The 71,786-nt window shown below is 41.5% G+C and overlaps 2 protein-coding genes and 1 long non-coding RNA gene across 3 annotated transcripts; 2 read left to right on the forward strand and 1 right to left on the reverse strand.

The window, feature by feature from the left end:
- The first annotated feature begins 1,727 nt into the window (after positions 1-1,727).
- Positions 1,728-12,921, forward strand: PERP (p53 apoptosis effector related to PMP22). Its single transcript, XM_079299230.1, has 3 exons — positions 1,728-2,071; positions 9,299-9,442; positions 10,046-12,921. The coding sequence occupies exons 1-3, from the start codon at positions 1,861-1,863 to the stop codon at positions 10,279-10,281; spliced, it is 591 nt and encodes a 196-aa protein (XP_079155356.1). The 5' UTR covers positions 1,728-1,860; the 3' UTR covers positions 10,282-12,921.
- A 5,576-nt stretch (positions 12,922-18,497) lies between these two features.
- Positions 18,498-35,727, forward strand: LOC306798842 (p53 apoptosis effector related to PMP-22-like). The gene is made up of 3 exons (XM_079299165.1): positions 18,498-19,644; positions 33,389-33,532; positions 33,784-35,727. The coding sequence occupies exons 1-3, from the start codon at positions 19,440-19,442 to the stop codon at positions 33,996-33,998; spliced, it is 564 nt and encodes a 187-aa protein (XP_079155291.1). The 5' UTR covers positions 18,498-19,439; the 3' UTR covers positions 33,999-35,727.
- A 10,290-nt stretch (positions 35,728-46,017) lies between these two features.
- LOC306798560 lies at positions 46,018-50,627 on the reverse strand. Its single transcript, XR_013773400.1, has 3 exons — positions 50,453-50,627; positions 48,587-48,735; positions 46,018-46,261 (listed from the first exon to the last, which is right to left on the reverse strand). It is a non-coding gene; the product is annotated as an uncharacterized lncRNA (long non-coding RNA).
- Between the last annotated feature and the right edge of the window lie 21,159 nt (positions 50,628-71,786).

Genomic DNA, 71,786 nt, shown 5'->3' on the forward strand with positions numbered 1-71,786 from the left:
CTTGGAGGCTGCCCTCAGAACTTGTCATCACACCACTGCAGCATCTGGGCACTGAGGCACTCCAGGTGTAGGACAGCCTTGGGAAACCAAATAATGCAGTTACTAAAAATTGGAGCCAGCTCTGTACTCCTGTCTGAACTGGAGGAACTCTCTTGCTTTTGACCTTATAAAGAAGAAATCACTTTCCTGAGTGGTGCATTTCTACTCTTTTTCTTGAAAGATGGATGAAATTTACACCCACTTCTCTTCCAATAGCTCTCAATTTCTGTGCTGAAGAAAATACTTTCTGCATCTGAGGTGACTTGAGTGCTGATAGTGAGACTGCTGGAAAATCACTGCTCAGCACTGCACAAATGAAGTTCTACTGTAGTGACAAAAAGAGAGGATCATTGTGCCCAGTTCTGCCATTACTTCTCCGCTATGCAAAACCTGTGTGCTGATGACATGGCTTGCAAGTAGTTCTGGCAAATTTTATTTGCAGCTCTACTTTATTATGAATTTGGAATGAAATCTGAACAGTGGGAATGAACATCAAAAGGATGTTGACAGAGGTGGTAAAACTTCACATGATTTGAAGTATCCTGCCTGAGCTTTTTGCAACTTAAGTATTGTTCTGATTTTAGCATCACATCCATTCCCTAATATTTGCCAGCAAGCAGTGCTCAGATGAAGTTGACCATCCCTCCTCACAGGACACCTCCCATGAATATCTTTTGAGGAATTTTCATTGGGCACAGATTGATTATATGTGACATAGCTGTGACAAAATCCATTTGATGCAGTCCACTAAGAACTTATATGCTCTTACTCTCCATGAAACGCATGTAATCCCCCTCACCCACTATTATTTTCAGTCCTTCAGATCTCAGAAATTTGTCTTCCTAATGTCCTCTTTGGTGAGGCCTAGAAGCTGCCCCAAGACTCAGTCAAACGTGTTCTCCTCTAGTCTTGCCTTGGGCACGTGTCTGCTCAGATCATGAGTTTACTTTGGTGCTGAGCAATGGAGTGACACAATGGGATATGTAGAGATCTTATTGTGGAGAAGTGCTTGGCCCAAAATTTTAGGTGCCTATTCATGCCATGTGATGGGGAAGAATTTGTTTTGGTCATTGGCATCTTGGGGTGCATTTCCAGACATGGAATGGGAAAGGTTCAGGGCAGATGGGCCCTGAGTACCACTGCTGAGCTTTGTCCAATGCACAGAACAGCCAGAGCACAATTGCAATGAGACACTCATTAGATGGCCATTAGGAAACATACATTTGTTTAATGCCGAGTGTGATGTGAAACAAATGATGGCTTCCTTGTTAACAATGTCATATTCCCATCCTCATATGACACCTTTCGTTAATGTCTTTCTGTCAACTGCAAAAGCAACTTTTTTGCAAGCTTTTGGTGCCTGAAGCGGCTGACACCATCAGTATTACCAGCGTTGGGCAATGCCGGACAGTCTACCCAGCGATCAGAGAGGAGGATGATGATGTCCAGGCCCCATGAGGAAGGCAGGGCTCGTGGAACCCCGTGAGCCCCAAGTTTTTCTCCGCTGTTGCGTTTTTGCGGTGTCTGGGCCACGACGGCGGAGCGGGAGCGGGCGCGGGAGGGTGGCGGACAGCGAGGGGAGAAGCGCGAGGGTGAGCCCGGCCGGGCCCCGCTCCCTCCGCGCTCTCCGCCGGCCCCACCGGTCGGGGCCGCTGGCGGCGGCAGGCTTAGTCACAGGAATGTGGGTGGGACTCCCTCCTCGCCGGCGCCTTAAAACCCCGCTCGGCCCGGCACGCTCGCAGTCTCCCGTCCCGCCGAGCGCCCCCGCCGCACCGCAGCCGCGACGCCCGGGCTCGCTGGGCGCGCCGCCGGCCGGGCACGATGGTGGTGTGCGGCCTCGCCTGCTGGAGATGCCGCTGGCTCCTGCCCCTGCTGCTGGGCCTGGCCATCATCATGGGCATCATCGCCCTGGCGGGCCGCGGCTGGCTGGAGTCCGAGTCGGAGCCCTACGTGCAGCAAGCGTCGCTGTGGGAGAGCTGCACGCGGGGCGAGGAGGATCTCAACTGGAGCTGCGAGTCCCTCATGGACTACGGTGAGTGACAAGTGAGAAGCCCTCCGAGGGACCCGGGGCAGTGGGTACCAAGGTACTGACCTCCCCTAGCCCCCCTAACAGCTGCTCCCGGAATGGAGTTCCAGAACCAGTATCCATGTTGTTTTGGGGCTCAAACCAGCACTGAAACACAGGACCGTACTGCTCCAGAGCGATCATTTTTCTATCAGTACAGCACTGAGAAACCGGGGTGTTGATATTTTGGATTTTTCTGAGGTTATTTTACAACCCAAGTAAGATAGCAACAGGCTCCAGGTCTGTTTGCTTCCCCTGGACTCTCCTGAGCTGCAGTGCCACAGCCTTACCTGGCACCGGGCAGCTCCCTCCCTGTGCCGCTGGCTTCCCCGCTCGGACGGCGAGTGGAAACCTTCATGCAGGGTGTCCTCTGCAGAACCACCCTGGACAGTAGTAAAATGGTATTTCCCTGACCCTTCGAGGGAAGACAGCACCTTAATTTAATCCTCCTGGTCAAGGGAGTGCAGCTATTAAAATGCCTCCTGATCTGCGTCTTAAAACGGTCTGATGTGGGTTCGCAGGCAGAAAAAAAGTGCTCTATCCTTTGTACCTCTCTGCTGCACTGGGGCCTGAAATCAGGGATAAGCGCGCCTCTGTTTTAACTTGCTTAGCTGCTTCTGTATCTGGCATCGCCACCGTAACATTCTTACTGCACACTCTCAATTTCTAGGTCTTCTGGGGGACTTTTTATTTTATTGCTAGAACACGTGGGTCTGATTACATCTGCTTTTCCCTCAAACAAAATATTTTTGGACAAATAAGCAGACCCGCCTTAAGATCCTGGATGAGGGCTCTTTAGGGACTGGGGGGCTGGAAGGGTGTGTTTCAGCTGGGAGAGCTGGGACTGTTTCCCTGCGCCGATCCCTTGCTGCCCGAGCACGGCAGACTCACTTCCAGAAGCTTTTCATTGCAACACTCGTGCACAAGCTAAATCCTGAATATACCGTAAGAGAAGTGGCTTTCTCAGCCGGGTGATCGCTTCGGGCTTCACTGCAGGTGGAAGAAATCTGGCTAGGGAGATGAAAATATCCATCTACCCCATTAGACAGAGAAAAAAAGCTAGTGCAGAGTTGGTGTAACTTGCACAGGGAAAAAGTGCTAATACAGTACAGCTGATGGAATTTGTTTTCTTCTATAGTGACACTGCTTCACACGTCCCTGAGTACTGATGGGTGTGTGCTTTGCGTCAGCCCTCAGCACTGTGGGACAAAAGTAATTTTCTGCGGTTTCTCTAGTTAACAGGCTCAAACAGAAGAACAGTATCCTTGACTACACTTGTTTGAGCCTTGGCTTATTTAAACCAAATCTTATTTAAATTCTTGGCTTTTTTATATTAATTTTCCTGTTCTCAAATTTTAGTAACATCAATGCGACTGTCTACTCAGATAGTATTTACATCTAGAGACAGGATGTAATACATGAGTTCAGGTTTGATTTGTTTTGTTTTCTTTTCTTCTATGCTAATGTAATTACTGTCAAAATAGGTGAGGGCATTTGCAAAGGAAAAAATGCCTGGCAGGCGTTTACAGCACTGCTGCAGGAAAATAAAGGTTAAGTAATTGAGATGCATAACTTGTGTTTTGCATACGATAATTGCTGTGCACCTCTTATGACGAAATGAAAACTTCGGAGTGGATCTCTAACAGAATATTCCATGAGACAAATTCTTAATTGAGCTGTGGCATGTACAGGAGGAAGAGGAAGAAGAAAAGTGGGTGAGTCACTTATTTTAAATGCGGGGAAAGGGGCAGGAAAAGACAAACAAAGTTTTGCAAATAGGAGCATCTCCTAAACTGCATAGCTCCTTAATGCACATTTGCAAATACCACATGAGAGAGAAGTGAAAGGGAAAAAGAAGAATAGGATGTCATGTGGTAGAGAGGCAGGGAAGGGATTTTGTTTAGAGTTCTGTACGGGTTTGTGTCTGGGAAGCGCCCTGGCTGGCAGCGTCTGTGTATTATCAAAATGTTGCAATGCAAAAGTGCTGTAGTGCACTAGAATGTGACTCAAGATGACTAAGTCTAGACCATTGCAGGATTTAACTGTTGACTGTGTGTTTAAAACGTATCAGCAAGCCATCAACTATGACAGATTATTTGCACTGTGTAACTTGGAAAGGATGATTGTCTTTATAGTGATGAGATTGTGAGTTTAGGAGCAATATTTATGGGTGGCTGTGCCCTCCTGGTTCTGAATGATTGGTCCCAGTGACTTTGCTTTGAATTAACACTGTAAAAGATGGGTGTGTACATGTGCAGTAAAGGTAACCCCATTAGGTTAACTCTTTCTTATATTCCTAACAGCCAGTTGGTATTCACTTAAGTACATACCAGCCAACAAAGAAAAAAAGGAAGCATTCTTCTGGATCCTTAGTAAGTTCCAAAAAAACAAATAAAAAAACCACCAAAACCAAACCAAACAAGAGGTGGGGGGAGAAAGGAATAAAAAAAGGTGGAACCTAGAAGTAGGAGCCCAGCCTTTGTGGATCATGTTTCACTGCAGCTGTGCCACTGTACCTATGTCCCTGGAGGCATAGACTTTGATAACACAGATGATTGGTGAAACTGAGTGCATGTGGAGACTTCACTGAGGGGCCAGGTAAATAAAGGAGGAATGCTTATCTTTTCACTGCAGCTCTTTTCAGGCATGCTTTTGTCTGATTTACAAATGCCAGGATGCATTCAAGACAAACTAACATCGTTTATGGTGTCAGGCAAGTGCAGGCACTCAGGAAATGCTAATGGGGAAGGTGTAGCAGTTGGTGTCTCTGCCTACACCCAGAAAACACTCGCTGCAACTTCCTGGTAAAAGTCCCAGTGAGATGTGAGGCTGGTATCTCTGCCAGTGCACTTTGCTGGCTCCTGAGCAGGCACACTTCTGCTGCTGACAATCCAAAAACTAAGAGTTGGAGATGTGTAGGACTATGCCTCTCCTCAGCTCTCAACTGAAGCCAACTTTGTACTAGAAGGCTTGTATTTATGAATTTGGTAGTTTAGCAATTGCTTTTCCTGCACCCCAAAGCCAAAACAGATTGTGATTCCTAGTATTTATTTCCAACCTGCCCTCCCAGCAAACCTTCAATTCTGGGCTCCTCTATGCTCATGGTGGGTATGCACATAGCTTCCTCTCACCAGTCATGCTACCATGGAAGTTTGCACATTATCTGAGCAAAAAAGCAGTGCTGACATTGCTCTTTTGCTCGCAGTTCACTACTCCTTTATTGCATCAAAAAAGGGAGATGTTTTGAAAGTTCTGTGTAATGGGCTCTTGAGGCCAAACAAGGATTGCTGCTGCTATTTATATGCACAAGAATATTACAGCTACATTGCAAAAATGTGCCCAGTCTCTGCAGGTTGTGATAAAAACTTCCCTTTACTCACGAGCTAACAAATTAGCTTTGGCTTCTGGTGGTAAATAAACAATGAGAATGAATGAGAGTCTTGCTACTTCAAATCCTGCAGCAGTTCATCTTCCTGCTAGACTATTTTCACACCTCTTTTATTGATTTCTACAGGGAAATCCAGATTTATATATCTTAGCCTATGGAGATTCCACCTCTTCCCTGGTGAGGTTGAGGCATGGCCAAATGAAATCAGGAAATACTCTTAACACTAAGGCACTGTTGCTTGCTTTCTTTTAATTTCATCATACTACTGGTGCTCATCATTAAACTTAAGTAATCGTGACCCCTCCTAGTTATTTGCATGATAACATTTGCAGCCTAGTTCCTTTCCATAGTAATCATTCATGTAATGTAATGCTATGTAATAAAACTCTTAATCCTTCCTAATAATTACAGACCTTCAGCTTCTGAACAGTTGTTTTTTAAATGTTCTTTCAACACCACCATAACTGATAAATACTTTTCTGCTGTTTAGATGAAAAGAACTTGACTGTTCTTTGAGACCAAGCTGATCTGGAAACACTAATACCCCCAAATATTTCTCTGCTTTTCTGCTCTCCTATTAGTATGCCTTCTTATTTATGCAGCTTCAAATGACTGTGGTGTTCTTGGTTGATTTCATAAACAGACATCATACTTATGTTTATTTTGCACAAGAAATACTCTCTCTGCCAAATTAATGGATCTGAGAATTTACTATTTTTATGGAAAAGCTTAAGTGCTGGCTAAATACCTTGTGATTACAAGGTACTTTTGAGCATAAACCTATTACTTTCTGGCTGTGAGCAGGTCTCTCCAGCTCTTATGGCAGCTAACAGTGAGAGGATAAACCTGCACCTCTCCCCTCCTGGAAGCTGGGAGCTGTGGAGGGAGGATCTTCCAGAAAGAAAGGAGAGCTTGGTGCTGTGGGGGCTTGATCAGCTCTCAGAAGCATTTAGGAGAAAAGAAGCTGGGAAAGCCTGACTTGATATGTTTGGGAATGAGGAGAACATGGAGAAACAGCAATTTCAGTTTTAGCTGTACTGAAAACTCTCCCTGTCAGTGGAGTGGCAACAGGTCATGTGGATAAGGAACATCCCAGGGCTGCACCCTGTGCTTAGGCAAGGTGCACCCTCCCACCCCAATCTGTCCCACCAGTCACGTATGAAAGACTTTTATATACTCACAATGTAAGAGAAATTTCAAAAATAAACCATAAATCCAGATGTTTTTGCTGCTCTTCCTGTGATTCCCACAGGGGACCAAATGTCTGGCTGATAGTTCTGTGGCTGACTACACTGATCCAGCCCAGTGCACACCCATCTAGTGCTGTGGGCAGCAACTGTGACTCAGTCTAATGAAGTCTTGTCAGCATTAACCTGCTGCTAAGTGCTGCTGGAAAAAATAATCCAGCTGAAGAAAGAGTGGAAGGTACTGGGTCACCAGCACTGAGCTCTGTCACACAGGAGCACAAAACTCAGTTTCATAATGATGGTACCTGCTGCTGCCTTGTTTCTGAAGACCTGAAGCAAAGCTGAGCTTGATATTAATCTTCCTGACAAGATATCTCCTGCAGCTATAAGTATTGTCATTTTCTTATTGCTAGAGAGAAGAAAATAAATCACTGTGAGCAGAGCCAGGGCAAACCTGCATCCAAAAGCTTATTATGCTTCTAAAGACAGTAGAGATGATATGAAAATGGCAGAGCACTGTAAGTGTTCTGTCTTGTACTCCTCCAGTTGTGTTTGTGTTGCACTAAACCTCAAGGTGTCTAATGTGCAGATGTATTTGAGTTTACAACCTAAATTTTATCAAACAGATGCCAGATTTGTCTGCCTAAACTTGTCAGCATAAATAAAGCATCTGAAAGGGAATATGCTATGGTAACTAAGTGTTCCTTTTTCTTGTACCTTTTTTTTTGATTTTTTTTTTTTTTTAAATAGGACAAATATTGATTAAAACTTTGCCTAGATCATCTAGTTTGAATGGGTCTTCCTGCGCTGGCTGTGTGTAATGGTTACATATCCATTCATATTAGTTATCTAATAAATAATAAATATCTAATTTATTTATCTAATAAATAAATAAATTATTACTAAATTACTAAGTAAATCCTATTGTAGAGACAATACTCAATACCTGCCTTAGGTATGACAGAGAATATTTTGTATGAAAAGATTTTATCAAACCACTGACGTAGCTGTAATCTCCAGACACTCACCCATCACCTCCCCACTTCTTCCCCTCAGAATTCCCTCAGGGAATGGGTATGAGGCATGCATAGCCAGCTGTAGAAGAAGAAGAAATTTGAGAAGCTTTTACTGTCTTGGGTGGCTCCATGAAGGGAGAAGGGAAAAAAAACCTTTTCCTTATCTTTTCTGTGTCAGTTTTATTGTCTTCAGGTGGCAGTGGTGGTTGGGAGTTTTGGCAGAGATTTGCCTGATGGATAATTGCTGTATTTTATTTTTACTGTTGGATTAGAGAAGAAAGAAATCAGTTCAAACAAAGCTAATTTAAATACTGTAGAACAATGCTTTGCTTTCAGTTAGCAAATTGCAGAGAAAGAATGGAGACTACATTGAAAGCAGGATATCTCCAAAGTCACTTCAATAGTGGTGGGTGGAATGGGCAGCTATGATGAAAGAGAATTTTTTTTTTTTTTTTTTAATGTTCTGACCTATATCTCACTGGCCTCTTTATTCCTACATTAGAGGAAACTCAGGACCCAGCCCTACCTCTGTCTGAGTGTGTGAAAGTAGAAACCCAGATTATGTAGATGTGGGAATTGAACTGTGATGACAGCTGGCTGGAAAACAAAGCACTAGCCAGTATGGTTTAGCCCTTGTGGGCAGGTATCCTGCCTCCAGGGCAGGAACACCTTTGCTTGTAGTTGTTTGCACTGGGCTCACCTAAATTATTTGGTTTCTGGGGAGGACAAGGTGTGTGAGGGCCTTTTCACAAGGCGGTGTTGCTGCCGAAGTAGAATGGCTGGCTGTTTCTCTTGGAGGTTTTCCTGCCATTGCTGCCGTGGCCCTGGGCTGTGCCGGGTGAGCTCTGGGTGCTGGCGCTGCTCTGTTGGAATACAGCCTCTTGCTTCATGCCTGAGCCTCGCCAGCGTGCAGGAGCTCGACACTAAGTAGCTTGATACACCCTGTTCCAGCAAACGTCAAAGTCATGATTCAAAGAGGACTCATCAACTTCTACCTCAGATTTTGTTGTTTCTTCCCACCTGCTACATTTTAGCTGTGAATAGATACTTATTTTCAAGAACTTTATTTTTGTCATCTTTTCAGCTATAGAAGGTTTATTTCTTTTTGGTTGTGCTTACTTTGTTCCACATGCTCCATTCTTGTCTTAAACAAAAAGAAGTTTTATGGAGATAGCACTGTTATTTCCCAGAAGTTATCCCCTGTGGTGGTACCCTCTTGTCTGCTTTCACATCTCCCTTTACATGGAAGTAAACTTGCATATCGAACAGTAGCTGTAATGATAGAGGGCACTGTCAGCAGGGGTGTGCCCTATCTGCTCAGATGTCTGTGAGTGTCTTACAGACCCGGAGTTTTGAAGGTGTTATCTCTCTTCTCGGCTGTACTCTATCCCCCTTTTCAGCAAGACAAGTTAGCAGGCAGGGAGTCATGCCCCCTGCTCTGCAGCTATGTGTTTTGCAGACATTCAGTATTGCTTTGACATAAGGACATGCTTCTTACAGTGAAGGATTTAAAAAAAAAATTATTAAAGAAAACCAAGGTGCTGCAATGACCCACAGAAGAGTACTGCTGTGTGTAATACTTTTCTTTTTTTTCTTTTTCAAGGGTGGGGGAGAGCAGCTGCTGCCACATACCTTGTTGGCTTTGTGATCCTGGTCATCTGTTTCGCCCTTGCAGTCATCGCGTTCTCGATCGAGATTCTCCGCTTCAACTTTGTGCGAGGAATTGGAGGCCTGCTCTTTGTTGTTGGTAAGGCTGGGCACAAAGTGATTTTAGATGTGAAACAGTCATCAGCAGAAAAACATGCTAGATGGAGCCTCCCTTATGAAATTAGCTGTCTTTGTCTGGTTTATGACTCATTTTCATGGGGAACAAGGGAAGGTTGGGTTGCACTCTGAAAGCATAATGGATAGGGAAGCTCCAGTGGCTTTTGTCAGTTCTCACTTTCCCAAAAGCACTATATGGGGACACCCAACACATTTGACCCTGCATGTCACCTGCTAAGACTTAAGAGCTGAGAGGCCTGGGTTCTCCCCACCTTTCTGATGGGAGGAGGAGGAACAGGGCTCTGGGAGGTAACTGGCTTGGCAGGGTTCCCGGTGCTGGCTGTGGGACAGGGCTGGTCACAGCATGCAGGTGTGTGCCTTAGCAGCCTGGCAATGGCAGCTGAGATGCCAGAGCCACATAGGTGTGGGGATGTGCCTGGAACAGAAGTCACATACCTCTGTAACAATGCACGTCTGAAGCTAATCCTTACATATCTAAAGTATGCACTTATCTCCACGTACCTTTTCTTAATGGGAACTGTAATATGTTCACTGTGACTTACTCCTGGTTTTCTTTTCTCTCTAGCTGCATTCCAGATCATTGGCTTGGTCATTTACCCAGTGAAATTCACAGAAGACATTCCACTGACTGGAGATAACATGTTCAGCTGGGCCTATGGCTTTGGCTGGGCCAGCACTGTTGTTGTAATAGGTTGTGCTTTCTTCTTCTGCTGCCTCCCCAACTGGGAAGATGAAGTCCTGGGAAACATCAAGCCTACCTATTACTACTCCTCCCCAGAGAGAGCACCATACTTAAATTGAAAGATTAAGTCCAAGTACAGTCAACTGCCAAAACAGAGGACCACCTCTGATACACATTTGGTGTCATTAGGGAGGCTGAAAAACTCACCTTATTTTGCCAGTGTGCATGGCAATAAATTAGGAAAAACATTGGCATCTTAAAACAAATAACTTTTACCTAAAGTATTATTTACATATTCTCATGTCAATTCAGTTTGGGTGGTTTACTTGCTCCTTCCCCTCCCAACTATTTGAGTCATCCTTATTTTATTAAAATATTTTCTTATGAATATAGATGATACTGTTTCCAGTGTAGAAAGGAAAAAGATAGATTGTAAACAACCTATTAGTGGGTCCTGTGAGGTGAGTTGGTTTTTTTCACCTCTAAATTGCTTTAAATGGAGCTAGGAAAAAGCACAGTCTTCCAAGGAATGCTTTTTCTTCTGTCAAAGTCAGTCCCAAAGAAGAAACTTCTGTGATGCTGTCACAGTCACCTGCTGCCTAAAAATCTTTTCTCATTCCTGTTACTGGACTGTTGTTGACTTTTAGCTATTTGAATTAAGGGGGAAATAAAATTAAAATTTATTTTCTGCCAATTGGTGCTGTTGGGCAGGGTCTCCTCCAAAGCACCAAGGTGGTGTGTATAACATTAACAGTGGCTAATGTAACATTGGTGCATTTGTGGCCACAGCAGACTTGTGATGGAATCACATATATGTTTTCATGGATTCAGATGTTAAACTACAGACATTTTTACATGGTATATGAGGGATGCTGATTTAGAAAGTGTCTTTGAGCAGAAACATAAACTATTCTATTTCTCTACCTTTGTAAAGTTGCAGTGTTTTAATAATCAGAGTGCTTTGGAGGGGACAGCATAAGGTGTTTTAAAACCTCCAAAAATTTCTAACACTGTAGGTACCTCAGAGTTCAGTGAACTTGGTGCTGCTTTGTGAGTGAGTAGGGGTAACAGGTAGAAATAGAAAAGCAGTTCTGTGAGCAATTTACATATGTAAACTTCATACAGACATCCATGTTGGAGTAATCTGCCTGGCTCCTCATTTGTGTTTCTGCCGCCAGCAATTCCAAGTAAGTATTCTAGCAAGGCATAGCCATGTCTGTGTTGGTCATGGACCTGCAGCACCTTACAGCAGATTTAATTATGGTCTATAATCTTTGTCAGGGCTTTGTTCAGCTGGGAAAGTAGGAAGAAATTCATTCTTCAAACTCCTCTTCCAGCTATGGGAGAAGTAGCTTTAGCAAAGAGACTGAGGAGGAACAGGTGGGGTGGAAAGCAAATGCTGCATGTTTCTCCATGTTATTTCTTACTCTCATGAACCTGGTACTTAGGAGAGGGTAAGTGTGTAGGTATGTGTATTCATGCACATGTACAAAATAGAACTCAGAAAGCATTAACCAACAGACTGTAAAGCTAAAGTAATTTACAACTAATCTTCTGCAATGCTCTGTATTTCTTGTATTATATATTGTATAGCTTTCCATTTTGTAACACCTTTTTCAATTTAATAATGCTATGTATTACATGTGATCATGTTTTAGAGGTGATTCCTGAAGGTCCCTTCTAGGCCTGTATTTTATAACTTTACAGAGCACAAATGTCTGCAGACTTCAGAATTGTTACGAGCTCAGTTGTGGCATGTACAATCTACTGTATTTATGATTCTTGCTGAATAAGAGAGTTCTGTGATAAACGTGTCCTTTTAAATTTTTTCCCCCTTTTCTGTACTGTACTGGCTGGTGGGGAATACTGTGTAGACTTAATCATAAGTAACGATGGTACCTACTTCTAGTGAATTCAAAACACAGCGAAGAATCTCAAGTCATTAAAATCCTTATACAACTAAAGCTGAAAAGGAGAAAAAAGTGTAAGAAAATGGACACCATTCTAATGACAGGGAGGATGGTATGGTAACATGGTAATCAGGTTTAGCATAAGTCTTTTGTATGCTTTTTTATAAGCATTGGCCTAACTTGTCAAAAGAGCACTAATGTAAAATAAACTTGGCTCTGAATGTATTGGGAGAGGTAGAAGCATAACCCACATGTTACACAACTAAGATGTTCCAGAGAAAGCTATTGCAAATAGTTATTAATGACTTTCAAGTGATATTAATGTATGTGACACTTGTTTCAAATGTGGAGGCTTAAATTAAAAATGTTTTAACTGATGGTTGTAGAAACTTGGTGTTTGTGGTTCGTGGATTAATTTTGTAAAATCAGATTAATAAGCCATTCTTTTCTTCTTTTAACTTGAATATCAATATCTGTAAAATGTCAGGTTAATAACATGAAGTTAAAAGCCTCATGTCCAGGAGGTAGCAACTTCATTTTCCAGTCAAATAAGCTTCAGTATACACTGCAAAACATGTCTGTGCACTTTCATTGAAGTGCCAGACATAGAATGTTATTTCCTAAGCCAAAACTTCTTAAGTGCATCACAGCTTAAGAGGAAACTCTAAACATTTTAAATACACAACAGTCTACAGGAGGTCTCGAATGTGGGAAGTCTGGTCTTTATCAAAACTGTTGCAAGTGCTTTTCCTCCAATGCCCAAGACATTTAAATAGTGAAAAAAAGACAGTGTACTTGCCTGCTGTTTTCAGGGGAAAGTTGCACTTCTCCCATGATTAGAAAGCTTCCCATTCTAATCTCAATTTTTGCATGGCCCATATTATAGCCCTGTCCTAGTAAAGACAGCAAATCAGTCACTGCTGTCTTACACCAGACTGTGGCTTCTGATTTCTGGAAAGACAGGTTCATTCTCCTGTTCTTTTTTTATTTATTTGTTCTTTACCCTAAATGTTAACTTTAAAATTAATTTACTACCCTGGATTCCAGTACCTTGCATGTGTTTCTTTTTTGAGTTTTGGTTCCACATGTCCCCCTTTTTAATTACTGCTAATTTTAAATAAACAAATAGAAAAATATTTTAGTTCCTTTTAGATTTTCCTAAATGCTTTCAAGATAATTGCAGGATTTCTATAATGCTCTTTTTTTTGACAGGAAGAAAATTTATACTCCTGTTTACCTACCAGTCTGTATTAAGCTATAACTTAAATCTGTGCTCACTAAAATCACCTGAATATCTCCAGTGAGCTTCAGGCTGCAGGGTTGCTCCTTCTACTCCAGCCCGTGAGAAGAGAGAGCAGTTCAGGAGAATCTGAGCACACTTGGCCTTTGTCTCAGGAGGAGTTATGAGCAATCAAAAATATGCATGACTGAGTGCTCGGGAAGACTAATTGACCTGAATGGGATGATTAATGCTTAAATCTCATGGATATGGGAAACAGCTGCCACACCCCACTGGGTTTTTGTATTTTCAGTTGATGTAACAAGTGACTAATTTTTTAGACAGTTCATTGACAAGATAGAACTCTAAAAAGATTATTCACGTGACCTTTACATTCTGCATACACGGGCTTTTGGATGTAGAATAGATACATTAATCAAGGGAGCATAGTAACAGATCTTTCGTAGTAACAGATTATTCGGGAGGGGGGAGGACTGTTATGGTGATAAGCACTCCAGAAACAAAAGCAACCGTGTGCTAAGAGAAAATGTTGCACACACACACACACACACAAAGGGAGTTGCTGAGATCATTGAACACTTACTAACTAATGGTGAACCAAGCACACATATCTATGGAAACCAAAATGCTTCAGGACACGCCCAACATCTGAGAGCTGAGGTACTGGTTCTGCAACTTGGAGCGGTGGGGGTTACTGGCAAAATAGAACAGCACCCTGAAAAAACAGCTTACTTTGTGCCAGTAGGTGAAATTGCACAGGTTTTTAAATAGAGATGATACACATAACTGGAATGAATTTAAGCAAATTTAGAGAATGCATTTGTCAAAAATAGGGATGCTGAGTTTCTAAATTTGATTCCTGTAATGGGCATTGGTACAGGAGTAGTGAAATCCACGTGCAGTGGGTTCACAGAACCTGGTAAATGCCAGTGTTACTGCACAGGTGCAGCAGTTTGTATGTGTAGATCCCATCTCCTGCATGTGTGCTGTGTATTTATGAGACAATTCCAATGACTCCATGATGCAGGTCTGTACTGGTACAGTAAGCAGCCTTTTGTCCAGGATTTCCTGGTGTCCTAAGGTGTGGGCAAAGCTGCACCAGCTATAAAGTTTGACATGTAGAAATTCCAGGCAAAAATCCAATGCCCTCAAATTTTGCCATTGGAAAATTACATTTAAATTACTTGATAATTGTTAGAATAATCCAAAGGATTTTTTCATTAGGATTTTTGAATGCATGAATTTAATAAGGCAGTTTTTTATAATAAAAACTATAGAAGAACACATACAGACATGCCTGGAGCTTTATAATATAAATATTACAGCTATAAATAAGATAAACATTCATTTGTGATAAGAACTATGCATTATATAATATAATTAATAAATAGAAACTAATTATATTCCTCACGGGTTCATCTTTGCAGGATTGAATAACATGAGAAGAGTTGGTATGGCTGCTGCTTTTTATTTATTCATGAGAATAGAGACAACACATGCTAATTTTCACAGAGTTCTTTGTAAATAGAGAATATTTTATAAGCATCAAAATTTTCTAAGACTCAAGGTGATACATTGGAAATCAGTGTTCACTGAGTTTGAGAGGGCCCAGAAAGGTTTGGAGTGAGCACTGAGATGAAACTGAACATAAAAGCCAGGCAAGTCCTGTGCTGCTCTGGGAAATTATCATGGGTTGAAGTAGGCTGGTTTGATGGTCACAAATATGAATATACATGCAGCCATATGATTGGGGCAGGAGCTGACCTGCAGCCATTACAGTCCCCTTTCAGGAAATAGCCTATTTTTGAGCTCTCTTTGTGTTAGCAATCCCTTACAACAGGAAATAAGCCAAACTTATAATGAAAAAAATAATTTAGGCAAATTGTTATACATGAAAATTAACTTCTGACTTGAAATAGAAGAACAAAACAACTCACTAAACAAAACTTGGGAAAATCATAATTGGCATGTGGTAATAAGACAATAAGTTGAAAATGTTGCTAGGAGACTTGTTTTAATTTTAGCCCTCTTGTCAAATCAATTTCACATCAAACATTTAAAACTGAAGCCATCATTTCCATGTAACACATTAGTTTCTGCAAAATCCTTCTTTTGGCTGGAGATTCTCAAAGTGAAAATTTCTGGCTGAAGCCCCATAAGACATGCTTAGTGTGCATGTCATATCTGTAAATATCTGAGTGTTTAAACAAGTAGCAATTCCCAACTGACCCATCAGGCAGAGCAGATAAAAGCTATTTCTTTGACAGAGGACTGTAAGCAGCAAGGCTGTGGCACCTGGGAATTACCTAAGTGAAGCTGATTTTATTACTCTCCTAAGGCAACTGAGCTTTATGCTTTACAAGGAGTTACTGTTACGATCCACTACAACAGGACAAGTATTCCATTAGCTTACCTAGCCACAGAGAAGTTCTGGGGCCCAAAGCAAGCACCTTAAGCAAAATTATCCCATATGTAGAGCAGGACTGTGCTGTACCACTCTAACTGCTTGCCCACAGGTTTATAAAATCCCTGTACACAACATGCTATGATTCTTTTGTTTTATGATTTCTGCGTGCTCACCGGAGAGCTTGTGCTCCTGAGAGCCACTCAAGGAAAATCCAGACACTCACAATGGTTACAAGTGTCCAGAGGTCATTTCAGCACCTGAGTAGCTGGTTTGAAATATTAGTCACATGGGAACAGTATTGCCTTACTGCCCAAGGGATGCACGGTACAGGGAGTGACCACAAGGTATAATTTGGCTGACAGAGTTGCTGTTTGGGCTGTGGTTGTAACAATAACTGCAGTGCTGCCCTTTGCAAAGGGAAACAGTGAATTGGCATTACCAGCAAAAGAAAAGAACCTATGGTTGCAAATAGATCAATAAAGATAGTAGTAACAGTTACTAAATTTATGCTCCGAGTGACTTGTTAGAAGTAAGGTAGCACACAAGACAACAGATCATAAAATAATCTTAGCAAAGCTTTTACAATCCACACTCTGGGGACTTCTTTTTTATAAGCAGTTTGAATATCAGAGAATGAAGACGTGCTTGCTGCAAAAGTCATGAACATGCACCATAGCTGGTCTGCTTATGCCAATCCAGTCATTTATACAGCTTAGCTGACCAGCCAGAGACTAAAGGTGAATGAAAATATCCTGTCAGTGATTTGTTTGCTTCTTCTTCCACTAAGAAAACAATTTGTGTCTTCGCTGAAAAGGGCATAATTTCATTTCTAACTAATGCTGTAGAGTTGTTTGTTTTATCAATATCCTCCTACTTGGTTACCTCAAGTAATAATGAAGATGCATTAGTAATATTTTTAGGTGCAGAAAGTGCACCACAATCTAACAGTTTTAACATTGATAAAATACCATCATTTTCAACAGATGATGCTGGTGTTAGTCAGGAAGGTCTATACACAGATACTGGAGAAGGAGAACAAGCATTTGCTTTCATGTAAACACCCAGCTTATACATTGTAAAAGACGAAGTATGATGAAGGTAAATTATCACTTCACTTAAACTTCCCAATCATTTTTCCCTGCTTGCCATAGGAGTATCAGAATTACATGAGACATCATTTTGTTACCTTTGGATGTATCTCCCTCTCTACTCTCCAACATATCTCAAATTACCCTTTTACTGAATGTGAAGACTGCTTGTAATTCCAAGTTACTTAGAGATGACAAAGGTGGGAAAGACGCAGAAACATTTGTGATGACTGAATACTACTCACCTTTCTTTCACAACATGATAATGTTCTCTGTGGTATCACCTTGCAAATGCTAACATTTGTGACAGTATGCATTCATCCACAAGTGAGCTGTAATAGAAACTGATGACAAATCCTTCAGTGAGCACCTACCTGAAACATGGCTGAGCATTCTAAATTCAGAGAGGACCATTTTAGTCCTCAACAGACATTGGCTCTCAAATGCATGATGGTACCTGTCTTCATACTAAATTTCAGGCACAAAATTGTTTTTATTTGATTTGCCTACATCCCTATAAAGCTGTAAATTTGTGAAAGGTTGAAACCTGGCAAGAGACTAGATACAGGCAGCTGAGTGAAGGCTTGTCTACACTCTACTCCCACATTCATGAGTATTTCTGAAGCCATTTTTAAAATCCATTTAATATCCAAACCTGTGTTCTCTCAAACTTTTGGATTCTATTTTGTCCACTCCTGCCTCAGCTGTGGCAACAGAAATAATGTATATATACAGACTTGGACAACTTGCAGCTAACAGCATAGCATACTAAGGTTGGGCTTCAAATTATATTGGCTTTAATGTAAATATTTCTTTAAATCTTGCATTAAAAAAATCACATATTGCAGTGTTAAAGAACAGGTAAATGATATTTTAAACATTAGGTTAATGATAACTGAATTTGTGGATAGCACGAATGTGGACTACAATGGAAGATACATTCTACTCTAACAAAGTGATTGTTTTGTAAAGACCACCTTACAAAAAAAAAAAAAAAAAAAAAAAAAGTGAGATTGTCCCATATTTCCAACTCAAAACAGCAGCTGAGATGTCTTCACAGTTGGCTGTAGCTTTCAGCAATGTTCAAATTCAATGGCCAAAACAGTGAAAATGTCTCCTGTTCTCACAGAGGCCTGTTGGATATCCCTGATGGAACTCTCTCACAGCCACAGGGATACTGGACTGTCTGTACCATAGGGCAGCTGTTGGCACGATGCTTCAGCTGGCCAGAATGAGAGATAACACAGCCACACCACTAATCTACCAGCAGGCAAATAAGGTATCTGAGGAGAGATTAGGCAAGGTGTCAACTTCTTCAAACTGAATTTTTTGTGGAGTTACTACTTATTCACTGCGCTGCAGCTCATTGCTGTGGATACTCCTGTTTGGTTCTCTGTGAGCTCAATGCCTTGTCAGGCACATCATATCAGAGCAATGTAAATTATTAATTTCTATGATTTAAGCCATTACAGATTTATGAATATTAATTCAGAAAAATGCCGTGGAGTTTTCAGTTCACAAACAGTTCATGCAGCATGAGAGCTGCAATACAATCACAAATTTATTTGAGTAAGTGAGGTCAGTACTTGGATGCAGCCCCACCTGACAAAATCCACCATGGGAGCAAAGGATACTTTGCATCCTCTGGGATTAACTGTGTTTCACACAAACCGGCTTTGATCAAGGGCTGCAGCTGCTTCCAGATGTAAATGCAATAGGGCCCTACCAAAATACCAGGTTGTAGCACGTGTAGCTCAAAGGGAGAGTGCAGGGAGCACAGCAATATCACCTGTGAGCCCACAGACTGCAAACTCTGCCTGCACTGGGCTGGTGTCCTCCCAGGCATGCGGAGGGGATGGCTTGTCTCTGCCTTGCACTCTTTACAGACAGGCTCTGACAGGCCCCTGGCAGTGCCTGTACAGCCTGATCCACACTCAGGGAGTGCCTGTGGGGCTCAGTCACAGCAGAATTCGGGTTTTGTTATCCCAACAAGGCTGCATCCAGATAATACTGTATTTTTCTTTTCCTCTGTACCTGTGCTCCAGAAGGGGAAGAGAGGACAGTGACATTCTTTATTCCTTAGCTTTATAACAGCTATGGGAATTTCTTGAATTGTAAAAAATAAGGCATAATTTTGTTTTTAAGTGGAGTCCTAGAAAGGCAGCTTACAGTCTCCAGATGGCAAGTTTCAGAATTGTCCAGCATGTCATGCAAACAGTTTCCTCTTGTCTCTGCTTTCTCCTGCCATAATGCAAATCCCTTGGAGGATAAGAAGGTGTAAGCACAGCTGCTGGTGGGGATGCAGGAAGGAAAGTGTTAAATGCTGAGGGTAAACATCTCCCGTTTTGTTACCTAGTCAGCAGGGCAGAGAAGATCTCACAGATAAACCCAGCCTCGAAGCTTCTTCCCAGCTCAACTGGTTATTGCTCAGAGCAGCTCTTACTCATCCCAACCTAGGTGGAGCTCCTGTCCTCCCTCCCTCCCTGCCTGCCGTGTCTGTCCCGGCTGAAAAGCTTTTCTCCAGCACTGCTCAGGTGTTCGCAGGCCGGCACGGCCCTTCGGGAGCTGCAGAGGCGCCATCGCCTGTCCCGGCCCGGCACCCCGGCCCGTCCTGCCAGCACTGCCCTGAGCCATGGTGAAGTACGGCCTCGACTACACCCGCTGCAGGTGGATCCTGCCCCTGCTCCTGGGCATCGGAGTCATCTTCGGGATCATCGCCCTGGCGGGCAGGGGCTGGCTGGAGTCGCAGACCTTGCCCTATGTGCAGCAAGCGTCGCTATGGCAGAACTGCCGGAGGCTGGGCGGGGAATGGAGCTGCGAGTCCCTCATGGGCTACGGTAAGCGCCCCGGGGCTGGGGAGCAGGCGCGGGAGGGTCACATTCCCCAGAACACCTTCCCAGGGTCACATTCCCCGGGACACCTTCCCAGGGTCACATCCCCAGGACATCTTCCCAGGGTCACATTCCCCAGAACACCTTCCCAGGGTCACATTCCCCGGGACACCTTCCCAGGGTCACATCCCCAGGACATCTTCCCAGGGTCACATTCCCCAGAACACCTTCCCAGGGTCACATCCCCTGGGACACCTTCCCAGGGTCACATTCCCCGGGACACCTTCCCAGGATCACAGGACACCTTCCCGCAGGTGTCCCGACTCCATCACCCAACACCTGGCACATCTGTATGAGGCCACGGGCAATAGCGACTGTCACTAAATGCACCAAGGCTTTTGACTAACTGGGTGAGGAAATGAAATGCCCTCACATCCCTGTGCAGAATAGAACCTAGACTATTACACAATGCATAAAAACCCACGCATGGTATTGTACTGGTGCAGAAAATAACACGGGATTTTCTTCCTCTCTCAGAAGAAGCTGTAACCTCTTCTCACTAATCACTGCTTTTCAAAACTTAGTGGCTACCGGTGACCAAACATCCAAACGTTGGGTGGGTAAGCCTGGCATTAGTGTGACAAGCAGGTCTGAGTGCCAGAAAAAGGGAGGTAAAAATGGAAGATGGTAGCAAGATATTCCCAGGGAGTGTCAGGCTGCAGAATGCTGCCCTGAAACTGCTCTGGTAGGTGGGTCGTGTGAAAGAGTCTCCTTGTGATTATGAAAGAAAGCTCTAAAAGATGGAAGGGTTTCTTGTTCGTACTAAGATTTGGTGAAGTATGCTATTAAACATGTTGACCCACGTGCAATCTTCTTCTTGAAAAGACAAAAAATACAAGTGTGGGAGAATAGCCCAAGAGTAGGGTCACTCAGCATGTGCTCTGTTTATTTTTAATTTTTCTGTTTATTTTTATTTCTGTTTTCTTTTTTATTTTATGTGTATTTGCTATTGGCCATGGTTTGAAACAAGTAACTCTGAATGAGGGCTGTTAGCTTGAGCTGGAAAGGAAATTTAAGAGTTCTTACAATTTATGCTCATTCAAATTACAAAGAAAAACCTTTTCTCTAGGGCTCAGAATCTCACCTCTTGTTAAAAATAAGAGTAAAAGCACTTGCTGAAGCAATCTCCTAGACCATTTGTTCCAGCACTTCAAAATTGCTCCTGAAGGTTTATTGTATGTCATGAAACCTTACCTTCTATGCACAAAATTCAGCTGCAATGAGTCAATTGCAGCAGGCTCTGTGAGTGTGGAGCTCCAGGCATGACCAGCTCCACTGAGCATCACCATCCAGTGCTGCTCTCAGGGCTCCAGCATCAGCTCTGTGGCTGGACGTAAATCAAGCCAGCAAATTGGCCTCTGCTACATGGCACTTGAGGGAAGGGGAAAGAACATGATGCTTAGTAGAGGGCTTCTCAGTCCTGAGTCTCCTCCTAAGTTTCCTGAAAAGCGAGCCCTCTTCTTGATCTCCAGGTTAGGCCCTGGAGAATGCCACGAATGCCAGCTTTAACTGGACAGAAAACACCCAGATGTTTCACCTTGCTTCTCTTGATAATACAAGAGAAATTTATCCTTACTTCTGGGATCTAGATAGATGTTTGGCTTTTCACTTCCTTCCTTATCCTGCCTCACTCTGTTAGCTTTAAATTCTGCAGCTGTATGCACAGTTTCCCTGGAAACTGGACAGCATCTGCAGACAAACCAGAGAGGCCATCCTCTGTGTGGACTGTACTGCAATGTCTGAGATTATCATGAATCACATCCACATTAAGTCCAGCACTTTTAACACAAACATTGTGAATTTGGTACTCACATGGAGAGCATTATCCAGCAGGTACATTGGGAAGTCCACTGATACTTCTGAAAGCAGTAGAAATGCTGTTCATGAGCTGCATGACTGCATTATGCCCTCAGTAGGTGTGCATCTATCATTTGAACTCTTCAAGGTGATTAAATACCCAGAAAGCCTAAGCAAATCCTCAAAATCCTCCTGGACAAAATTTCCTGAGTATGTCTGGCACAATGGAGTCACCTAGCCAGTGGGAGAATATGTGAAGGCTGTATGAAATAAGGTATGCAAAGGCCAGGTGAGAGTGGGCTATGCTGCCAGGCTTCTGCCTTTGCCAGGTTTTGCTATTAAAATGCAGATCTTCCCCTTCATGGAGGGGGGTGAGTTATCCCAGAAGACCCAGGAGAGGACTGTAGGCCTGACTGTTGTGGCTGCAAACTCATGTCACTGCCCTGATCCTTTCCAGACCTTTCCCTCAGACCCATTCTCTCCAGAGGTGGGATGCACTCAGATCCAATCCTGTTCATTTTATCTTGCTCAGTGATGTAAGGTTGGGATTTTTCTTTTGTGACTCCCACCTTTTCTCATGCAGGGCAAGGGCAGCTGATGCTGCTCTTGGATTCCACCCAAAAGACCAGCCCATGAGAGTATCTCACTCATGAGCATCCAGGTCTTGTGTTGAGCCTGATCGTACATGCCTTAGTGATGAAAGAGAGAGTTTCAGTAATTCTGGGATTACATTTACCTACTGTGCTCCAGAAAGGTCATGGAAAACAAGCATTCAGCATCATGTTCTGTGGGATGTTTAACTTTGTGCCAAGCTAAACACAGTGCTGGTTAAACAACTGGTTAAACAAAGTGTAATTACACGCCTTCCTGAGCACAAAGACGTGATGTAAATGTAAAGGACAGAAATGTTTTCCAGCCTTCCTAAGATGAGATCTCTTCTCCCCGCTCTGTTCCACAGTGTCCATCTTGTTTCTTTTGACCTTTACTCTCAGCTTCCCTGTCTAATCTCGTGCTGGCTGAGAAGGTTCTGAAATTTGGCCCTCCTGCAGGGGTGGTTTCACTGATAGACATGATACATATGTGTATCCCAGCAGCTGCCAGCAAGTATTGTCAACATGACTTGGACAGTGTAGTTATCTTAATCCACTACAGTCATCTTTGTCCTATCATAATTAGATATAATTGCAACATCCTTGCTAGTTGTTAATTATAATGTGCAAATTCAAATCAAATTCTGCACGTGCAATGTTTATAATTCCCCTTGAATCTCGGCTGTTTGACTTAAGATATGTTTATACAGTTGGAAAGCAGAAACCCAACTCACTGAGGATGATTACATTGGAAAGGAAGAAGATTGAATACTTAATTGACTGTATCAGTGGAGTTTGGAGGTTTTGATTTTTTTTTCTTTTTCCTTTTTTTTTTTTTTCTTTGAAAAGGGGGTGGAGTAGCTCCACTGGTGCTCTTATCTTCTGTAAAAGCATCTGCTCACCTGTGGTCTTGCAAAGTTCCTGAGCTCTGTGGAAAGTGAGAATATGAAGAGTTTATACACTCTGTTATCTTCTCTGAGACTTCAGATCATCTACTTTAAACATACAACACTCATGTAGACTTTGTCAAAGACTGTTGCTTTTCAAGCATATTTAGTTCAAATAAATAGAACTTTCTAGGAAAAAGTATCCAGTGCATTAGGGCACTTACTCAGAATGTATGGAATTTGGGATGAGGGACTGTGAGATTCATTGCTCTTGCTCCTCATTGTTCTTGCACTTGAAGAAACAAAGTTCTCAATCTTATGGCATACTTAAACACATACAAAGAGAGATTAAGTCTTTTTTGATAGATAATGAGCAATATGGAATGTATCTCTGTGAGACATGGCTGAGCTTACAAAGAAAATGCACAGGTTAAAGCCCATCATGATGCTGGCACAGCACTCCTTTGTTTTTCCTGTTCTTTGTCTATATTACCTGTCTTGAACAAGGTGTGTCTTGCAGACCTGAGACACTTCTTCAGTACATAATTTATTCCACTGCAGGCTTTGAAGATGTTTAAGCATGTGTAGGTAAATACATAATAAACATGAATAATGTGGGGGGAAACAACTGATTTTATTAGTCTGAATGTGATGCACAAAGGGTGAAAAACTGGTGACTACACTTGTCCTGTCTTATCTTCCACCTAGATTTGCAGTTCTTCCATTTGCAGCTTCTGCCATCAAAACAACTGAATTTTTAAAGCTCTAAATGTATGTTGAAGAGATCATCTCATTTGCATAGTGCAAACAGAGATCTTGGGGGGAAAAATCAGGAAAAGTCATTTCCATATGGAAAGTGGAACTCACATCTTCAGTTATTTTCACATTGTAATATTCTATCATAGCTTTTTCCTGGGCTGTGTGGAGAGGTTTGTGGCTGTGGAGATTAGTGGAGGGTTGAATGATTTTGCCATCTGGAAAGGACACCTTTGTACAGCTTGTCTTCCAGGCAAATAGTGGGCAACTACGTTCTAGGTGTCCAGTTTTATTTTGGTCTATGAATATGAATGCAACACTACAAGATAAGAAGGTTAGTATAGCATGATTATAATGAACAAAAACTACTTCAAATATGACAGCAGATAAGTATGGCTACAGGACAAGTGAAAGAAGGAAATGTTGTGAAATAATATCCTTTTAAGAAAATAAATATTCTGCATTTCCTTTGATGACTAGATTCCCCCCCCCTGCCTCTGTCTGTTTCAGGGCTTTTGTTTCTGGGGAATCTTTTGTTACAGTGAAACACCATTTATGATCCTGGAGGAAGAGCAAAATGGAAATCACTTACTAAAAAACCCCTAGTAAGGATACAACATCAAGGTTACACAGTGTGGTTGGGGTCAGTTTCCAAAGTCCCTCTCTGGATATTACACCTACCACTGGCCTTGCACTGCTGGCCGCACAGCTCTCCCTCTGGAAAATTACCTTCTACCACCACTCATCACACCCGGGGCACAGGACAGACCAGGCACCAAATTTTCCCATTGCTAAACTCCCTACTTAAAACTCTTTCTCCTTTCCCCACATTCCCATCACATCTTGCAGCCAGCACCAAATTCCAGCATGGGGAAGCCTTTACTTGCCCCCAGATAAAGCAAGCACCCTGAGCAGAGTGACACAAGGATATTTCCAGAGGGACAGGGTGGGATGCAGCAGATGGAGGACAAACGATGTCCCAGTGGCTCCCTGGCATTTGAGGATGTCTGTACATCAAAACAGAAATGAAGTGAACAAGTAACTGTGCTTTTGAAGTAGGGACCAGCTCAAGTCACTGGAACTTTACTGCCGATTTTTCCTGAAGTCAAGATTCTGCACTTAACAGCTTTCAGAATTTGGTAAAATCCAAGTAGATTTGCAGAAGTGTCTTTGCAGCTGGGGAAGAGGCTGGGGAGGTTTCTGACCAGTTCAAGGAAGCCCATGGGAGAGCCCAAGGTGGAGCCCAGCTCTGCTCTGTGCATGGACTGGATTTAAGGGCAAACCTCTGACACAGGGTGAACTGAAAACGAAAGGCTGCTGCTGTTCCTGCTGTACTGTAGCTTAAAATGGTTATGTTCATATTAAGTGATTGTCTGTAGTTTTAATGACAGTCTGTAGAGAAGCATATAATTTCCTAAGACATCATTCTCCTTAAAGTGTAATTTTACCTGGGACTAACCAGTGAGAAATGAGATTACAAGATCAGTTACTGAATAACGTAGAATACTCAATAATTATACAAAGCTTAGAATGAGAAAAAATACATCTCAAATGTGTAGCTAATGAAAAAATCACAACAGTGTTTGTAAGGAATGATGCAAGAAGGAAAGAAAAAATTTGATTTTTCCCCAGCTTATAAGAGACAATCCATTGTTTCTAAATAGGTATAAGAGAAAGGAATCAAGGCCAGAGCATTTAATTGCCATGGCAATTTTTATTCCTTATCTGGAATTGCTAGCATGCTTTCCCTTTTACTTTAAGAGTTTGTACTTATATAGTTTCAGTGGCAGATGAATTTAATCAGATTCTTTTCTAAATAATAGCAATGCTCTTGAGCAATTAAATCTCCAGAGAGCAATTGCACATGTAATCCCACTGTTTATTATCCAGCCTTCCCTTAATAATTATGGTTAGATTATGTGGAAAAATAGTAGTCATGGGAAACATTCTCATCTGCCTAGCAGGAGACATGAACTGCCGGTGCTGAGGATTTTGAGAAGATCCTCAACACTTTGCATTTTCAGGTGCTGAAGTACTGGAGAGAGGATTTCTTTCTCTTACACAGGAGGCATCTCTGCTGACAGAATGTGGAAACTTGTGGCCAAACTCTCAATCCTCTTCACCTCATCTGTTCCTCTAGTTTATTGAGGTAATCTGATTCAGCATGGCTATAACATCTCCATAATGTATATATACACATAACATATAATAAAATCTCCATAGTCTGAACAGTGATAAGGGCTGCAAGATGCATTTCAAATTCCACTGTAGGTTTAGACAGATTATTTAAGTGGGAAGGTGTTACACAGCAAAAGAAACAAAACTCTCAGAACATTTTTTCATATTTCTGTATCGCTTCTCACTGGCAGTTTGTGCTGTTCTGAGACACCTCAAACACACTGACTCAGCAAGCATTAAAATGCCATATTTCTACTTTGTTATGTACCACTACAAAACAACTCACTGCTCAGAAATTCCCAGGAACTAAAAGTACCTTGTGGAGTGCTGACACTATTCTGTGTTCCAGTGGTATCTGGCTTCCTTCTACTAGTACTGAAATACACTTCACTTCAGTCCTGCTGAATGACTAATCTGAAATTGAATACATCTAATGTCACCTACTGTGCTGACATATGCATGCTGTGCCCAAATCAGGTCCCAAAAAATAGGAAGTCTCTGTGTAGTTCATTTAAAAACCTCATCAGCAGTAAGCAGTGAGGGACAATTTCTTGATTTCAGATTTCAAGATGCATTGTAAAAGCTGTTTCATTAACAAGAAGAGTAAATAAATTCAATATATTTTTATGAGCACAAAGCATGACTTCTGATTATATGCTGGAGTTTTATTTTGCAAATAGTAAAATTTTGCTTCTACCAGAAAATCAGATCCAGGTTCACAGCTGCTGTCTGTTAGTGGGAAATTCCCTTGTGCAAAACGTGATTTTCATCAAGGTTTAAGAACAAAGTTTGCTCACAGCATGAAAACTGCAGATCAAGAGTGACAACCATTCTTGGTGCTCATGAAAATAAGATGTAAATTCAGTGTTCATCAGTCCCAAAAGGCTCTGGGATTATAAAAGTTGAAAAGAATTTTTTGCAAAGGTTCCACTCTACTGTTTTGATTAAAAGTCCTAGTTCATAGCCTGTGTTATGATGGAAATTGATGCTGTTTAATTCACATTAAGTATTTCAACCCACTCAGGGGTAATTAGGGAGCTGGTACATCTTGCTATTCTTATTAACTGAGCTTATGTAAATGAACTGATTAATCAATACCTTACCTGTTTTATTTACCTGAACCTCCCAAACCCCATGTACACATCCAAGTATAAGTAGTCCTCCTTTAATTTAAAATAAACAGGACAAAAATAGAAGGAAAAATTTTATAACATTGAAGTGTATGAGGCTGAGCTTTAATCCTGAGATTTTCTGTGTGTGCAACTGCTTCTGAAGATAATGTGAGATAGGGGTACTCCCTGACTCTCTCATGAGCAAACCTTTAATTTTGAGGCACTGTGTGTGCATTATATTTAATAGCTAATTTACTCCCTTGGTGCTCCCTTTGATGATGGCTCTACACCCTCTGCCCCTTCTGCCTTCCCAGCATTAAGTAAGCATGGGGGACCAGCCCTCATTAATCCAAGATTTGCAGAAGCCAGCTTCTAAATCAAGCTTGTACATGCCTGAGCTTATGATGAGATGAATTTGAACCACTCCCTCAAGACGTAGCTGCTCCTCCCCTCAAATTCAAGTCAGAATAGCTTCTAAGTTTAATTGCTTTCCTCAGTAAGAAAGGAGGGTTGCAGATTACATAAAGGTTTTGCCTGTGTTTGTTTGTGGGTGAAGTCAGTGGGGAGGAATTAATAGGCTTTTTCTTTAAAGGAATTGAAGCCCACCAAGCCACACTGAACTATCACTTTAACATGCAGCTATGGACAAAACACTGCCTTCTGCTAATATATGCTGAGTTTTATTGATAGAAAACTATCAGAGCCTATTTTTCTCAGAGTTGTAATTTATAATCATTATTATGGGGTAATTGTCCTTAAATCATATTTTTTTTCTCATTTATATGGGACGTGTTACTAACCATTGAGAAATTTTGCCAATGACATTATCCTAGTATGAACCCAAATAGGCCATTCTCTGTTTCCATGCTTGTCTTTTAAATGGTGGCAAGCTAAAAGCTGGTTCTGGCTCACACAAAAATTACCTTTATGAGATAATATTCTGTTATTAAACAAGAAATCAATATTAACAGCCAATGAACTCTAAAAAAGCAATGCTGGAGGTAAAAGAAGAGAGTTATCAAAGAAGATGCCATATAGAAAGACTAAAAATTCTGTATTCTGCTGCAAAAGATATAAATTCACACAAAAAAATCCAAAGAAAAACCTCCAGTATTGACTACTCATACAAAAGATATATAGAGAATGAAGTTCTTTTAAGAATGATCCAGATACAATGGGGAAACTCAGAAAACAGTACATATCCAATCATACCTTTGATATTATTTTTCTTGTTTTATTCAGTTCATGAATTATCCATGAGTAATATGTGATTTTTTTCTCATTTGTACAAACTTCCTTTGAAATATTTTCAGTCAATGGCTTTCAGTCTACATGTGCAGTTTATTCATAAGAAGCTGCTTTTGATAGTTTCTGATTTGTATGTATTTCTTGCCTGTATGCAAATATGTGTGTAGTGGTATTTCAATGCCAGCTCATGTGGTCAGCAAACAATTGCAGAGATTGCAGTGTGTATTGTTTCCAGAAAGAGCACAGAAATTCCCCATGGATGGCATGTTGCAGGGTCAGTATTTCCAGAAGACAGGGTTTTCACTGTGTTGCAGAGGTAACACAGGAAATCCAGAGTCCTGATGACAGTGGGGTGCATGACCAGCAGCTTGTAACCCCTCAGCTGGTAGAGATGTGGGCTGATGGGCCTGATGGACCACCTTTAGAGTCATGCTAAGGGAACATGAGTTCTGCAGCAAACATGTGCACTTTCACACAGAAACTCCCTTGAGGATAGCAAACCAAAGGGAAATGGGTAAAAGCTGGCCAAAGCAGTTCCTTTTCAAAGTGAACATGTGCTCTGCAGTGTTCGCCACACCCTGACAAAGAACGCCAGGTTGAGAAACTCCAGTGAGTTCAGCTTTGTTTCCAAAATAATACTCTTTCCCTTTAATCAGGGAGATGTTAAACAGGTTGAGCTCTGCAAACTCAGCCTAGAAACATTCTCATTACATACAACACAGATTTGAATTGCTACCACTGCAGATTTTAGTTCTCCTAAGAAACTCTCTGCAGCTAGAACTGCAGGGTTTATGTTTCTTTCCCTAGGTGGTATGGAGGATAGCAGAGCAAAATATTAGTCTGTTACATTTTCTTTCACCCCTCCCTGGTTCTTGTGAGTTAAAGCTACCCTTCCTCAAATCTCTGAACAATTCACTGTGGTGTGAAAATGATCAGTCAGCAAGAGCCTCTAGATAACTGTTGGTGTCTTTGAGCTGGCAATAAATATTTTTGTCTTTTCTTTCCAATAATAGTTCTGTATTTAGCTTCAAGCCAAGATGAAAATTTGGAGAAGTATATTCTTATTGATTATACAAGAAGCAGTACTTCTGAACTCTCTTGGTTTAGCTTTCAGAAAATATCACCCAAGGAAAGACTAAGCAGTTTATGTGGTGTGGGAGTACCAGATCAAGAAAAATATGAGAGTACTTAGGGAATGTTTTCCCATGTTTTGAAACACATACACCAGGAACATAGGCATTAGTATTTGTCATGGAGGAAGTAGAGATCATATGCTATTTCAAGACACAACAGCCCTTTTTTTGAAGGCATCATTTGAAGCATGAAAGATGGCAGGCTGAGGAAATATTAGGTTTGGTGGTTCAAAGTTTTGGCTGAACTTACTTCCGAGAAAGAAAGTTTGTTTCTTCTTGTGTGACGCACAAACAGTGTTTACACTTTCATAAACTGTAAAATGTGTGAGGGAGTAAAATCAGGAAGGCAGGAAACTGGAGATATTCTTAGTCCTGGATGTCTAATTAAGTCCATCAGCTTCCCTATGGCTGCAGCCAGATATAGGATAAACAGAATGTGTTTATATGGTGCAATACAAGAAGTAGTCATGCTGCCTCCAAACTAGTTAGTTTTAATAGCAGAGTAATAAATCTGCATTATTATTGAATTCTGTCTCAACTAATACTGTAGCTCATAAGATATGAGCTCTGTCCTAGCATGGAGGGCTCTTTCTAGTCCCTAAATTAGCTCAGGGGTCTTCCCAAACAGCAAGGAGTTATAGAGTCAGGCACTGATTTTCCTTTTCAAGTAGTCACATATTGCTGTATTCATTTTGGATAGCCCAGACTCTCACAAATCATTGTATGTCTGTTTGGGATAGCAGTGTCCTGTTTAAGATCAAATTGCTCAGAAAATTGTCATTTAGAAGGAGTTTTGAAGAGAGGCTGGTGTGTAGCTGCCCACAAGCCCTTCCATAGTGTTCACTGGTGTTCTTTCAGCTGATGGAGGGGCTGAAAGGGACTGGCACCAAAGCATTACAGGATGCTGCTGGTATTCAAGGACACTTTTGTATAAACATAAGTGTTTTTTTCTTTTTGTATAAAGCACATTTTAACTCTCAAACAGCCAAAATACCACTGCCATTTTTGGGCCTGAGAAAATAGATCTCAAAAACTCCCAAATATTTTTATAAACTTGGTTTGATATCCTTTAACCTGCTTCTCCATTTATTTCAATTTTTGATTTGGTGACAGGTGGACTGACCCCTTTCATTTTTTAATTGCCCTCATATTGCAGTCAAGAATACACTGAATTGGTGTTGTGCCTGTGATGATTCTTTGGCCTGAGGTTCAAAGCTTAGCAGATAAAATAATTTATTCATATTTTTACTAAATGTTAAAGACAAAAACCCCCACAACATTGGAAGATAAGAAAATGTTTGGAACCAAATTCACCACTTGTCAGCGTTGTTTTTTTTTTTTTACCAATTTAATTCTAATTCTTCTAATTCTGCCATTTTTAAGATATTCTAAGTCTTAGTTGTATTCATAAAGAGCTAAGCTACTCTAGTACTCCTTGCTGGCACAAGATAAAATAAGCATCTCAAATACAGAAACAGTTGCAATTATTGTTGCACAAAGCCTTTGTTACCTTTTACTCTAGAAAGGTGTTTACACACTGTGATCCTGGACTACTGATAGCTGCTGATTTTTGTAAAGCACAGATGAACTCAGAATACTTAAAAAAAAAACCCTGTAGAGACTCACTCTTCCATAGGCTCTACTGCCTTGGAGCTGTGTATTGTTTTTCTTCCAATGCTGAGGATTTTTTTTTTCTCTTTTGTAGAACTGAGAGACACAGAATTGGCTGTTAGGTGATTGAGCAATGCCTCCAAATGGTGCAAGCATCCTGCAACAAGCATGTTCCTTCTTGCCCATAGCCAGAGCCCGGCAGGCTGGGCGTGCACCCCATCTGGTTCCATGCAGTCACAGCATTTGGAACACCACTTCAGGAAAACACCTGTGTGAGCCTGGCACAGGAGGGAGGTGCTGGCACGGGCAAGGTGCCAGGCACAGCTCCCCGAGCCCCCAGTCCAGGTGCTGCTCCCACCCCAGGGCTTGGTGCTCCACCATCAGCTGCTCTTGGAAAGCAAGGATGAGATTTGGCAGAGGGGGAGGTGGAATCCCCAGGACTCCTGGTGTCTCTGAACTTGCTGGACAGGCAGCTGTGCTCTGAGTCTGCTCCTTTGCCTAAGAATTTTGTATCTAACCACAAGTATTTGTGCACCTAAGAAAAAACATCACCTCTAGATGTTCTTGTCATTTCACTCTTTTGCCAGATGTATCCAGAACTCTTGTATCCAAGAGCAGTGAGGTCACCATGGCTGACAAACCTCTCTTATGGCTGCTTTTCTTGCTGTTTTAAAGGGGTAAACAGAGAGACTGGGAATAGGAACTTCTTCAGTGGGTTATATTGAGCAGTATAAGAAATTCCTCTTCTTGACAGTTTCTTCTGATACTCTGTCTGAGGTGCTGTCCCTTCTTGCTGTGTCTCCACACTGCAAACTCTACCTCTGAGCACCCTGTAAATTCCTAGAGAGAAGAGTTTGAGCTAAAAATGGGCTAGAAAACAAGATGTAAGAACCTTTTTTGCTGTCCCTTTCAGCCTTCTCAAGCAGCTGTCTGTTTAGTGGGAAAACAATCCAGTTGAAAAGCCCTGTAAGCAGACAGAAACATTGTAGAATAAAAAAGAAAATGGACGTGGTTTAAAACTGAAGATACAGTGTGATAGAATGGAGCAGGAATCATAAACCAGGGAGAATGTTGAGAAGCAAACAAAAAGGAAATTGGTTTTAATGGACTGAGGGGTAGAAGAGGATTGTTGGAAAACCTTGATTCATTTTTCTTGCCTAATAGTAGTGGTGGTGTGGGCCCTGGGGAAAGACAGATTGAGCACCAAGTTGTCACTCACTGGGGACAGTTGCTTTCATGCTTACCTGATTCTGATCCAGGGAAAGGCAGGACACTTTGCATTTTATTACTTCCATGCTTAAAGCAAACAAATTGATAGGCTACTTACTAAATTTCAGAGGGAACTTTTACTGAGCAGCATGCACTGCATTTAAGTTGAATTGTAATTATTGTCAGGGTTGTTTGGGCAGCGATAATTTTTTGGCACTGCTGTTGCATATATTTGGTTAGAAGCCAACCCTTGACAAAGGCATGGTGGCTGGATGGGGGGGATGAAGTCTGTAGGTGCCTAGCAGACTTCAATTGCTTACTTAATTTACTACACAATTTAAAATGTGTCAAAGTGGCTTTTTTACATCCAGAAGAAGAGACACTTTGATGTCTTTGAGCAGCAGTTGCTCCTCAAGTCTTGAAATATTAAATAAATATTATTTTTCCAGTTGTTATACTAATACAATATGCTTTGCTTTAACATGTTATAACATAAAATTTTGTAATTTGAAAATTAAAGAATTAATATCTGGAATAAGCTTTCTGAATTGAAATGGTTCTAAATTTGGACCAAATTCAGAGATCCAATTTCCCTATAAAAGAGATTCCAAATCCTTAGTTCCATTTAGGACACAGAGTTAAACTAAGGCTGAAAGATAGAAATCACTAAATTTTGACATTTATGGACTATTTCCATACCTTTATGTAAAGCAGTAGTGCTTTTATAAACAGTTTGCTTCAAAGAAAGATTTGTATTAGTTCCAAGGACAGTTGAATTCTCCTTGTCTGTGCAAAAAGGAAGCTGGTTTTGTGGCATCTGCTGAGGTAATATTTGCTATTGAAGGACAGTACCCACTTTTACATCATTAAAGCCACTTCTATCTTAATTCTTAATTGTTAAAATTAAACAGGAAGCTCACACCCAAAGCCCTATTTCATTCTGCATGAGAAGACAAAGCCAGAATTTTTAGGCACTCTGCACTTAGTGCATGATTTCTTGTGGAACTGAAATGTTCAACTACAAGAGGAGAAAAAGGTCCCATGATTTCTTTCTTGGGAGATAATCCTCTTTTCGCAGGTTTTAAAATTAACCTTTAATTATCAGGCAGAGAAAACCAGCCTTTGTTTTTGTTTTTGTTCCCTTCTAATGTATCTCTGTCTGATTTCAGCCTGGGGAAGAGCTGCTGCTGCCACGTACCTGGTTGGGTTTCTGCTCCTTGTCATCTGCTTTGCTCTGGCCATCATAGCATTTGCCATTGACACGCTGCGGTTCAACTTCATCCGTGGCATCGGAGGCTTGCTCTTCGTGGCTGGTAAGGCAGCAGGTGGAGTCAAGCTTAGTCTGTGCAGACATATCCATACTAGAACTGATATCTTCCTCAGCTGATTCTGTACCTGAGTTGCTGCCTGTGTGCAGCTGAGCACTCTGAAAAATCAAAGTCTGTCATGGCACTGGATCAATTTTCAGATCCTCCAAAACATGGATGGCTTTAGCTACAGGGATTATGGAGAAAGGCAGTGGTGCTGTGTCTTAATTTTTTTTTATTTTCTCCTGTTTCTTCAGCTGTGTTCTCCATCATGGGCCTGGTCATTTATCCAGTAAAGTTCTCATCTGAAATTGAAATGACAGGAATCAATATGTTCAGCTGGGCCTATGGCTTTGGATGGACCACTGCCATTATGGAAATATGCTTGGGATTCTTCTTCTGCTGCCTTCCTCTCTATGAAGATCAGATCTTGGGTAATGTCAAGCCCACATATTTTTACTCTTCCCCATAAGCACCAGGAAAAATATGTTCATATTCCAGAGATACCTGACAGACTAGTTACATTTTTCAAAATATTGTCATCAGATGTTAGGAGAAAAGGCTGGAAACTTTGGCACTGGCATCTGAAATAAAGTTAGCTACTCTATTTTGGATCTTCATATCTGATGTGGGTTGGTTGAATAAAGCACAAATGTTAAAACCCCTTGGTTTTCCTCATTGATTCCCATGAATGGGGTTTATGAGGATTCCATTGCATTTTAAACACATTCACAATTGTAATTAAATTCAGAAATATTCACTAAACTAGCAATAAACAGAACAACATGTATCATCTTCCTGAAGGAAAGCAACCAAAAAAAGAGCCATTTTGTATGTATCATTTTTAACCTGAAGATTTTGCATAATTTTCAAAATATCAAATACATTTACCTACTGACCACCTAAGTAGTAAATTAGTCAGCCAGCACTCCGTAGCTTTGCTTCTATTTTTTATTCATTCACTTAAGCCATAAGGAGAGAGTAAAGAAGGGATTAAAGCTTCCTACCAGAGCCAGCATCTTGAGTTTTCCTCATTCATGTGGAATGTACTTATTTCTAAATATTTCAAGAGTAGGCAAGGAATACCAGTAAAGCCTTAAGAATCCTGGTGTGCCATTACTAGTTCCAGTACAGTGGGTAGAGGCAGAGCAGATTTCAAGCCACCCCTGCAACCTGCAGATCTGGTTTGATAAAGCTCCTGGTGTGACTTTCTTCTTGGGTGTCCTGAGATTTTTTTTCTGCTTTATCAAAACCTATGAGTTTAAAATGCTCTGTTATACTGGTCCAGCTTTTTTATCCAGTGTAGAAAGGTCAGATATGATTTTCCTGCACCTCGGGAGTTGAGCTGGAGCAGTGTGAGTGTAAATATCATACAGTTGCTAAAAGATCCCTTTTGTTCTTAAGTATTTTAAAAGTGGAAAGTGTATACTGTCATATGTAACTGTAAAATGCATAAATTCCCATTACCATCTCATACTAAAGCTCTCATAGAGAAAATCACATCATAAAACATCTTCCAGAATTCTATACTCCACAGTGCCTCAAGCCTCAATAAACTGCAGGCAATGGAGTAAACTCAAGACTCTGCTGGTTTCTGCCTTGTTAAACCTAAATTTATAACATTCCATTTATTCTCTTAAGTGAAAAAAAATTGGATATGTGATATGGAAACGGAGTCTCATCTAAATCCTGAACTACTGTGGTTTATTGGTTTGTAGCACATCTGCAATTTTGTAACTATATGTACCATGAAAAGCCCTGCCAAGCGTTTTTTGTTTCAACCAATTAGAGGTGGAAAAAATTTTAGTTAAAACCTCTTGGTAGCTAAAATTAATAAAGGCACAGGGCTTCACCTGTGTTGTTTGAAGTTTTTTGCTTGCCTGCTTGGTTGGTTGTGTTTTTTAAGCAATTAACTCCATTCATTTTTATGGCATGTCTCCTAACTTTGATCAATAAGAGTGAGAGATGGGGAGAGTATAAACAATAAGGAGAGTATATGCAACAAGGAATAATTAGACAAGAACATGTAAATACTTTTAAAAAATATTTCCTAGCTGGAAAAAAAAGTGAAATACAGTTAAGAATACAGTTTGTATAAAATGACTTGCAATTATTTGTGTAATATTATCCATTCAGGAGAAAAAACTTATCATTAATATTTTCATTATGCTTATTACACCTAATAAAAGATGGTATCTATGTATTGTTTCAAAAATGAGTCTTAACTTTTGTTCTCAATTGAGAGTGGGGACTTGTGGAAACCCCCAAAGCCTCCTCTTCTCAGGCACCACCTTGGAGTACCTGAGTATGCTGGATGAAATTTGACATCCAGCATCACAACTGCAGCTTGTGTTATTCTTCAGCCCTATGCTAGCTGTCTCCCAAGGCCTTGCTCACAAGCACATGAGAACAGTGGACACTTATGGATGGTCCCTTTGCTCATGGGTTTATGGTGTTGGGTGCCTACACACACGACTCTGTGCCACGATGTGCTGCAGCTCATTTTGGCACGGACGGTAACGCACTTCACCACACAGGAAACCAGCACGGTCCTGCTCAGAGCTTTTGCTCCAACAGGTGTGGCAAATCCCCTGAGGAAGTTAAAGAAAACTTAAGCAACTACTGTTCATATCTAGTTTTTTTTGCAATAGCTGGACACTGACAAAATACCTGGAGCTGGGGAAAGGTGCACAAAGCAAGGTTTAGGATTGTGACTCCAACCTTGATGAGATGGCAGAGCTTAATTAAAAAGCAAAGAAAATCACCAGTGACCATCCCCCTTCCTCTCTCCTCTCCCTTGATGATTTTCGCAGTTTCACCACCTCCTCTCTTCCCTTTTCCTCTTCCTCCTCCTCCCTAAATGTGTCTCACCCATGACAGGGCTGGTGACTCTGCAGGACCAGCCCCAGTCCCCATTTCCCACTCCCGCTTTTCATTCCTGGGAAAGAGGAGGAACCAAGAAACTTGCTGACCCCAGCATAACATCAGGGGTTGTAGCCTGGCTCCCTGTCTCAGGTCCTCACTGGAAAGGCTTTCCCTTAAAGAACAAGGTGGGTGGGTATCCAACAAACAGAAGTACCACAGGTATTACTACTCAAGTGAAATCCTGCCTTTAGGGTAGTTTACTTCCAGTCATGCCAGGCCAGTTCAACACAGATTCCTAGAAAAACACATCCTAAATCCTGCAGCAGAAAAACAGCAAGAGGAAGGATAAAACTGTTTTACAGATGCCAGTGTTGTTTCCTGTGACTTCTGCAACAGGGGAGCATGCCAAATATAATCACTTCTGACAGAAAAGGAAGCTGAATCCAGGAGCCAAGGATGTGCCTCCATTTATTAGGTTATTAACTAACCATCAGTTGCTAGATTTTGAACTAAATTGTTAAATTAGTCTACAATTTAAGGTCAAGTACAGTGTTAACTAAGCAAGTTGTTAGATTGATTTGAGCTAAGTCACAATCAAAAAGTTTGGATTTTCAAGCAAAAAGAAGAGAGAAGTTAGATGAAGAGAAGACATCTTAGTTGTTCACCTTTGTTAGCCAGGGTTCGAAATCCAAGTCTTGTCTATAAGAGAAAAGGACACTGAAACACTAAGAGCTGCACAAAAAAGGACTTAAAGTTTCATTGTGCCCAACAGCAATGCTAAAGAAAGAGCAGTGAAGGACAGATGTCTGAAGCTCTTGGGAACATTAGGTCTGCTACAACAACAGAAATAAAGATGACTGCCAAAGGCACTGCTGCTATTCCTGTCAAATTGAGAATTGGGGAAACATCCTCCAACAAGCATGTTTTATCTAATTCAACTTCACTGCTGAAAAGCAATGAAGAAATTGTGTTGAAAAGAAGTGGAACGTCAAGCAGCCCTACAGGTAGAAGCTGAAACAAAAGAAATAATGAGAACTTCCTGCTGGTAAGTTAATATGTTCAATTTCATTTCTGGTGTTTCTGCCACAGCTTGAACTTCTCAGTCTTTTCAATTTTCTATGCAAATATGTCCACATTTCACTTTACGTTTCTCAGGCACCTGCCACTTGGTCTTAAAATACATTCTGGTTAATCAATAATTCAAATGCAATCTAGTTTGCAATTGTATTTGCTGTGCACATTTTGTTGTATGAACTACTGACAAGACTGACGTTTTGACCCCATTGACATCACTTGCAAAACATTAATTTATTTTCTTGAGTGTGACATTTCATTATTGAAGTACAAACCCTTTATCTTATATGTATTCAGAATCAATATTACCTCTAATGCATGCTCCATTCAGCAGCTCTGTTTAGTTCTGGAATAGGAAACTTCCATGCATAAGGTAAGAAACAAGAGTTACAGATGACATATCATTTCCAAAATAAAGGACAATGCAATGTGTGTAAGATTAACAGAATTTGGATCATAATTAAATTACATTTTTTAGATGATCACATAGGAAAGATTCATCTTTTCTTTTGACATATCTCAGTTGTATGACAGTTATTACTTCTCATAATTCAATCTCTTGGAACACTTCCTCACACATTTCTATATCCAGTGGATTTCTCGGTGTTCTGAAGAGAAACAAATTTAAGAAAAGAATGAGACAACCAAGCTCATGATAAGGAAAAAGGGACTGGCCCATTTTCACACTCTGATTTAAACCATCTTGTTAGAAGGATAGTGATCTGAACAAAGAGTTCCTTCTGAATTGTTGGAATTGGAAATTCCAACCTGAGATTTAAAAGATTGATAATAGTGGGGAAAGAGACATTAAATCAGTCAGGTCTTCCTTTATCTTTTTCCACACTGTCAAAATTCTGCTTTTACCAGACATTTTGTTTTCAAGAAAAAAAAATTGTTGCTTTGGCACAGATGCATAGGAATGTCTGGGTTTCAATTTAATCTGAAAAATTTTTCAGTGCTAAGTGCCAAAATGCAAACAGGCACCTGAATAACCCTAAGGTTGCAGATGTTCTGAGGGGGCCATCAGAGCTGTTTTCATAGATGGTTCCTTAAATGACTTGATATTAGGGCTCATATACCCATCTGGACACAGTGGTTAGTTCCACAGATTTCCTGCATGTGAAATGATGCGCTGATTATTTTTTCAATTTTGCTTTTCATTTTTCATGACCAAAGTTAAAAAGTGGATGTATCATAGGATTTTGCATGTGATTGTTGGGAGTGAAGAAAATTTACAGGAACAACTTACAAAATTTCAAACTTGCAAAGTTTTCCTGTTTAAGATGGATGTGGTGAGATTAGATCAAAGTGTCGTCCTCTCTTGGGTAGCTTTTATGATACATGCTTTTACTTGTGCCCTAGTTTGCTCAAGCCATCTGTTTTTTTGTAAAAACAGTTTTGCAAAAACCTACTCTAGTATCATAATGAAAGGAAATTATATTAGGTATCCACGGAGTATCCATCATAAAGCACTTTAAATTGCCCTTGATTGTTCAAATGTAGATCAAACAGAGAGGCAGATGTTGTCTGTAGGATTTCCACAGACAATGTAAACCCAGAAGATTTAATTATTGGCTTTAGACCTGGCTTACATGCCCAGCTCCCCATTTCTTACAAAGTAACCAGTGTCCAAGAACCTTGTCCTCAGGAAAACATCATACAAGGAAAATGCAAATATGAAAAATTAAGGAAAAATATTACATAAATTATTTATATGAATACATCCATAGTATCACAATTTAATCCATAAATCCTCAGTGTGCATGACGATGGACCAAAGCTGTATAAATCACAGTTGAGGCTGTGCTATTATTTCCAGTTTTTCATTCTTATATTTTCCCATATGAAATCCTTCTCACCTGACTTCTGTAAAGCCTTACTGCTTTTGCCATAAGTTGTCCTGATTTTACTACACCCTGTCTTGACAAGCACACATGTGCTTGCCAGGCTTATATCTGAAGCTTATACAAAATATTAATGCAACAAGGCTTTTGTCCCTTAACCCTCCTTCCCTTCTTAAATAAAAAGGCTTGAAGAAATAAAATCCTGCTGACATTAGAAAAATTAGAAGAACTGAGATTTTCTCAGGCTGTTTCAGAATTAATTCTCAAAAGAATAGAGAAGCAAGAACTGAGGTTCAAGAGAAAAACCCAGTCCAGTACAAAAACAGTATCCCAAAATCTACTTGCAGTCCTGACAGCAAAATAGCATGGGGTGATTAGCAGCCAAATTGCCTTTGCAAACCCCTCCTTCATGTGTGTACTCTGTGTTGCCTTGCAGTTTTTCAGTAGCATCAACAAATCTTCTGGGCACTGGTTTCTGAATGGAGCAGCATCCAGAAGGAGGAGTTGCCCATCATGTCTGCCTCCCAGGGAAGGGGCTTTTAAGGCTGAAGCCCAAAGGACTCGTTTGGCCCTTGTGTGACATGGCTGGTGACTTCACGACAGGATGGGATGGTTGCCCACCCGAGTGGAAAGTTTCCTTCTGTTTTAGCCTACAGTCCCAAACAAGTTACTAGCAAGTTGAAATTGCCATTTTATTAATCTGAGAGGTTTTTGTGTGGGGACAGAGGAAGGTTAGAGATTTGGAGTCTCACAGTGGTTAGCCCAAGAATTTTGTAAATCAAGGATTCACCGTGTCAAGATTTACAACCTTCCTTAAAATACTCCCACGTGTAATATGCAGAAAAAGGGAGGGAACAGACACACCTATTTATGTTCATAGTTGTTAGGCCTGATGCTTTGACACCAAGAAATACTCTCTGGATTAGGTAACAGGAGGATGAGTACAAAGAGGTGAAACTTTATGGTTTGGCCTGAGTCACAGCACAGGTGAGGACCTCCTGAGCCACCAAATACTGTCTCTGGCTATCAGAGAAAATTGCTTATCATCTTGTTATTATCTTATCCCAGCTCTGCTTTGCCATCTGTCATAGGAGGCTGATCTGAAAAACAGTCTGAGGGTTGGCCACTGATTTCCATCCAGCATGTATCACTAGCCAGAAAACAAGAGCACCTAAACTTCTGGTACTGCCTGGCAATATCCAGGGACAGCATTGTCACTCAGAGATGACAATGCAGAGTTTCCTCCAGCACAACTTCTTGTTTCAAACACAAAAACTTGCATTTTGTCTGCTCCACACCTTTCAAACCATCCTTCACCAAGTAGCAGACTGCCTTCCAAACCTGTGCTCCTGTCTCAGCTGCTGCCTAATTTCTTGTGACTGCCACAAGAGGTGATTACTGTCATCCCCACTGGTGTCTTGGGCATCCTTTAAGTTCCTCCTTTCTTTTGCCCAGCCTAAGCACAATTATTCTCAGCTAGCCATGCAGCAGTCAGATTTGAAGCACTCCTCACCCTGGCTGTGTGAGCAGGCTGGAGCAGAGCCTTGCTCATCTCTGTGGCAGTGCATGCTTAGAGAGCATTAAGGCCAGTATGAGGGAGCATTGGGGTGGGGAAAAAAAAGGAGAAGAAGAAAGTTAAAACAAACTTCTTTGTTTCTCCATCATACAGTAAAGACAAGTAAGGACACAAGAACTGTTTGCTAAAGCTCTTTTTGCAGTGGTGGACTTGAAATGACATGTTCTGCCATTACCTCCTAAGCTCCTGAGGGTACTTGGGAACCATGGTGCTTGCAGGAATAAATCCTTTAAAGGTTCAAATAAAGTGGAAAGAATTCTTCTTCACATACATTTCTACCTCATCCTGGTGAAGCAACTCAAAGTTTGCTCTGGAATCAGACACAGGAGTGTAATTAACACAAACTAGAAGAGTTCTGAGGAGGAAAGGTAGCTTCAGGCATTGTAGTGGACTACCACCTCCTATATATAATATTAGTTTACACAGAATATTACACTGATCATATACAGTGTATGTTTTGGAAAATGATGGATTGTTCTAATGTAGTAAACATTGCTACAGCTGGTGTACCAGCTTGGATTAATACTGGAAATTTGGCTTGATATTCATCAACCTTGTCATCAAAACAGCCTCAGTTTGAGCTGTGTTTGTTTGTAGCTTTCTGCATAAAAAAACCCTCAGAAGTCTGATATTAATTTTGCCTAAATGACTGATTCTTTTGGGAATTTTTAAAATTTAGCTGACCTTCACAAACATCATCCCAAAACAAAATATCCATTTCAGCTTCCTTATTCTGGTGTATTTTTTTTTTCAAATTTTAGAATAATAAAATTTTGAAATGGAGAATTTGAACTTTCTTCCAAAGCATGTAGGCATGACATTTCAGATAATTAATTTTTATTTTCTAGGGCATGAAAATAGTAGTAAATTACAAATTTGAGAGTTTAAAGAGATCTGAGAAGCTGAGATCTGATTTGCTCTGTAGTGAGTAATCTTGCCCCAGAACTGGCCTGGTTCTTTTGTAAATACAGTAGCTGTTTTGCTATTAAAAACAGTAGTACAGCTAATGTAAAGTTAATGTAATCCAAAGAGATTCTTTCAAGTCGCCATCCAAACAGAGGCTGACTTTGAAGGTTATCAGATGAGAGATCAGAGGACTAAACCAAGTTACAGATGACTGGACTTGTACAAGGCTCCTCCTCGTTTACTCTCCTGGTTTTGGGAGTCCTTGCCAAGTCAAACACAAACATAAAGACTTTTTGACAGCCTGTGAAAAACATTTTGAAGGCAGAGAAATGCCAAATAACACAGTGCCTCTGCCTAATGCTCCTGCCACTAAAAATGTGACCCATGCCTTGCTACAGCTCTGCAGATATTTTAGTTTTCTAATGTAAGTGTGCTTATTTTAATCTAAATTAATATAATGAAAATGTAGAGTGGCCTAGCAATGAAAAAAATGAATGAACCAACATGTAGCGGATGTTCAAGAAGAGAGTGCTTGTGTTGTCAGTCTCACAGAGTTTATCATTGTGCTTCCTTCCTCCCCCATGGCTATGATAAGTAGGACCATTATCAACCTCTTGCAAACAAAAAATATATGAATTAATAACCCTCAAAGGGCAATTCCCATCAGGCTTTGGGACTGACAGAGTACTATCTAGATGCAAAGAGTAGGCATCTAGAACATCTACTCCTATGAAATTAAGCTCGCATGAAGCAGTTGATTAGGGCAACAGAAAGCCTCTCCCCAAGCTTTAGGGCAGCCAATGTATTTATACTATCACAAGAGATTAAGAAATACACCGTGCTGTCCTAAGGAGCTGAATCGGCAGAAAACCCTGGGCTGAGACGCTGGTGATGAGACAGTCAGTATCAGTTCTTGGGTAGAAAATGCCCCTCGGGCTAGGGCTGGGCTGCTCCAAACCTTGGCAAGGAGACAGGAGGCACAGTCACCCAGCACTTGGTGCTGGGGAGCAGCTCCTCTGCGATCGCTTGAGGGCAGTGAGACAGCTGGCAGAGAAGCCATCACAGCACTGAAATTAAATTTACAGGCTGCTTTCCCATGGCTGTGCTGGGACATAGCAGGGTGCCTTATAATTATGTTTTAGGAGCCTCCGCCCTCTTGCCCTAATTTCCAATTAAAGTTGTACCCTTCCCAGGGGAGATTGCAAACATCCTACGAACAGGAGGAGGAGGCCAGGAAGGACCATTCTGTGTAGATCAGTAGTACACAGCAACCTGGAGAAATTACTTTTGTGCCACAACCAGCAGCTACTCAGCCTCATCACCTAATTAATTTTCTGTTCTAGACTTACTGATGGTGTATTTAAAGCCAAAAGGAAAAATGGGCAGCAAGTGGGATGGAAATGTGGTTGGAAACAGAAGGAGAAGGGAAACAGACAAGGCAGCAAAGTAGTGGCAAAACTGCAGTGCCTCAGTCTGGATGCTATTCCTATTGTCAGCCAAGTGTGACTGTCGAGAGTGAAGTGCTAGGCTGGATTTATCAGCAAGAGATATTTGTTTTCTAGGTTATTTTCCTAACCATACCTAGATGTTAGACAGAGCCTTCTCTGTAGGACTCCTCTCTTTAGCCCACCTCATCCTTGGTGACCCAAATACTGCACCTAGAAACCAATGTTGTTCAGTAATCTCGATCTTTTGAAAGGCAGAACATCAAAATTGTACAAGTAATAGTATTATATAATACATTTTTTCATTTAAGTTTTGTAAACAATCTCCTAGTTTCTATAAACCACTGCAGGTTTATATATATATTTTTCAAGTGTTGGCAACTTCTGATTCAGATTCAGAATGTGTAAGACCTACATTTTTATCTCCAAAAGTTTGTCAATAGAAATTTCCTGGTGGCTTTAAATGACTGGTAAACTGCTCTGAATGCCAGATGGCACAGAAGAAACTTGTGGTTAGACTTGTGATGGAGGCTGGCAGCACCCAGAAGAAAGGTGCATGTAGCTGCTAAGAACCCTCTGTTCTATCACATCTGAATAGGTCTTCCTCCCCTCATGAGTTATGTTACTCAGTCAGTAGGTTGCAACTGTGAAGGAAACATCTCTTGCCCAACACACAGATCTTCCTCTGATATTCTCTTCTCCTCCTCCTCATTTACTCACAACTCTGCAGCGTCCATTCTTTTCATGTGGGTTTAAATTAAGGAAAGACCATAATGTCATGAGTGCCACTTAAAGCAATAACTTTGCCCATTGTAATAATAATAATAATAATTTAATATCTCCTATAGGATGTTAAAAGGATGTTTCTGTCTTCCTCTGTGTAATAGTTTCCTTTTAACTTTAATAGTTTTTGTTCCATCAACTGTGACTAGTAGAATGTGTTATTATCAACAAATATAATTTATGTAATTAGAGATTTATGAGCTTGTATTGAACATTTTACCAGCCTGCTTCAGCTTCTGGACGTTGCAATTTTCTTGTTTGTTTTTGCAGCTAATAAGGGCTGGTGTGGCCACTAAAACTGAAGAGAAAGAATGAGCTGCAGCATTCAGAAAGCTACCAACACTTACTGGCCCTGCCACCACCTGACAGTGGTATGAGCAACCTTCAGGTGCAAACTGGTTATTAGAAAGCATACAAGCCAGCCTTCTGCAGCTGTAACAGACTACCAACACTCTTCCACTCTGTGCTAATTTTTTTTTTTATGGCCCAAAAGAGTAAAAAGACAGGGTTTAGAAGCACTTTTCACTAGGAAGATTCACAAGTTTGGCTCCAGCTTACCGTGATCTGGAGTTCTTTGAAATTTATCCTAAACAAATCCAGGTAAACAATAATTAGTGGGTGTGGGTCTTAATCAGAAGGCACAATGGATTAGTATTTATTAATACTCTTGTATCAGAAAATTTTATCTTTCTGGTAGAAAAGTTCTAAGACTTTCAATGACTCTCCTAAAAATATCTCACAAGAACCTCATGGATTTTACCATTTTGAAACTGCTCTGGAAGAGACAATCTGCTTTCCAGTTTGAGTACAACAGCCAGAATAGTAGCTTCTGAAGTTAACTTCAAGGTATCAATGATCTGCTTTGGGCATTTTGCTCATTTTTATTTTGTTTTGGGTTTATTTTTCGTTTGGTTTTTTTTTTTTTTTACATCTTGATTTGCTTGTTCAAACCATGAAAGCAGCTTGAGCCTTTCCATATCTCTGGTAAACAGGGACGACTTCGCCCTTGCATTTTGCAAGTAAGTAGTTATTGTGTGGGAAAATAAAATAATTTTTTATATAAAGCTACAATAACTTTATAATTGATTGGTGAGTCATACCATGTAAAACTCTGTTGAGGATCACAACTTAGTTTTTGAGGAAGTAGATGGTTGACTTCTAAATTTATATTTTCCTCAGTTTTTCGGAAAGCAACCTTAGCTTTCTCTATTGTAGTGGCTACACTGGCCCATTTCTATTTCATTTCCAGAGATGTAGTTTTTGTAGCAAGGAGGCTGTAATACCTGCCAGGGATTATCTGGCAAACTATAAGCATCTGCTCTCAGCTCATTTCCTCAGTGGACGGGGCCAATTAGACCTTGTGGCTATAAAGGTGTGCTGGTTTTTGGAAAGAAGGGCTGTAAACATTAGTGCAGATGGTCTGATGGTCTTAGGGAGCCTTTTAAGACTCTCAGTCCCAACATTCAAAAATGTAGTTGGTAATCTGGAAAAATTCCTAGAAGGTTCCAGTAGCCAGTTATTATTGAGCTGTCTTATGTCCCTTTTGACCTTAAACTGAAGCAGTGTTGGATCAAGAATTTGAAATAAAGGCACAGCATTTCACATGGATAAGGCTGAAATTCAGTCTCACAGACATTTCTATGTCTCTTGTTCATTTGTTTATTTTGGAACTGATTACAATTTAGGAGTTGACATAACAGAAGAAAATATTTAATTGAAAATAAAAGAGAAAACATGGACTTCTAAACAGAGATTTGTAAATGTTTCCTATTCTTATTCATTTTAATGACAATTGGGCTCCCAGATCCCTTCAAATCCTTTGAGAAGCCTCACTGCTACAATTTTAGACGATTTCTATATGATATTTGGGCCATCTCCATTTTAACTGTCTTGTAAACTCTAAATATTCCATTCACCTGCTCTTATAGAAAGTTTTAGCCTTTTTCAATGGACATATGCCTGAAAGAGCTTACACTGAGTTTGTAGTTTAGGAGTAAATTTGGTAAACAGTTCAAATTTAATTATTCCATAAAATGGAATTACTTCCCTGTGTGTAAACAAAATCAATTCTTCCCCCATATAGGAAAGGATGATGCTAATGATGTAGTGACAGACAGAGTGGCTTCTCTGCCTCCTTTGGTAGCAGATGGTTTTTGTTGTCAGTGCCCAGGCTGCAGGTCCCATGACCTGAGTATTTTTTTAATGTGATCAAGAAGGTTGACATTTCCCAGAGGCTCAAAACCTGCAAACAGAGCTGTTGTGAGTAATATGTCTAAATTTGATCTCATGTTGTCCACACTCAAGCACACAGTAAAACCTCAGTTGATTCAAGCCAGAAGCAGACCAGCACACAGAGCTGAGATATTATCAGTCAACTGTTTAGATGGACAAATGTACAGAAATCTCCTTATCCATATATTCTCTGACACATTTTCCTGTGTAGGATCCTGCTCAAAAGTGCCAGACCCTGAGGCTGAAACCAAGGCTCAGTTTCTCAATTCTGGTCTCAAGTGGTTGATAGTGAACCATTTAATGGACTGACCAAGTCCTGTCATCATGTGCCACTTGGTGCATATGTGTCCACATTGTTTACAAGATTCACACTTTCCAAACTTGCTGATGCAGAATGTGTTGCGTGTTCATGTGTGAGGGAGAGTGACCTGTAAGGGTACAAACAGACAAAGAGTGACATGTTAAGACTGGTGCTGCAAATGAGGAGGCTGCATTAGGTACTGGAAGGAAGTCATGCTCAATAGGAGTGCTGTCTGCACTATTTATCAGAGAAAGAAAAGTGGTTTATACAGTTTGGTGTTGCTAAGGTGAAATAACAGAAGCAAAAAATCACAGAATCATAGAGTGGTTTGACATAGATTTGTTGGAGCAGGTCTAGAGGAGGGCCATGAAGAAGATCAGAAAGCTGGACACCTCTCCTTGGAGAAAAGGCTGAGTGAGCTGGTGTTGTATAGCCTCGAGAAGGCTCCAGGGACACCTCACTGGGGCTTTCCAGTAGTTAGAGGAAGCGTGTAAAAAAGAAAGAGAATTTTTTACATGGGCATTTAATGCTCGGACAAGGTGCAGGGTGGTTTTAAACACTGCATCTCTCTGTCAGGTGGCTCTTATGCTCCCTCCTGAGGTGGGGACACTGAGGAAGAACACAGGTAAGTAAAACAGCAAAGCAAGAGATGGGAGGTATGTGCCCTGGTCTCAGAGATTAGCATGCCTTGCATGTCTTAGGCATTCTGTCTAAGATTCTTTTCTCTAAGTGCTGGTTATACACTGGTTATACATTTAAGAGCTGGTACACAGACATGATTATATGCACATATTCCTGTTCATGCACAAGGGTGGTGATAGCTCCGTTTCCTGGTTCTCTCCCTTCTCTGCCACATGAACATCTTCATCACTGTGCTGCAGAACTGCGCCATCTCTGCAGACCAGTGGGATGTGAAACTGTGAGACTCAGCCTGAGAGAAAGTGCTATGACCATGTATTTTGTGGGAGACAGCTGAACCTCAGGCTCCCTGGGCATTGTGACAACTCTACCTGCTGGAGCCTGTCAAAAAACAAGACACTTATGGTATTTAGAAACAGGAACAGCTGAACAGGGGTTTGTTAATCTGAACATGTGTGCTTCATTCTGACAGTGCACTATTTATTACCTATGACTTTTTAATATCTCCATCTTTCTGCCCAATATTGAAGAGAGATAAGAGAATATTTATGAGTAAACTGCAGGAATAAGCATACCAAAAGGTTGCAAAATTACAGACATCAGAATAAAATCACTTAACGTGTTGTGCTCCCTGAGTTAGGGATAAAGTAGTTACCTAAGTGAGTCCTTTCCAACAACATTAATCATGTCTAAGGATACAATTTCAGCTTGTATAGACACATTCTGGCTTCTGTCCAGTTACTGAAAATCTTAACCATGTCATAATCCCTTTTTTTTTATCTGTTGCTCTGGAAATCAGCTTCAGGCCTCCCAAAGGCTCAAAAGAAGCATGGAAACACTGTCAGGCACTGCCTTTACTCTAAAAGCACTCTAAGAACTGTGGTGGAGACCTCCATCTCTATTGGATACCTCCTTTCTCCTGGAGCAGGTGTCTTCTTCAGTATTGCCTCTGACTGGAGCTCTGTGCTAGTCTTGGGGCAAGGAGATGGCACCACTTCTGTCAAGTCCCTATGGCAACAAAAGCCATTGACTTGGGAAGAAGAGTCACTGCTTGTGTGCTTGCAGGAGGGGCAGTGAGCTGTTAGAGACCCGTGTTTATGACTGATTAACAAATTGTTTGGTAAGGCAGCATATGGCATTAAGGAGTTAATCATAATTGAGGCAGAGATTAATATCTATTTGTAGCAACTCCAGGCAGCTTAATTTGCTTCCACTGGCTTCTTGACAGAGTGAATCTGCCAACTGAAGCCTTGTGAAGCCTGCTCCACCCAAACTGGGATGGTTTCAGACAGAAAGCACCTGTCAATCTGCCCATCCTGCCTTGCTGCATGCACAGAAAGCAGAAATCACGTACAGCTCTCCAACTCTTAAGTTCCTCTGCACTGAGGCAATTACCCATGATTACATCCTTGGTGGAAGCTGATGTCTCCTCAAATTGGTTAGGCATGTTCACAGGTTGAAGAAAAGATAAAGTGGCTCAGTGATTTGAGATTAGTTTCTGCCTCCCTTTGTTGGAGCCATAGTCACAGCACGCTGCCTCACCCCTGTGCAGGAGGGAGAACAAGATCAAAGGGATTTGTACAGAGTTGCAACTCCAGACTGAAATACTGTTTCCTCATCTCACTTTTCTGCCAGTCACACTCCACTGCCCTAACTCTGGAGTTAGGCCAGACTTGGGAAAGGAGCAAAGCGGCTTGGATTTGGCACTGAGGATTAATTTTGTACCTGCACATCTCTTTGGAAAAGATTTACAGAAGTGTGTCCACCGTAGCAGCTCTCTTTCAAAGAGAATCCAGTTTCACCAATTTGTACAGGAATTTATTTCTCACCTCTCCACACTTCAGGTTATGATAAAGGGGCTGATTTACAGCAGTGGGAGAAGTGGGAAAGTACCTCTATGTTGCATTAGAAGCAATAAGGGTGGTTGAACCTGCAGGGGAACTACAGTAAATTGGATGAAGTAACCCAGATTGGAATTTGACAAAAAAACCCAGATTATTTCCTTTGCTTGAAGTAATATATTATGGTGACCCTAAGGGCTTACACTGCATGAAAAGCTGTGACCTTCCTAATATGGTTAAATCAGTCATTCCCCAAATTAATTTGAATCACTTTTCCCATGCAAGGCCTTGTCTGCTTTAGGACAGTGTCCTTGATGGACTTAATTCTGATTATTATTCTGTTTGTTAAAGAAATAATTACTTCAGGCTCCCAGCTCAGAGTCCTGGACGTTAGTTCTGATACAAAAGTGCAGAGAATATTTATGAGCAAACTGCAGTCATAAATATACTGAAGGGTTGTGAACTTAGTGTCAAGCTCACAGTGACTCTCAGCCATCACAGTGAGGCACTTAAATGGTGAGCTGCTCTTTGAAGGTGTCACAGGCTGCAGCACGTGCCACTTCCAGCTTTTGTGGAAATAGTTGGCAAATTATGAGTGACACCATGGGGAGATAAGCCATGCCAAATGACATGCTTTTTTTCTGATGTAAGATCATATAATGGCTTGAGTTGGAAGGGACCTTAAAGATTATCCAGTTCCAACCATCCTACCATGGGCAGGGACACTTTCCACTAGATCAGATTGCTCAAAGCCCTATCCAACCTGGCCTTGAACACTTCCAGGAACGGGCTGTCCACAACTCTGGGCAAACTGTGCCATGCCTCATCACACTTAAAAATAGAATTTCTTCCTTATATCTAACCTAAACCTATTTTCAGTTTGAAGCCATTCCCCTGTGTCCATTCCCCATGCCCTTGTAAAAAGTCCCCCTCTAGCTCTATTGTAGGTCCCCTTTACATACTGGAAGGATGCTGTGAGGTCTCTCCAGAGCCTCCTCATTCTTCTCTTGGCCAAACAACTCCAACTCTCTTACCCTGTCTTCACAGAAGAGAGGACCCATCCCTCTGATACTCTTTGCAGCTCTTCTCTGAACTCACTCCAACAGGTCCATGGCCTTCTAACGTGGGGGGCTCCAGAGCTGGATGCAGTACTCCAGGTGGGGAGGGGAGTAGAAATGAAGAATCCCCTCTCTAGCCCTGTTGGCCATGCTGCTTTTGGCACAGTGCCAGGTCCTATCAAGTTTTTCATCCACCAACACCCCCAAGTCCTCTCAGGGCTGCCCTCAACCCATTTTTCACCCAGTCTGTGTTTAGGATTACCCTGAGACACAAGCAGGACCTTGTATTTGGCCCCGCTGAAAGTCATGAGTTTCCCAGGTCAAGCGTGTAAGGTCCCTCTGGAATTACTGCTGCTTCATACCTGCTTCTTTTTAGATGAGAAAGTAATGTTTCCTTTGAGAGAGTCGGCAAACCTTTACAGCAAGACACAAGCTGCCATGTAGAAAGGAGGGCTGGGCCGGGCTGGGACAAGCCTGTCAGAAAATGCTTCAGTGACCCAGAGAAAGGGGAGAGGAGGAGAGGAACGGGAGGAGGAGACGGAGAGGAGAAGGGAGAGGAGGGAAAGGCGATGAGGCAGAGAGAGGGCAGTGCCAGAGCACGGAGCAGTGTTTTCCTGCAGGCTCTCAGTGCCGAGTGGAGCCGCTCTCGGCTCGCTGCTGCTGCCGCCGGCTAGCTGCGCTTCCACCGCCTCTTCCCACCGCGCCTGCCCGCCCAGCCCGCCCCCTGCCGGCACCGGCACCGGCACCGGCACCGGCACCGGCACCGGCACCGGCACCGGCACCGGCACAGACACGGCAGGGCCGGGCCTCGCCAGGCGGGCCGGCTTCAGCCGCAAGGCAAAGGCGGAACAAAGGCCGGCCGATGCGTTTCCGTTTTCGGCCTCGGAAGAACTGTTCCGAGGCTGGGCCTTTGGCACGGCCGTGGGGGAGCAGAGCTTTCCCCTTCCCTGTGCAGCGTTAAGCGGCACGAAGGGCCGGGCCGGGCCGGGCCAGCCGCTCCCACACCGCGGGTGCAGCCGCGCTCCTTCGTGGCGGCCGCCGGGCTCCCGAGCGGCCATCGCCGCCCGCACCTGCCCAAAACACGGGATTAGCAGCAGCCAGGCAACAGCTTGGGAACTGCCTCGATTGCCACATCCTACTCCTGTGAAACTCGGGACGGGGTGCCAGAAGTACCTTGGAGTTAAAGCTAGGCTGTCCCAGGTGGGGACAGACGCGTGGATTGGTGAGCTCCCCCAGGATGAGGAGGATGCCCTGGCCTGGCTGCAGGTGAAGAGCTCGCTGCAGCTGAACCTTGTCCTCCGAGGAGCTGTGGGCTCTGCCCCTCTCACGGCTTTGGGCTGTGGCTTCTTTCAGGAACTGAGCACACACAGACCTGTGGGGTCAGTGCCCAGACAACCCTATAATGCTTGAAAGCTCGGTGACACTGAGTAGCACAAAAATAAAAGAACTTTCAAAAGGAAGGCCCCGAGCCCGCCCTTCTCCTGGAAATATTGATGTGCAGATCACACTGTATCAGCACTATGTTCTTAGAACTGTAGGATGTTCTCAGCTCAGTACAATTTGTAACTGTTTATTTCCCATTGCATGAATAATATTCATGCTCGTTTGCAATCAGAGTAAAGGCTGACAGTGAAACAAATGGCTGATGTGATACAGGAGGTTAAACCAGGGAACTGGAATGCTTCCTCTCACCCTAGATTTCTACATTATTCCCACCAACCATGTAATCCATATATATGCATCCATATGTATAAATCCATATATATAAATCCATATATTCTCCTATACTGATAACGTGTGCCTGAAAGGGCTGTATGATGTGTCTATAATCTGCTAAAAAGGATTTGGCTCGTTAGTATGTATCCATATTAAAATGCTGATTTGTTTCACTAGACAGATTGCCACACAAGGTAGAACAAACTGCCCTGGCATGAGAATACACATATAGCTGCTAAAGGTTTAAGATCTAGACTGCAGTGCATCTCCCTGGTTAAAGCAAACAGCATTAAGAGATGGGGTGGGAGTCCTGCCTCCTTTCACTTGTTGCTCTGAGGTGCTGCAGCTTTGTGGGGCTCCTAAATAGCTCCTCCAGCACACAGGCAGTGGAGCACTGGGAACCACAACTGCTTTTCCTTTTGTCTGGCTGAAATATACCCATTCCTCGTGCTTCCATCCTCTGCATGGTATGTGGGCATGATTTCTTTCATTGTTGTCTGACATTTCTGCAGTTACTTCTGCAGCTCCTTTTTATTATTTCATGATTTGACTATTACCTGAATAGTAAGTGCGCTCACATGGCCTGTTTAGGATGTGTGAAGCAATTCATATGAATAAAGCTGTTAAATACTTGTGTTCTTTTTTATTTCAGTTTTTCTGCATTTCTTTAAGACTCTCGTGTCAACATTTCTCTGAACCAAAGTGGAAAGGCTGAAATAGCCTAGGATTTTTTTCAAAAATAAGTAACAAAGTATCTTATTTAGGAAATGAACCTATTATGTGTAAGAGAAAAGGATCAAAATACACCAGAATGCTAAGTATTTCTGTATGGGACTTGTGTAGCTATGTATTCACATAAATAATGAATCAATACAAGGAGTAATAGAACTGTTGCAATTTCTGTCAGGCACTACCCACTTGGTATTGATGGGCATTTTGTGCCCCAGCCTTACTATGGCTTTTTATTTTCAGAAAGTCTGGCAATAGCCACAAGTCGAGATGGCCAAGTGGCCAAGAGGGCCAAGGCTTTCAGGGTAACTCTATGTGAGGTACGAGGAAGGAAATTTTCTGCCTTGTGCCCTGTCATTCTCCTGGGTATGTGTTAGCGCAGCATTTTTTGAGAGCTAAACAAGAGTTAGCCACTAGATGGCTGTGTTCAGCAACAAAAGCTACACGGGCCTTCTTGCTCTGCTATAGCCCGCATTAAAGATGAGGTGTCATTTTTATAAAATCAATTAGTCTTTTCATGGTAAAATTATTGTGGACAGGCCAAAGAGGCAGGACAGGACAACCTATCCTGACGAAGTTCTTCACAAAACCAGCTTGAGCAGGACAGCCTGGGCAGCGTGGAGCTTGAGCATGTAGGTCCTGAGCTGACCCCTAGTGCTAGACCCAGCCTGATTCTAACGGAGGCCAAGGATGACATTTCCTGCCAAAACTGTGGGGAGACGCCCCGAGTCAGTTTGAGATGCTGCTACAAATCCCAGATATGGAGCACTGCTCTGTCAGTGGCTGTGCCAGCAGTATGGAACTCCTCTCATGGGTGTCAGAGGAAGGGTAGTACAAAAATACGACACCTCTGCCCCTTCCTGCAGAGGAGTCCTTGGATGCCAAAAGAAGGCTGTGATGGGTTAATCTTGGCTAACATACAAATACCCAGCTGCTCCCTCCCTCCTCCCTCCCCTCCTTCTCCTGTAGGACGCAGGAAGAAAATAGGATGAGAAAGATCATGGGCCGGGATAAAGACAGGGACAGTGCTTGCCAATTGCTGTTATGGGCAAAACAGACTACTTAAGGGAAAACCTACGTAACTTATTGCCAACTAAAACAGTGAAAACAAAAAGAAGAACATTAAAACAACACCCTTCCTCTCCACTTCTTCAGTTTCAACTTGACTCCCTCAATTCAGACTCTTCTCTCCAAATGGATATGATCAGTACAGAGTAGTTTCTCTGTGCTAGTGCTTCCTCCTCACACTCCTCTGCTCCTCTGAACTGCAGTTACTATCAGGAAAAATCTACTCTGATGTGGGCTCTCTACAAGCTGCAGCCCTTCAGGAATATTCCTGTTGTCTAGTGTGCATCCTCCATGGAATGCTGGCCAGCTGCATGGGCTCCCATATGGAGCTCCAGTATTCCACCTCTTCCCCCTTCTCTGACTCTCATGTTCCCTCTGCTGCTTCTCCCTCATTTTTCCTCCTCCTCAGTCTTTACTCCCTCTAGAAATCTGAAAAAGTAATACCTAGTGTGTCTACTTGGTCTTCTGTCAATGATCAGCTGTGAAGGTCCTGCCCTTGGGTGCACTGGAAAGGGCTCATGACATTTTTGCAGTCATGGGAGCAGCCTGGGCATATCTGGAATTTCTTCAGTGCCTCTGAGAGGGTGTGCAGAAGTGGTACTCTGCCCTATTTGAAAATGTTCATCTGTTCCATAAGGAAAATATAACACGCAGAGCAAGAAACATTGCATATTAATCATTAACTTGTTTCTATTATGATTTAAAAGTCAAATACTTAGGTTAAAAATCTTAGAGAAAGCAAAATAAAAATCACTAAGAGGGACTGAAGAATTTCTTTCACAAAATATTTTGAAATTTTTGAAATCTGAATATTGAACTTGTCACCAAAGAACTCTAGATAAGTGATAAAAATTCAGCAGAAGAAATCTAGGCCTGCAATTACTCTGACTCAGATTCACACAAAAATTTCACTTTAACAAAAATCTGTAGTTTCAGTGTTATTTGTTTTAAATGAGAATTTTAAGCAGATCACCTGATTATGTCATGCGTTTCTCACTTCCTGTGAAATAGTATTTTGGCAGAACTGACAAGGTACTTCGAATATTGCTTTGATAGCATTGCTTCTTTTTAATTCTGAAGTGCCATATCAGGTTTTTTTCAACCACTTCAGATGCAGTTTACTTTTCTTATGCATTTTCTTCCTGACTACCTGCTTTTTAGAACTGTTATGATACCCAGGCTGATTTCACAAGCAGAATGTGGAAACCTGGCCTCACAGACAGCCAAGAGGAAAATCTGTCATTGACTTCAGTATGGCAAGTTTTTTCCATCTGTGATTCCTTGACCTTTCTGATTCTTGGTCAGGCAAATAAATTACTTAAGGATTTTTTTTTCCTTGTAAAACAGCTGAGTTTTTTCTACATAGATTAGAAAAATAAGATATTTTAAAATAGAAAGTCTTTAACAATTACTTGTACATTTAAAATGTGAAAATTGTGGATTCATCTTAGGAAAGGAGCCAAAATTCAAACTAGGTCTGTTTGAGTTGAAGCAATGCTGCATCCCAGCTGCCAAGCATTAAGATGAATGCCCAGTGATAGGAAATTTTTACTTCTCTATCCATGTCTGATAAAATCTTTATATTAGGTTCCTATTCCTTGACATAAAACAGGAAAATGTAGGCAGTCAGTACAGCACTGGGTTAATCAATGGGGATTTTGGGAAGGATAGCCCAGCAAGGCTGAGTTCCTGGATGGAACTGCCAGGGTTAAGAAGAAACAGTAATGGAGAATGGCAGGCAGGCCAGGTAATAGCTGCTGAAATAACTGAGCCACAGACAGGAATTGGTGTATCTTGTTGACCATGACAATTGTCTTCAAAATCTTGTCACAAATTCCCTGATGAAGACAATAGTGTTTCTTCTATATATTTTCTCTGCTCCAGCAGTGAGATTTGAATCTATATTACTAGCTACAATATTCAAAATAAAATTACTGAGACCAGCTGAAAGTGTCTACAGTGAGATTTATCTGAGGCTGAAGTAGTTTAATAGAAGTTTTACTTTCATCTTAATCTTTCAGTAAAAAGAAGACTCTTTCTCCAGGTGTATCATGTAAACTGGCAACTACAAATTTATTTACAAAAGTTAATGAAAATTGTGCAAAACTCTTTCAAACATTTCTTTATCGATATCGTGACAATATAAATCAAGAAATTTCAAGTTATGCAAATAAAATGTTGCACAAGCATACTCTAGAGACTTTTCTTACGCTAAGTGGTGATTTATTTATTAACTTTTTGCCCATTTCTGTCAATTGCCAGTAAGTGTCCCAAGTTCTGTCTGTTGTTTCTAATAACAGGAGCAAGATTCATGCAAATTTGGAGAAAACACATACTTGCAGCCTGCTAAAATGGGGAAATGATGGATTTCTTAACAGGCTGTCAAGTTAATCTTTCATCTCTGTTTAGTCAGTCCTAGATGAAACTGCCCATTGTGACACCAAATAGAAAGTGATTTGTGATTATGAGCCTCCCTTTAGTGCTTGTCAGTCATGAGTCTGGTTCTGGCCATCTCCTTCTCTTACAGAAACATTGTACCTTCAAGAGGTGAGAGTGATTTTTGTTTGCTGCACCAGCACTGGAAGATGGAATGGGGTGTGCATATATAATATACATTTATACAGAATATCTCAAACACCTGTTCTAGTGAATGAAAATGATATGCAGGGCAGTGTTGCTAGGAATGCTATTTAAAAAACATCAACAACTGAAGTATTGACAGGTTAAATAAGTTTTCTAGATTATATAGGAAAACTGTGGGAGACTTAAGAACTGCCACGTATTCTCCCAAACTCACAAAATCATCTTATTCACAGACAGGCCTCTAGATAGGATTCATCTAAATGCTATATTCCTTGGAAACTGAACTCCAGTGATTATTTTTTCTCTCCATAAAATGAATACTTTGTTCACTTTTTCCTTCTTTCTCTCTGTGGCTTAAAGGGGCTGCAGCAGCTGTGCCGTGCTTTTTGTGGGTACACACTGCTTGTTCTGCATTCCTTTAGCAGCTGTCATCAATACCCATCAGCAAATGCTTATATGAAGTTATTATTATTTCATTAAAAGTATGACACATAACCTCAAGGATGAACACTGATGAAAAAGCAAGCTGTCAGATACTGATTCAAAAGGCTCAGGACTGCTCATCTGGAACTAAGGGTGCCACGAGGTCAAGTACTTCCCCTTATTCAACCACACACAATACTCCTAGCTGCTTTGTATTTGTAGTTTTAAGCATTTGCTATCTTTGGTATCGAATTGTTCCACCAACAATCAAGGTTTGAAGTGAAGAAGAAGCGTTTTTGGAAAGCTTGTGGTCTTAGCCCAGGCACTGGCTTTCTTCTTGAAACTAGATTTTAAGGATGGCAGCATAAGACTTCAAGCTGCAAGTAAAGCCAGGTCAGTTCTGTATGGTTTTCTGTAAGTGGGTGAAGGTGACACCTTCCTAAGGAAAAGGATGTCAAGTTGTAAAACTGCGGGCAGAGAGGCAGAGTGTTGCTGTGGGGTTTTCTAGGACCTTCTTTATGGATAAGCTGAAGTGTGTTGACAAGCAACCTCTTGCCTGGCTTGTGATGCCCCTTGGGATTGTAACAGTATTAGCTGCTCTTTGGGTCACTCACAGTCTCAACACTGAAATTTGCATGAAATTTAAGAAGAGATTCCTCTCTGATCTTCTTCTTTTGCTGTTTTAATGAATGAGGATGCTTAGGTAAATGTGCCTTCCTCTGCTGTGCTGGTAACCCAACCCTCAGAGTGATGGTTTGAACCTGAGGAATTCCAAGTGACTCTGCTCACTGGGAAAGCTGCCACTGACTGTCTGCCTCCTTCAAGCTGACCACAGTGCAGTTCATAAATTAAATACTTGGAGAAGTATGGGTTGTTTACCTGTTTCTCAAAGTGTGCATTATGCCTCTATTTTTCTCGCTTTTAGAAAGAAACATGGGTACAATTTCTCATGGAGGATCAAGCTGTAGCCCCCATTGCTGTATCTTGCTCATTGCTGTGGTATGTGAATATTTTGTTGACCTCTAATGCATGATAGCTATTGGAGCCTGTGGTATATTCCTCTGCTTTCAACAGACACTGAAAAGACATGGAGAATGTTATTGAAGAGGGAGGAAACATTTACAAATAGTATCTATGTTACTTCTCAAGCCAAAAAAACCCGAAGCAATCAAACAAAAAGAAAAAGGCGTAGTTAAATGTCAGGAAGTGGTTCTTAAGGGAATAATTCTCCCAAGGTCTTGTGCCGTTTTTAGCCTTGGGCACGTAAGCAGAGCCCAGCAGCTCTCGAAGGACACGTGTGGGCTGCTGACTCCATGGGGCATGTGCAAGCACCCTGCACACTCTGAGTGAGGAGGGAGAGAGGACAGGGCACCTGCCTGCCTCAGAAAAGGCAGGAATAGAAAATGTCTGTAGAGGATTACAGATGACTAGATTGTTTCTCTTAGAAGTCTAGAAAATTACTTCTTTCGTTCCCCGTTATGTAACAGTTTCCTGTTTTTGTTATGATTAGAAAGAAAACTTCATCTTGTGCCAGAGCAGTTGTAGTGCTGGTTGTTCTGGCTAGCAAGGGACAAGGTGAAGTGGTACACTCACATCACATTCTCTGAAACACAGGCAGTGCAGTGGGACAGTGCGAGAGCCAGCCTTGCCTTGCCCAGCTGAGATGGAGCCCTTTCTGTCTGTTCCACCCGGGGCAAAGGAATGGATGCAGCTCATCTGGGGCCAGATGTTCCGTGGGCATTTGCATGGCTCTTCCCAGATAAGCACGCCTTCGGCCCTTTCTACTGAAAAGAACTGCAGGGGAAAGTGCAAATGGCTCAGCACAAAGCAAAAGATTGGGTGTGCTCCCAAGTACATGGTGAAAAAAAGGTACTCACAGCTGGGTAGGCTGCTAATCACTTGGTGGAAACATTTCTTAAATATGCAACAGGCAGCCTTAAATAACCTCCTAGAACAAAGGCAAACGCTTCTTCCCTTTTGACGCCACGCCTTCTTAAAGAGGAGAGAAGCACTGTGAAGTGCTGCGGGCTTCCCAGAGCGGTTATGGAGCTCGAGGTGTGCCAACAGGATTGCTGCTGGAAAGCCAGGTTTTTTGGGACAGGGCTAGCTGGTGGCTGGTCACAGGGCAAAGTCCTCATTTGCAGAGGGAAAGATGAAATGAGGCAAGCAGGCAGGCCAGCTGCTGCAAAGCAAGCAGAAGGCTGTGACAAGTAAGGGAGAGGCAAAAAAAAAAAAAAAAAAAGGCTAAAAGAGGAACTAGGAAGGAGAATCTGCCCACTAGGAAACTTATTTTAGCTGCCAGTGTGACAACTCTCACTGCACGACAGCAGCTGTGCCGACCACGGGCAGTGCCCTGATGCCTGAGCCCGCTCAGCGATCCAGCACAGCACAGCCACCCTCTGCCATTGGAAAGCACCGGCACGGAGACACGGAGATTCCAGAGCAGACAGCAGACCATGCTCACAGCAAAGCTCTGCAGGCCCGCCAGCCCCTGGATGCAGTGGAGCAGTGGGAACTGAAGGCATCCTTTGAGGACATCAGATGAGTGTGCAGGATGTGCTGCCCTAGTCAAGGGCCTGCTTCCCATCTGACATCTTCTGGCCACAATTACTTTTGCAATGTATGAAAGTACCTGTGACATTTTGAAAAAATACGACGATATTTTCATGTTGCTTGGAGAGATGTGGCTGGAGATAAGAGTGTGTGTAAAGCAACTCATCATGAACTGAAATAAAGAATAACAGACTAATGTGTGAGTGTTTCCATCTAAGGTACACAGAAGTATGAAAAGTACCTAGATAAAGTGTCTGAGGAACAAGAACGACTTTCACATGGGAAAGGAAGAGGTTGCATGAACCATTATATACTTCCAACTTAGATTTTCAGTAGAAAAGTTTTTAAGGAGGAAAGATACCATCTAAAATTTGCAGAATTGTTTTTAAAACATCCATCTTCAGAAATCCTAAACTTTTGGGGGAAAAAACAGCAAAGAGACAGAAATCAGAATGAACCACTCAGTCTAGCAAAAAGCTGCACTATCTACTGAAGCCTGTCTTATGATGACAAACCGCATGAAATCTGCAGATAAACCATCACCAATGGCTAGTTTCCCCCATGTCTTACTGAGAAGAGGAGGGGAAGAATATGCATAATTAATAGTCAGGGGAAAAATAGGGTACATCTCGTGAAGCAATCCCCCATTACACTCCACTGGGTATTGATCAAATGAAATAAAATATGCTTTTGTAGCAATATTCCTCTGGAGAGAGTCCAAGCAAAGTAGTAGGGAGGCTGCAATGTGGCCTGGTGGAACATCATCCCACCCATTGCTTCATGCCTGGAGGGGCAGAGGAGGTGGGGCAGGGGGAGATCTGCTGAGAGGAGCCCAAGCACTGCAATGCTGACGGGCATGAAGGCAGACTCATACAGTCTGGGTGAGTATTTAAGGGTAAATTTTAAAATTCAGTTCTTCACATGGTCTTTCCTTAAGGCAGCAGTAGGAGGACTAAAGTGAATGTTTGAACGCTGGAAAAAAAACACCTGCAAAAGAAATTTCTGGGTGTGGCGTGACTTATCTTTTCCTGTTTCTCCTGTTAATCAGTGAGAAGATGGCTTTGTAATTGCAGTTATTATCTTTATGTGATAAACTTCTTTCTGGTGACAAGAAATGTAATGTTGTAAGCAGGACCTCATTTTCCTGTTACCAGTTTCTTTGGTTAAGTAACTTACGTTAGTTATGGAGGAAGGCAAGATACATTGCAAATATACCCTGCCCTCTTATCCAGCCTTTCAGTAATATTATATTGTGCCAGGTAAGGACTTAGGGTTTTGACTTATGTGTACAATAATATTAGGAAAAGCTTTGACAGAGATAACTTTACAACGATAATCTGCAGTCTGAAAAAAAACTCTCCAAAAAATAACAGCAACAAAAACTGTCTGCTTTCTCTTTCTTCATCCTGAACAGAATTTTCCAGGAAAAATTTCTTCGGCAAAATGGTATCTTTTAAATTTATAATTACAATTCCCTTGAAATTTCAAAGCCTGGAATTGTGTAGGGCACAGATACCATGGCTCATTCACTGTGAGCAAGGCTAAGAACTGCCCTGCACCTTGGTCTGCCCCATGTGACTGGTGCAGTGTAAATGTGTCCATCCACACTCATGCCTCCAGCTCTCTAGAGAATCTTTCTGAAAAGAGATGAATGGATGAACCAGACTTTAAGGGCAGAAAGCTTGTCTATTTATGGGTGACTGGGGTGATGTCAGTGGTTAGAAATTAAGGTCTAGCTCATGCTTCACTGTGCATTTTGGATTGGGGTGAATGGCTAGATTGGCAGGAGAAACATTGCTGAGGTGTTCCTTCCTCCCATGCTGGAAACACACTTGTTTGGGGGCTTTCTGAGACAGAGGTTTTCAAAATTCACAGAATATGTAACAAAACCTGGGAAAAAAAGCCCCAGCAGATTCAGCCAAGACTGTGTTTATGGAAGCAGCAGACAAAGAGATTTCAAGAGTTTTTGCCATACACCTTAAATACCTTGGGCTGTTGTTTTGTGTGGTATGGGGTAAACTGATGGAAGCTTCATTGAACTTGGGGTGAAAATATGATTCAATGAACTGACTTTGCCAATTTTCCATACTGCCTTGAGCCCATGGGGACTGCTCTGGCCCCTGCACTCAGGGACTAGTCAGGCTATTGCTGGACAGGTATGGATACCCTGACCTGCCTGAGTATCCTGCCAGGAAATAAATGCCTCAGCTTACAAACATGGGGACTTCAGGGTAAAAATGGCAGTGCTGGTGTTTGCTGGCATAAAAAAGGGAAGGTGGGGAAAGAAATGGAAGTCCTGCCAAAGGTGAGGTGCCAGCTGCCAGCTGCACTCTCCTTGCACCACCACACTGTCCAAGCACCTGGACACTGGTGTGAACCCCTGGCTGGTTCACCCAGATTCTGCCCAGCAGTCTGTCTTGAGACAGTTGTTGCTGTTGTTTTAACTAGCTGTTTTAATGCAGGCAGTATGGTAATCTCCTGTGGTCACAAGTGGGAAACCCCCTCTTTGCACATCACCTTGTAAAAGCACCACTCAGACTCTCCCCAGACAGAGCCTCCAAAGGGAAAAATTCCTCTTCATACCTATCAGGCATGATGAATCTGATGAAGAAAAATGTTCCTGAGGTATCTGTAGTCCTTCAAGCTGCAACCTAAAGTCCTTGGAGCTGAGAGGGACAGAGAAATCCAAAAGGATGTTTCTCTTGAGTTAAAATCTTAACAGACTTCCCTTGGATTATGTCCAAAGCCAGCTCCAGCACCAGCCCACCACTGAATGGGGCTGGGGTGTGTTTCTTTCCCAGATAAAGGAACATCCCCTGTAGAAAAGAGGTTTTTCTTTTGTCCAATGGCTATTCAGGCTATACTATGCTCTGTCCAGGGGGGGTGACATGAGTTTCAACTGCTCTGTGGCAGCACCCCACCTGGGACCCCACCACCTGGGAAGGACTGATGGGACTCACCTTTGAACACAGCCCAAATCTGGGCTGAGCTCGCAGAGAGGCTGGGTGCTGGACAAGGGGAACCTAGCAAGCTGCCCCAGGATTCAGCAAGCATAGGCAAGTGTAGGTGTGGTCATGCTGACTTCGGGTCACCATGGAGCACCCCACAGTACAGAGGATGATGCTATTTGGTCTACAGTAAATTTGTCATTTTTTTATTTATTTTAGTTAGAAAAAAAAAATAATATCATCTTAAGCTTTTTTTTTTCTTTCCTCCTGCATATAAGCTAATCCAAGAACTATTTAATTCTCGTTTACATGGCACTTTTGCTTCTGATAACAAATATACTTTAGGTTCTTTTACTTGTATTCCTATTAGTACAATTAGTACAATTAGTACAAATATTTTAATTTTTTTTTTAATTAATGTGTCTTCTTCAAAATTTTCAGTGACCTGATGGAGGAAACCAACATCACACTCATACTGTGTTTGTAGTTCATTTAGCCCTGGTACAACACAGCAGTTGTGTAGAATTAAAAATAAAGAGCATCACATTTTCCAGGGACCAAAAGGTCCTTCTCTCAGCTGTGCTGGAGCAGCTCAGCAGAGGAGCTGCGTGGATGGTGCAGACATGTAGGAGTAGGGAACTTTTTGCATTGCCACATAATGCCAAAACTTGACGGTTGAACCCTAACCCAGCACCCCGTGTGTCATCCATTTGTTCTTTTGACATCTGACTTGTTTACAGCACGAACATGTCTCTCCCACATATGGGGGTTGAAACTCCCTGAAGTCTAATTTCAGATGCCAGGAGATAGGGTGGTTTACACCTTTTCCACAGAAGTAGGTAAAATTTTTACATAGTACGAAACTTTTTCAAGGGTTTGATTTTGCCTATTTTTCTTGTGGATTAGATAGGTATACTAAAGATTAATGACACTGGAGAGTCTTTATACTGTAGGTGATCTCCTTAGGTAAATTTTTGTCTGAAGTCAAAATTTCTTGCAGCTCAGAACTGAAGGTCGATGAACTGTGTAAAATTATTAGATCTTTTCAAAAGAATTCTGCTTTATCAGAACATGAACATTAGTACAAGGATGACTTTAGGAACATTCTGTATATCTTCCCAAATCTGAAATGTCCCCATATGGAGGGAAATCTAAAAGTAATAAAATATTTTTATAATCCAATTATTATCAGTCATTATCCTTTGGAGATAATAAAATCCTAAGCAAAGAGGGAGACAATGTTCATCAAACATCTTGGTTCTGTATCTAACATTTCTCTTAAATAATAATGTAAGGGAAATTATTGTTCGTATGTGATACGTGTAAATAACATCACTTCTTGATTGCTACTTATACCCACAAGTCCTATAAGAGTTGCTTGAAGAATAAGGAAAACAGACAGTGTCATTCTATATCAATTATTAGAAAACAAATTTTCTTTTATAAACCTGATTCAATGCTTTGCTGATGTGAATTTCTAGTCCGGTTGATAAAAATAAATACATAGACTTTTGTGAGGTATTTCTTTTGGTATTGTGGATTGTTTGGACAGAAAAATCTAGCAACTATTGCTGGCAAAAAAATCTATGTCCATTAAACTGAGAACTGATACCCTAATTGTAATTACTAATACCCTAAGTGTAATTACTAATATGTTGCCCATAAGAAATCTTTACCATGTGACTTCTCTAGTTATTTTCTGCAGAGATCAGTGCCAGATTTGATGTCATTCTAAATTTTCATCTCTGTCCAGGAAGAAAATGTTAAGTCATTACTTAATATTTTTTGGTACAAACCAAAGATCTCAAGAAACTGGGAAAACTTAAATATGGATGAGGAAGAGAAGTCAGACAGTGTGAAATAGCTCAATTAGCAAACTAGACCCACTGAAACAAATGCACTTTAATACAGGAAAGTACAAAGCGGGGTGTTGCATCCTGAGAGCAGCAAAGAGAATTGGGGGCACAGTGAGCAAAAAGCACAATATGAGCTCACAGTTTTACAGGGGTAAAAAATGTCCTGGTTAGCTAACAGAAAAGGTGTTTCTTGCCCCCGTATTTCTCGTTGCTGAGATTTTTTTTTTTTTCCATCCTTAGAATTTAGTAATTCTAAAACTTTTTACTGGTTCCTCTCAGGACTCACTAAAATCACAGTTTAATCTTTATTATAAATATTTTTCCTCTACAAAGAGGGTGTTTATCCCTTGATTATGTGAATAAGTCAATACAGAAACAGATAAAAACCAACTAGATTAGCTTCTCACTTCACTTCCTTGTTCATGCCACAGTGGTTTATTCTCATCTCCCTTGATAACCTTGAAAACCTCAGAGTAAACAAGTGGGTCATCTATTTGCCCCAATTTATAATATTAATCACCACGTTAGCTAGATACAAATTCCCTGGTACATCTCAACTCTATTATGATTCAAAGAAGCTGAACACTGATCTGCAGCCAGCTGCAAGTGGTGTACAGAAAATTGTGACTCAGTACTTTTCCTTGTTGTTTGAAAAACTTTCAGATTTTTATTTTGCCAGAAAAGAAACTGATAATGGAGCCAGGTGGATCTTTGGTGCAATTCCATTGAGTACAGAGGAAAACCCTATTTTCTTGAATGCATTATTAATGCACATGGAAGATATATTGGTTTTGGCAACTGCCTTGCTGCTAACACTTTTTCCAAACAGCCCTGTCCTGATACATCTCTGGTCTGATTTTCTACATGGAGAACATGTTTGCCCTGAACTAGGAATTTTTTGAGAATTCAAATACATTTCTAGAACATTGTTAAAATAACCAAGGAAATGGTAATGAATGGCAATTCATTAATATTTAGATGTTGTCCAGTGCAGAGAAATACATGTGGTTTCACATGCTCTCTTTGGGCATGTTTCATTTTGATTCCTCTATATCCCATGGAGTACCTGAAAGAAAACAAGACAAAGAGACTTCAGAAAAATGGAAGTGTCCCAAAAAAGTGAGACTCAGTTTATCCCAAAGTTATGGGATTGATAGTGTGCAGTGAGTACATTCTCAATGCAGATAGAAATAATTACTGTTATTTACATATCAGACCTTGCACCTCAGAATGCCAATGCAGCTTGTAATCATCAATTAATTTAATCTCATAACTAGTGAGGAGAACTAAGTGAGTGCTACTTCTCCAATTTTATTCAGAACAAATACAAATGGAAAAGGTGAGAAGTTAACTACCCAAAAATACAAGGCATTTAAGTGTCTAACACCCCTTGATTTCAGGAAGCACTTGTTACCCTAAGTTTTGAGTGGCTCTATCATTTGCCACATCAAACCGATTAGTCAGGAATGTGTATTGCCTTGATTTCCTACCTTTCTCCAAGAGGAAACATCTCCTTAGAAAGGGGTTGTGAGATTCAGCTCATCAAACGTGTCACCTTTACAGTGCAAACAGCTGCATCTGGACTAATCACCGGGACACTACTCCTTGTAGTCAAGGAAGGGTAAGACAACAGAGATGAATTCCCACCCTGTTGTGTCTGCACCACAAAAGCGGAATACCAAAGCACAACCTACCACAGCTGTGGTCATCCACTTACCCTTGATATACAGAGATTCACTGGAAAAAATTACAAAACGTATCCAGGGGATTTCCACACAGTCCTTGATCTTATCTTTAGTGTTCTAATTCAGTTTCGGAATAAAGCACTCATTTGTACTTTTTCTTGTGTCTACTTGCCTCTGCTCCAACCACCTCAAAACAAAGAGATTATTAACATTTACTGTCTCCACGTGCATAGAAACTTATCATTTTCTCATTTTTATGATGTCTCTGATGTCCTGTGCCTATTTTCCATTTATTAAAGCCTTTTCTGAAGTAACTTTATCTGCTGATGATATTTTCATCATTGCAGTATTGAAATAGAGATTTAGTCAATCTTTCATGCATTAGCAAGTATTTTTAATTGGTTGGTGGCTTTTTGGCTGGGAAAAATCACAATGTGATCTAGCTAGACTTTCTCTGGAACTGAAAATATTTAGTTACACTCTGAATTACAACAGAAAAAGGAAATTGATAAAAGATTAAGGACAAACACACCTCTGGCAGTTATAATACAGATGCTATTGTTGCACACTGAGATTTCATTTTTTTTTTTGTTGACAAGGAGAAAATATATACCCATAACTGCTGTGTGTGCTGCTGGACTTCGTTGAGAGCTTGATTTGAAGTTATTTACAAATAGGAGGTGCTATTAACTCAAAAAGAATAAATACTGTGAAATTGGGAAGGTCAGCACTTTTCAGAGCATGGCCAGACTTCTGCATTTCTACAGATAAGTCCATCTGCAAGACAAAGAAGGCAAGCATAAAGGAAGAGCCTTAGGGGCTAGAAATTTTCAGGAAGCTGCATTTGTGACCCTCACCTTATCCAAAGCCCCAGGGAATAGAATAATGTAATGCCCAGGGAGCTGGCTCAACAGTGGGAGCAAACAAAGATGCACCGAGACCAACAGGATAGTGGGAAACCAGTGAAGCAGAAACCTCATTGCACTGCAAAATACAGTCACAGGAACTTTGGGAAGTTGGCTAAAGCTGGAAATGCTATGTCATCCATTTAGCACGTGCAGATGTGGAAAATACAACAAAGCTCTGCACATTAAAGATCACACTGTTCCTGATCTCAGCTGATGGCAAGGTTATCTTCTGGGAGGGGAGTGAGCTTGCATCAGAGGGCAGACATGAGGCAGTCAGATAACTCAGCATTGTGGATGGAAGTCAACTTACAGTGTGCAGGTGAACAAACCAACCAAATCCTCAGAAAAAAATCTTACCACTGAGGAGGACTCAGTGCATCACGGTGCTCAGAGTGGAAAGCTGGTGCAGCCCCTTTGCAGAGGAGATGAGCAAAGATAAAGGTCTGATGCAACACCAAACTATCTGAACTGAAAGCTGGTTAATTAAATCATGAAAGCCCAGTGACAAGAAATTCTGCCTTGATAGCTCCTCTCTGCTGAGTGCACAAAAGAAAAGAGAGGAAGAATTTCTGGTGATGAATATGTTAAATTTGACATTCATGCAGACTTAGGTTTGGCCAGGCCTGATGGGGTTGAGCTGCATGTTTAGTGTGAGTAATGCATTTTGAACTTTAATGGTGCACATTTCTGATATGACTCAAATGCACAGGAGTGCCAGCAAACACCACAGGCTTTCCTGCCTCCAAGCACCTGACCTGGCACCAGCCTTCAAAGAGAAGGGCCTGCCAGGAGTTATCATTTATTGCTCTATCACAACTTCCCAAACTTTAAAAAACATCTCTGGAAATGATGACTTTTCTTATAGGCAAGTGTTGACTGGTCTAGATATATCCATGATTGTGAAAAAGCTATGCAGTATTATCCTTTTCTTTTAGGCTGCACCTTAATAATACATAAATGAAAAATAAAGTGATCTCTTCCTACCAGAAGAAAAAAAAAAGAAGAGTTTTGTCTTCACTACAGGTAATCAATTACAGGATAAATAATTTGTAATCTATCATGCTGAAATATCAGTTTGGCTACTTTTGTTGCCTTTTAAGTATCTGTGCATTCAGGGCCACAGCAAAACACCTTGTTCCCATTAAACTGTAGCAATCCACCAAAACATGCATCTGTTTAACTGCAATGACTTTTAATGAAGAGACTTGCTCAGGTAGGCATGCCTTTGTGGCATGAGAGTACCAAGAGCAGAAATTTCATGGGAAATTTCTGAGGGTACCAAGAGCAGAAATTTCCCTCCAGAATGTATAAAAGGAAGTAAGAGACTGTTTCTTGAACATTATCTGACCAAATTTTCATCCTATTTATTCTACAGAATATCTCATTGCTCAAGGACTGCCTAAACATTGGTCAGTGGCGAGCAGTAGTATTGTGCAGCACTTATTTTTCTTAAGTTTTATTCCTCTCTCTCTTTTTGATTATTATTATACTGCTGTTTTTAGTTATTGGTGGTAGTAGTAGTAGTAGTAGTAGTAATAGTAGTAGTAGCAGCAGTACTATATTTTACTTTGTTTCAGTTATTAAACTGTTCTTATCTCAACCCACGAGTTTTATTTTTTTTCTGATTTTCCTCCCCATTGTGAAGTTGTGAGTAAGTGGGATGCATATTTCCACTCCTGAACATATAAAAGAAGTAGCAGACTATTTTAGTATAATAGCTGGCCAAATCACCCACACAACATCTGGACTAAAGTTGCAGAAGCAAATGGAATTATTACAGCTTTACATGAATACAAATGTTACTGGAGTTTGTAACAAGACAAATTTTTTGCACCCAGTATCACTGCAGTTTACACTCTTCTGTCACCAATGTAAGGCAACAAGAAATTAAATGAGTCCCACAAAAAATGATGTTAGCATGTGGGATCTCTGAGCAGACAATCTCATGCTATGCCATACTTCATGCCATGACCAAATTCTGCCCCACAGTGCTCAGCAGCATATCTGACAGAGGTCAGTAGGAAAAGCATTGTTTTCAAAGCACAAAGCACCACACAGAGCTGTGCTCCTCCTAGCAGATCCCCAGCCCACTGGCTTTGCTTTACATTGTAAATGAGAATGGGATTTTGACTCCTTCTTGTCTTGTCATGACACCCAGTAGTGGCTCTTTTAAAAAACAGTACTGCCTGGGAACTGAACTAACTAATGATGTGCATTTCTATGAGCTCATATGAATCCCTTGACATCAAACCACAAACAGAGAACAAAACCTAAGATCCCCCTTCCCCGGTAATTCACCGGGGGAAATCTGGATTCCTGCCCAACACCATGTATGTGTACTAGAGCTTAACCCCCCCCAAAAAAAAGTTGTGGGGAAAAAACCAGCCAAACCAGTAATAAAAATCATAATTGCTGTCAGAGATCAGAGGTGGTGGGAGGGAGGAGAGTTTGCATTCATTACATTCATTTTAGTGAAGCTGGAGGAGGAGGGCAGTCTGGATAGCAAACTGTAGACTGTCTTTCAGTATTAGACAGAGGGAATTTTTTTGAAAATTAAGATTAGTACGAAAAGAAATCATCATAAAACTCCCAAGCAAAATTACCTGCTCTTATTTTAGATTTGTCTTTGAAGGACAGTACAATAGGTTTGTTCTTTTTTTTTTTTTCTTTTAGTATAGATTTAAGTATATATACATACAGGCTTTTTTCCAGTTGACATTCAGCTTGACAAATGGAGATGTAATCACATGGGACTGACCAGGTTTCCTACAGTAGCTGTTTGGTGGAAAAGGGCTGCAAGAGCCCATGGCAAGGGTGCTGGGCTGCCTGGGAGGCCGTGGATGGACACACATCAGCAGCAGGCAGCTGCTGGAGCTGGGCAGACTCATTGAGCTGGCTCGACCACAGCTTGAGAAGTAGTGGCATTTGTGTAGGACTGGGATGTGAGGTACATATGTCTGTCCTACTGCATTGAACAGCTAGATGAATAACCCACCTGAGAGATAGGGGCAGTCTTCTCCAAAATAACCATGGGTGGTCAAGGAAAGGGGAGTTAATGAAACAGCAGCTCAATCAAACCCCTCGTCTTTCTTACTAATCAGGTAGAACGATCCTTCTAAACCAGGCAAGAGTTGATGCTAAGAGTATTTATCACTGATGTGGGAGAAAGGATCAGCGTGGGAATGACTGAACAATTTTAGTTTAGTCCATTGAATCCGTTCTCATCAGTGACAGGTTTCCTGCTCTGCGTGTTAGATGTGGGACCTGAGAAATAGAGCACTCCAGTGTACTTTTAACTCTAGATTTTAAGGGGCCTTTGCAGTTTCACGTAATCTGAAATGATAACTTTTTTATGTTGTGGTTTTCTCTTTTGGTGACGTATGTATTACACTACAATCTCCTACTCAAGTATGCAGGATAATATTATGCAGCCCCTGCTCCCCATGGCTCTCACCTGAAGAAACCATGCTTTATATCACCAAGATTAACTCATGGGCACAAAATTATGCTCAGCATGATTTTTTGGGGGCATTTATACCCAAAAGACATATTCAACATCTAAACACTTAGGGAAGCTCTCCATGAACCCTCTCAAATACTGTCTTCAGCTTTGAAAGTTTTTTATCACGTCTGTCAGTAAAATCTCCAGGTGCTGAAGATATCTGTGGTGAGTCTGTGTCCCAGTTCCCACACTGCAGAAGCCTTTCTGCTGCCAGTCTCAGCAAGACTCTCAAACAAAGCATCAAACTAGACACATGGACTGCCAGGTCTTGGTTCTACCAGATATCCCTGCTTGCTCATTGCTTCCTAAACACAGCTAGAGATGAGCAGGGTAAGTCTATAATTTTTGTTCAGTAGGTTGACCATCCTCTAGACATAGCTGATCAAAAGCCCCTGCCATGCCTTTTCAGAAGAGGCAGAGATTAGACAAGTCTGCAGCAAGTGCAGGGACATCAGGATGAAAGACAGCTGGCAAAATGGCGATCAGGTCAGTAGCTCAGTGTTAGGTGTTTCAATTTAACACAGTACATACTGTTTAATGACCCCAAACCTGTTCTGTTAAGTGGCCTACTACTTCAGATCATGCCAAAGACTTGACAGGCAGAGCACTGAAATATCAGAAGATAAATCTGTGTACTCTCTACACTGAAAATGTATTAAGTGCTTTCTTCCTCTCTATACCATGTTATCTGTGAATTGAGTGGTTATATCCCTGAGAAATCCAGAAATGTAGATTAATATTCTGATCATCTTATGTTCATCTGAAGTATCCCTTCCCCAATAAAATGAATGTGTAAACCTGCACAGCAATCCCTTCCTGCACTATATTACAAGAAATTCCAGTATAATACTAGTTGTCATGAAGCCATTCATATTGGGATTGCTTAGCCTGGAGAAAAAGGGGCTCAGGAGAGACCTCATCATGGTCTACAACGACATGAAAGGAGGTTGTATCCAGGTGAGAGTCAATCTCTTCTCCCAGGTAAAAGTGACAGGACAAGAGGAAATGGCCTCAAATTGCATGAGGGGAGTTTTAGATTAGGTAATAGGAAAAATTCCCTCACTGAAATTATTATCAGGCATTGGAGCAGCCTGCTCAGGAAAATGTTTGAGTCCCCTGGGAGTGTTCAAAAAAAGTGTGAATGTGACACCTGGAGACATGGTTTAGTGGTATTCAGTGATCTTGGTGATTTCTTCCAGTCATAACAATTCTGTGATTCTCTACTAGCTTTGCCTTTCTGCCAAGAAAAAAATCTCTGGGTATCAAAGATATGTGTCTGATATGTGTCTTAGAAAAGAGCCTTCTTTTCTAAGTGAAGTGGTCACAAAAAGGGAGACTCCAAATAAAAGTTCTCTCTTGCAGAACAGGAAGGAAAAATAGATGAACTTGAAGAGTTGTCTGGGCAAAGAGCACAAAGCATTAAGAGGGTCAAAATCCCCTAGGGACATAAGGGAAATACCAGAGTATTTTTTTTAAAAAGGGCCCCACTAGCTTTAATGTTCCCACACAAGTAAATCACAAGAGACAGGCTGGGCACTCATTTACATGGGAGCTTCAGAATGAGACCAGCCTCATGTGACACAAGGGTTATGAGTAATGGGCCCAGAAGGCAGCAGAGAAAAATCAGTGGGATCTGAGGCATTAGATCTGAAATCCTCCCTGCAGAAATTGCAATTAACAGCAAGTGGATTAAATCAGCCTCAACACTCAACATCATGATGGAGG

The sequence above is a fragment of the Erithacus rubecula genome (genome assembly GCF_903797595.1).
Source record: "Erithacus rubecula genome assembly, chromosome: 2".
NCBI lineage: Eukaryota > Metazoa > Chordata > Aves > Passeriformes > Muscicapidae > Erithacus > Erithacus rubecula.

What these genes read in the sequence shown, in the direction of transcription:
- PERP (XM_079299230.1), top strand. Translation starts at nt 1,861, where the DNA reads ATGGTGGTGTGCGGCCTCGCCTGCTGGAGATGCCGCTGGCTCCTGCCC. An exon ending in CGAGTCCCTCATGGACTACG is followed by an intron (nt 2,072 to 9,298) that starts GTGAGTGACAAG and finishes TTCTTTTTCAAG; the next exon opens with GGTGGGGGAGAGCAGCTGCT. An exon ending in AGGCCTGCTCTTTGTTGTTG is followed by an intron (nt 9,443 to 10,045) that starts GTAAGGCTGGGC and finishes TTTTCTCTCTAG; the next exon opens with CTGCATTCCAGATCATTGGC.
- LOC306798842 (XM_079299165.1), top strand. Translation starts at nt 19,440, where the DNA reads ATGGTGAAGTACGGCCTCGACTACACCCGCTGCAGGTGGATCCTGCCC. An exon ending in CGAGTCCCTCATGGGCTACG is followed by an intron (nt 19,645 to 33,388) that starts GTAAGCGCCCCG and finishes GTCTGATTTCAG; the next exon opens with CCTGGGGAAGAGCTGCTGCT. An exon ending in AGGCTTGCTCTTCGTGGCTG is followed by an intron (nt 33,533 to 33,783) that starts GTAAGGCAGCAG and finishes CTGTTTCTTCAG; the next exon opens with CTGTGTTCTCCATCATGGGC.